The sequence below is a fragment of the Cibotium barometz genome, chromosome 19, assembly GCF_041138505.1.
Source record: "Cibotium barometz isolate CiBa-2024 chromosome 19, ASM4113850v1, whole genome shotgun sequence".
Lineage (NCBI taxonomy): Eukaryota > Viridiplantae > Streptophyta > Polypodiopsida > Cyatheales > Cibotiaceae > Cibotium > Cibotium barometz.
In genome coordinates, this window is record NC_141064.1 from 39,388,738 (window position 1) to 39,460,826 (window position 72,089).

The 72,089-nt window shown below is 39.8% G+C and overlaps 1 protein-coding gene and 1 pseudogene across 1 annotated transcript in view; both read right to left on the minus strand.

Moving 5' to 3' along the window:
- Positions 1 to 31,956: 31,956 nt before the first annotated feature.
- Positions 31,957 to 45,268, minus strand: LOC147628570 (uncharacterized; annotated as a pseudogene).
- Positions 45,269 to 64,513: 19,245 nt separating this feature from the next.
- LOC147628571 (uncharacterized) overlaps positions 64,514 to 72,089 on the minus strand; it is a 7,584-nt gene continuing 8 nt past the window's right edge. The window contains exons 1-9 of the mRNA XM_086814200.1: positions 71,980 to 72,089; positions 71,590 to 71,825; positions 67,621 to 67,830; positions 67,145 to 67,258; positions 66,731 to 66,784; positions 66,345 to 66,548; positions 65,698 to 65,940; positions 64,979 to 65,044; positions 64,514 to 64,801 (exon numbers count right to left, since the gene is read on the minus strand). The exon at positions 71,980 to 72,089 is cut by the window's right edge and continues 8 nt beyond it. Of these exons, the coding sequence (XP_086670326.1) occupies positions 64,607 to 64,801; positions 64,979 to 65,044; positions 65,698 to 65,940; positions 66,345 to 66,548; positions 66,731 to 66,784; positions 67,145 to 67,258; positions 67,621 to 67,830; positions 71,590 to 71,825; positions 71,980 to 72,055 (1,398 nt within the window). The 5' untranslated portion in view covers positions 72,056 to 72,089 and the 3' untranslated portion in view covers positions 64,514 to 64,606. The remainder of the gene's footprint in view (positions 64,802 to 64,978; positions 65,045 to 65,697; positions 65,941 to 66,344; positions 66,549 to 66,730; positions 66,785 to 67,144; positions 67,259 to 67,620; positions 67,831 to 71,589; positions 71,826 to 71,979) is intronic.

Consider the following 72,089-nt stretch of genomic DNA (forward strand, 5'->3'; position numbering starts at 1 on the left):
AACTCTTCATCTTATGTGAGCATTTACTCATTTTTGGATACTCAATTTATCTCATTTTTTTGATATTACTCATAGTTTTTTACTAATAAACCTTGTACATATTCAACTCTTCATCTTATGTGAGTATTTACTCATTTTTGGGTATCTTCTTTTACAAATAGGATTTATCTCCTCCCTACACATGGATTGATGCTATTGGCCCATAGGAACCTTAATTGGACCATAATCCAAAAATTTCTGAAAATCTAGACCCTTAGGCTAAGGTCCTTCATATCCATTTTCGATTAATTCTAATTACACATTGGAAAGTTCTTTTTGAATTTCTGTTTCAGGGAAACTTATTTTAATAAGATGAGTTATTTTTCTATCCAAAAATATTTCTAATCTGAATATTCTCTCTCTAGAATATTTTCTCTCTCTATGCTAAAACAGGCAGAGACAAGATCTCTTATATTTCAGAAAAGGAAATTGATTACAGGGGAATATGCTGGACATTTTGAGAGGCTGGGGAGGAATCTTACATTCACTCCCACTTGAAAAACGCGAGATGTCCTCATCTTGCAAACTTGGGATAATTTCGCAAGATGCACGAATATGAGACTTAGAGAAAAATTAATTAAGATTAACCACAAAAAAAAAGTCTTAAAGAGAGTAAGATTCGAGATAAGAACAAGATTTAAACTTTATTCATTCTTGAAACATATACAGTAAAGATAGAAGAACTCTTTACACTTCCATAAGCCCGTCCATCATATGATCACAAAAGTAGCACTCACAAGCTGCGCACGTATAAGGTAACTCATCTATGGAAATAATTCTGTTGGTTATTGCCGCACCTATCTCAGTGGTATAAGGTGATCTAACAAAAGGATCTCTGAGAGGCAAGCCAAAAACGGGGTAAAGGCATATCTTGTGATGAGGAAGAAAACACGCCAGTAAGAAGACTCGCTCAGAAAACCCAAGATGCCTTGATCTCATGATGCAGTAGTATCGGGGACCCAAACCCAAGGCTTCAATAACCATGGCCAAGCGGACATTGTTACGAAAGTGTTGCTGACCCCAGGGTGTTACCCTAGTTATATCTTGATAGGTCCGCCATGGTCTGAGCTACAGAAGTTCCCAAGTGAGGAAAAAGTGAGCGCTCATACTGTTCTATAAAATCTTTCTTCACAGACTCGCTTGCGTCTTGAAGGTGAGAAATCATCATGGATAAAACTAATTCCTGTTGCCAAGCCATGAAGGAGATTAAGAAGAAGGGAGATCGATGGAAGTAAGATTACTGTGAGCGACAGGTAAAAGTTACGACATATAAAGGAAGGAGCTAGCGTAACTTAGAAGCCAACGGTATCTTGTCACCGAAGTTTTACCGTCTTTCCATTGATTTGGGTTTGGCACATATCTCTATGAAATACATTAAGAACTTTGAGATGAGGAGGTAAAAGAAGCTTGTAGGCTAAGTCACCTACTTTCATTGAATTCAGATATAAGGCTCCCAATATCTGGGGGATAACTTCTTATACTCCCCAAGAGATAAAGAACTTCTTTTGGGCCGTACTCGAATGAAAACCAAAACCTTGGTATCCAAAACACCGATTTTCACTTCTGAACTCATTGTTCTGAATCCTTAAAATAGGCGTGACTCCTGAGAAGTATTCTAGGGAAAGGGTCTTCCTTTTTTAAACAGAATCTTTTTTTTATTTTAGAGATGGAATAATTATAAGATCAAAAAGGGATATTCTTACTCCTGTATACCTCGAAGGCTGGGGGAGAATCTTACATTCTACCCCACTTAAAAATGCGAGATGTCCTCATCTCGCAAGGTAGAGGACAACTCTTTTTTTTAAGATCCAATTTATTCTAGGGTTCCTTATATTCTGGTCAACTCAATAGAATATTGGGATAAATATCCCTTATATAGAACTCATCATTAAATATAATTCATTCGGATCATAACATTCATATTTTTAACGCGATAATGGTCCATTAGACCGCAAATTTCTTTCTGAACATTCCTCCACAGAAATTTCAGTCAAGTAAGTTCTCAATTTGTCATCCCTTAACTTGGTCTACCGGTCAAGTGTTAACAGTAGCAATCTGACAGCACAATCCACTAATCTCATAGTGATTTGTTGAATTCATTATCATCATTTCAGTTATGAATATCATCACAGGGACTCGTCCCATTCACCCTCATTGTGGTTTCGTTCAGGTTATTATATTTCAACTAAATTTTAGAAATCATCATTTTTCAATCAGCATCCAAATCAATTCATCAATTCTCAAACATAATTAAAAATCATGTCAACCACATTCGAAATCATCATCTGGATAGCATTAACGCTTATAATTTCAAGTCTTAGATTTACTCGTATATAATGCCGGTAAAGAGCTGCAGTTATACCCTCGGTATATACGGGTAGTCATGGTACTTGGAACTATAAGGAATGTTTAGGCCTCAAGCAAGTCCGGGATTCCATACAATTGCGGTACTTCCAATTGAAGACCCAATTGCTAATTTACGAATTTTCAGTTTGAATATCAAATTGTATGAATTATATCACACAATTACAACCTTTTTGTGCTTCTTGATAAAATTTTGACATCTTTGACTTCTCAGTTGATCTTTATTAGTCAATTTGCTCTGATACCAACTGTGAGATCCCTGTTCCCACCGAACAACAGATTCGGGGTACTAGCAGCGGAAGTAGTACTTCTCGCGCGGGACACGGGTCCCACATTCGGGGCCTCGTCCACGGATATCCGAACAAGAGACTAATCCATCGATTTTTTCAAAAACCAGACTCGAAAAAACTTCTCTTACCCGAAAAGCACGGGCGATTCCACCAGGATAACTTTTTTCTCTAACGTAGTCAAGACCATTACTAATCAAGCTGATCTGATTGTACCTATAAAGATACTCGGTCAGATCAAGGAAGAAACTTGCACTTGGATCATTGGGATCAACGCTTTTTTCCCCATCAAAGAGGCACAGCCGTTGATTCCTATCCATAGAACAATTACTATCCGGGATTTATTTTATCTATCGTAATAACAGAAATTGAGTCTCGATTTACGGATCCATCACAGTCCAGCCTAGCCCCATCCGATCCCATGGGTTAGCCAACCGCCCAACGACTATAGTGATGGGATCCAATTTGGAATTTGGTTAGGTTTTGTCTCGGGTACCAAGGAAAAGAGTTCCAAGGCCCCCTAGCCTCATGCAAACATAAAATTAGGCACACCACTTACACACCCAATATGAAATTGCCTTTTTCTTAGCATCAGCTAACTTTAAAACAATCCTTTAATGAAACCATAGTACCACTGATCACAGTCTTCCAATTTATCCGGTTGATTCTCAAATTTCCCATCATTCCTTCATCAGAGTATCTATGGCATCATTGGCAACTAGAACGCTCACCACCTGTCCACTCAGGGGCCTTTTCAATAGTTCCTAGCCCATAATACTCGGCAATATAATCACTTATAAAAATCAAGATGGAGAAGATCAGCAAGATCAACCAACAGATCCATAAAAAGAGCCATGGACTCATCCATTGAAGACCAGCAAGGTCAATCAACCAGATCCATGCCCGATTTCAGAAAAACAACTCTTACTCCTTGTTCGAATATCTTCCTCGATGCACGCGTGGGTATCCTAGGTGACCCAGAGTCCGAGCACCGTATGGTCAGCACCCTCTAGGATCCTTCGCAGGTGACCTAGCACTTCACTCATAGGCCGCTTCCTTGGTCCCTCATCTACCGTACTAGAAGCTTACCATTTTAATCAAACCGAGGCTGGTCAAGACCTTGGCCGACTTTGCTACGCGAGACGTCCTCCATTGACTCTCCGTCAGCAATTGCAACTTTATTAGTTAGGTCTCCACGACCTTAATCACACAAGATGGTCAAAATGCTTCCCCAGCATTCTTGACATAAAACAGCCATTTATAAACAGCATTTACAAACAGTTTACAAATACAGTTTCTATATTAACTCTCATTTTTCCACATTATCCCTCATTAATTCACATTACTTATTCCACATTCCATTTATATGTATACTCATCCAATCACCTCATTTTCCATCTCTTCACTTCAGATTCCTTCACATCACATATCATATATTCACATCCATACATCCACATCCACATCTACATTCACATCCATACATCATAATCTACATGCTTATCTCCATTTTCACATCCTCATTTATACATCCACATAACATATCCACATTCATACATACACATCCATATCCATATCCACATCCACATGCATACATCCATTATCACGTCCTCATTCATACATCCACATCCACATACATACACACATCCACATCCACATCCACATACATACATCCACATCCACATTCCCATTCACATCCACATTCCCATTCACATCCATACATCCATATCTACATGCACATTCACATCCATACATCCACATCTATATCCTCATTCACATCCATACATCCACATTCATGCATCTACATCTACATGCATACATCCATACATACACATCCACATTTACATCCATGAATCCACATCCACATCCTCATTCACATCCATACATCCACATTCATGCATCCACGTCTACATGCATACATCCATACATACCCATCCACATTCACATCCATATTCTCACCCTATCACAACCCATATACATCTTATCCCATCACATACATTTCTTACCTCATCCCATACACATCCTATCACTTCTTAACTCATCTCATCACATACACTTCTTAACTCATCTTATCACATCCTAACTCATCTCATATGCATCTTATCATATCTTATCACTTCCCATATCTTTTATGCATACTTCTATGCATGAAATTCAATTATGCTAAAAGTAACACTTTTATAATAAATAATCATCTCTTATGCATACCTCTATGCATGAAATTCAATTATGCTAAAAGTAACACCTTTATAATAAAATATTCATCTCTTATGCATACCTCTATGCATGAAATTCAATTATGCTAAAAGTAACACTTTTATAATAAAATATTCATCTCTTATGCATACCTCTATGCATGAATTTCAATTAAGCTAAAAGTAACACTTTTATAATAAAATATTCATCTCTTATGCATACCTCTATGCATGAAATTCAATTATGCTAAAAGTAACACTTTTATAATAAAATAATCATCTCTTATGCATACCTCTATGCATGAAATTCAATTATGCTAAAAGTAACACTTTTATAATAAAATATTCATCTCTTATACATACCTCTATGCATGAAATTCAATTATGTATAATATAAAAATCAATTTCTCTAGGATTACAATGAATATCTTTCAATTAATCTAGGATGATAATTCCTAGAATATGGTAGGAAGTCTTCTTTTTATGCTTTGAATGAAATTATTTTATGAGTAATTTTTATAAAAATTTTGCCATAGCTCCGCTGCTGCTATGACTGATAAATCTTAATTTTTCTAAGGGATAAAGCTTATCTTTAAGGAAATAATTAGAATGATCCCTAATTGGATCATTAATCCCTAATGGATTGAACCATCAATATTCATGAAATACATAAACTAAAAGCATAGAAAAAAGCCATTAATTTAGTCTTAAGCATAGATTAATCTTGGATTAAGGAAAAGCTTTATGAAAAGCTTCATTTGGATTGAGAATGGGTCATGAGTATGACCATTTCTTGAGTGAGAGAGAGAAATTACATAAAAACCATTTGAATTAAGCTTAAATAGAAATTTATGTAATTCTTAACTATCATTAATTAACTTCAATAGCATTCATCAATTTATGTAACTCTTCACTACCATTCAATTAACTTCAATAGCATTCAAAAACCATTCCAATTAAGCTTCTCAAGCTTGAGAGGGGTTGAGAAGAGAGAAGCATTGAGAAATTATAGAAAAGATCAAAATTCACCATTTACCTTACAAATTGCTTGATTCTTTGTTCACGGTAGAGGCCCCCAACCAATCAATTGGTTAAGTATGTTATGGAGCCACCAATGGGGATTGAAGAAAGAGGGAAGTTCCAATTTTTTCAATTTGGAGAGAATTTTAGAGAATAGTAGAAACTAGCATTATTTCAGTATAACTCTAATATAGTAAAATTCTTCTCCTTTTTTTAAAGGACTCATGTTCTATTTATAGGAGAGGGAAGCTCTAACCAAAGCTAACTGAATTCTAAAATTTTTTAAATTCAATTTGGTTAAATTTGGACTAGATTTGGACCTAGTTTGGTTACTTTTTGATTCGGTTTGGTTCTATTTTGATTTGGTTTGATTCAAGAGAGAGGAGAGATAAAAATATCACATTATTTTAGAGTTTAAAACTCATTCAAGCATGTGAAATATACACCTCCTTTAAAGAATTCCCCTTCCTTATATATGTGTCAAAATGGAATGATTATACCCAAAATATCTCATATTTTTAATATTGCTCATAGTTTTTTACTAATAAACCTTGTACATATTCAACTCTTCATCTTATGTGAGCATTTACTCATTTTTGGATACTCAATTTATCTCATTTTTTTGATATTACTCATAGTTTTTTACTAATAAACCTTGTACATATTCAACTCTTCATCTTACGTGAGCATTTACTCATTTTTGGATACTCAATTTATCTCATTTTTTTGATATTACTCATAGTTTTTTACTAATAAACCTTGTACATATTCAACTCTTCATCTTATGTGAGTATTTACTCATTTTTGGGTATCTTCTTTTACAAATAGGATTTATCTCCTCCCTACACATGGATTGATGCTATTGGCCCATAGGAACCTTAATTGGACCATAATCCAAAAATTTCTGAAAATCTAGACCCTTAGGCTAAGGTCCTTCATATCCATTTTCAATTAATTCTAATTGCACATTGAAAAGTTCTTTTTGAATTTCTGTTTCAGGAGAACTTATTTTAATAAGATGAGTTATTTTTCTATCTAAAAATATTCCTAATCTGAATATTCTCTCTCTAGAATATTTTCTCTCTCTATGCCAAAATAGGCAGAGACAAGATCTCTTATATTTCAGAAAAGGGAATTGATTACAGGGGAATATGCTGGACATTTTGAGAGGCTGGAGAGGAATCTTACAATTATGATCTAACATTGTGGATTATGTTGAGTATAGATCATGAGTTCGAGACGACCAAGGTGGATATTGGACGAGATTATCTAGTTGTGCATGTGTGCTAAATATTTAATTTTGTATGGTTTGACCCATTGTATATATATTGGGCAAGGTTTATTTTTGATGAGATGCTTTAAAAGTAGTGAACTAAGGTTCAATTTTGTAAAAAGCCAAATTTGGAAAAGCTATGCTATTTATGGCTCCAAGGGCTAAATTTATTAATATAATTTAAATACCGCGTGAGAGTGGAGCCACACACATCGGGGGAGAGATTGCAGCCAGTCTTGTGTTCTTTGATTCTTATGTTCTTTGATTTATGCTCTTGATTTATGCTATGATGTTATGGTTAATTTCTTTTATTTCTAAATTTGTGGAATAATCTAATCTCCATGTACCATGGTCCTGTAATTGTAGATGCTCCTAAACTTGACGAAGATAATATAGCATGCCCCTCAAGAAAACAACGAGAAGTGAAGATGTAGTAGAATCGAAAGGGCGAGCAAGGAAATTGCAAAGAAGATTTCCTTTTAAGGATTCTAGCTTAAAGATGCATGCACTAGGTTTTCTTACACACCTTCCACTATTAATCTAGACATATAGAGCCAAACCTCTTAAGATATATGAATGAATTAGAGCATTGTCTTGGTTATAAATACAAGGATATAGGTATATATGGTGCCTGGGAACATTGCTTTCAAAGAGCTTCACAAGGATGAGGAGATAAAAAGACAATGCATGGAGCATTTGGAGAAGGAATGAGACATCAACAATAGTCTCACTAGCAACAAGCAGGTAAAGGCACAAGTGCAATCAAAGGAACAAGTTCTTCAAAAGTCCCTGAGATATGTCAAGACAAGCCCAAGAAGCCAAAATAAAGTATACCACTCTCCCACAGGCCATGTCAACCTGTGAATAGGCAATCGCAACTCTGCTCACTAAAAAATATGCCTAGATTGTAAAAATTGGAACATCAGTTAAGTCAGTAGCAAAAGTCACAAATTGAAGAGCCGAATGAAAAATTAAAGCAGATCTCTGTGGTGGAGCACACCCCATTACATGCGACTCCTCTGAGGGCGCCCCTCCACATACTTTCAATCCACATACTCCTCTGAGGGCGCCCCTCCACATACTTTCAATCCATTTTTTTCATCACTAACCCTCACATTTTTACAATATGAAATAGATGTTAGTAAGGACCTAACAAGGGGAAATATAGCACTTATAATTTCCCATTGTTTGATCTAGCACATTTCAATAGCATCAAGAGTCAAAGGAAAGCTCTTCTCCAATGCATATAAGCGTGGTGTAAAATGCCAATCCAACGATCATCACATATCATGTAGATTCATGAAGTTGATCGTGTTGCTTCTCAACGAGAAGAAGGAGGCCATTGAGAACTATGACAGAAAAATATTATGCTTTGACATGGATAGGGGTCTAGAAGAGCATAAAATATCGGTTCATTTTGGTTCCATTGCTGGGACATGGATAGCCATGAAACAACCCAAAAAGAAAGAGGTAGTCTCAAATGTGCAAGAAGAAAAGGGCTGGTCTTGAGGCTTGCAAGGAGAAGGATTGGTTGTTACTGTAATGAGGAGTCAATGTGAGGATGAGGAAGAAGAATACTTGTTTGATGCTGCTCAAAGCTCTCAAGCTGCTAACAATGACCTTGACTCGACATCATCCATTCGAAAGCGCGCTCGCCGAACCGCCCGAGGACGGGACCAGGGGGAAAGCTGGCTTGCTTGATTTTCGGGCCCCTCCCTCAAAGTACCCTCCTATAGAGCTAAGATTGGGGGTGCCTTTTTGTTCATAAATATCGACAAACCTTACCAACAACCTTACAATGCCATCAATGATTGAGATCATCTTTCTTTGAACGGACAAGATCTCCTCCACATCAATGACCTCGATCGATCAAAGTTCTAAACAAAATCGATCAGCACAGCATCGGATGAAAAAAAAGGCAAGGTGCCATAGTTACCTCATCTGATAGGGTAAATTGCATGTCGAAGAAATTGCAAATGAAGCAGGGAAGAAGATGCTACAGTCTCACCTGTAGCAGTAGCCGTGCAGAGAAGAAGATAACTGTATCCATACAGCTGAAGATGGAGTGGAAGAAGAAGATAAAGAAGGTCACCCATGTGCTTGTTGTCCGTGGAGAAGATAAAGAAGAAGGTCGTTTGAGACTGTCGCTGGCACTTGTGCCTACAGCATGGCTACTCCAAACAAGGGGGCCATTGCAGTTCATGGAAAGCTCCGAGAGAACAAGGAGGTCGCCTGCACAATGAGAAAAAGAGAGGGTTTAAAATTAAACTTAATTTAATTAAGATTTAGAAGAATGTGGTGTAAATGGTCTTATATAAGTAACAGTTCACATGTAAAGTATTTTGAAGCTACAATTCAGGTTTTTCTTTCCAATTGGGGGCTTGGGAATTCTTTTCTTTCCAATCCATGCTCCTCTTCCAAGAATGTCATGCCCACTCATCTCCCACAAGGATCCCTAGTCTGGGGTTTTCTTTTCTGCAAAATAAAACTTTCTTGTATTTCAAAATTTTAAAATCACACATCAACATGTTTTGGGTGGAGTTCTTCATGACATATTTTATGAGAGAGTGATCTTCAATGCTTTATCTTATGTGGGGATTGAACCATGGTTCAAATCCATGGTTTGATGTGCTTCATGGGTGGTGGTTCACGTTGATTTTCTTTGCAAGTTTTGAGTGGTAAACTTTTTAGAGGTGTTGGTATTGAAGAAAGAGTTGAAGTATGTGAAATAGAAGTGAGAAATGTTGGGAATTTTAGATAGGTGTACCGATAGAATTCGTCCAATGTGGAGTTGTTAACCTATGACGGATATCGAGACGTATTATGTTTTACGTCATTAATTTAAATATGAGTCATGGGCCGGGCTTGTCGGCACCATATATTAAGGATAAAGGGATTGGGTGATCGCCGATGAGAGGCGCACCTTGAATATCAGCAGGGTAAGGGTTAGGATCGGCCGGCCATGTATGGACGCCCATGTGTGAACGGCCAAGTCACCTATAAGAGCCAAATGTAACCCTAAAACTCTTATTCTCATATGTTGAATACAAGAGTGCTCTTGCCTTATCTCCTTGGTTTCCTTCTCCTGCGTGTGTGCGAGAGAGAGAGAGAGAGAGAGAGAGAGAGAGCGATCGAGCACTGTGTAGCGGCACGGCGGCGGCGAGGCGGTAGAGCGGCGACGGTGGCTCCTCCTTCACTGCTGCGATGCGGGAATCCTTCACGGCGGTTAGAGCGGTGAGTGACACACCCTTGCATTCTGTTTGAGCTTGCTTTCCTGGTTGTATACTTGCAGCCATTCGTGGCTCGCATACGGTGTTCGACAAGTTCCCAGCTACGACCTGTGCGACAAAAGCGCACATTTTTGGCGCCGCTGCTGGGGAGATGCCCTGCACCAAGCTCCAGTTTGTAGCTCGGGCTGCTGCATGAAGTGAAATTTACACTGCAGGAAAGGCGGATGTGTGTTTGTTGTTGAGGTGTTTCCGTATTTTGAAATCAGTTTCTGCAATTTGTCTTCTGCAATTCTGTTTCTTTTGTTATTTTTCCGCTCCGCGTGCGTTCTGTTCTCTGGTTTTCTGCGTGTGAGGGGGGATTTCTGAATCCCCAAGTCTACGCTGTGTACGAACAGCGTCGCGGCAAAGTCTGAACCCTAGAAAGAAACCCTAGAAAACTTATCCCAAAAAAAGGAGAAAAAATTAATTTAAAAAATATAAAAATAAAAATAAAAAATTAAATTTTTTAAAAAGAAAAAAACCAAATGTGTGAAGAAGAAAGATTTTTTATTTAGAGAAAATTTTTTTGAAAAGAAAATACCCCAATTGACCCCGACCTTGGTCTCGGTCTTTTGATATATATATATGTAGGAGAGTGAGTCTCCATAGCTTTCTTTCAAGTGAGAGCTTATGGGAAGTTGAGCCTTATATGTAGCCCACTCCCCAAGGAGTGAAGTGAGCATGTGGGATAAAGCCTTCACCCTTTCCTCCACAAGCAAATAGGCCTTCACGCTTTCCCCGACAAGGAAACAGACTGTTTTAAGGACCACAGGAGCTCTGGATAGGCGAACACGTTGCTGTAAAGCACGCTAGGACCCTTTAAACGATACGCTTGTTTCGAGCTATCACACGCCCTAGTTCAGGTTCGACCATAAGTAAGGGGGTTAGAAACAGGTTAAAAATAATACAAAAACAAGTAAAAACGGGGTGTGAAACACCTAAGAAACTACTTGTGTGGACTTCAAGGGTAGTCACCAACGCCCGTAGGGTACCCACGTCACATGTATCTACGCTCTGGTCGGGTACTAGAGCCTGAGCCACTAGAAAGCGTTTCAGTTTACGCAAGCTCACACCATCCCTCCACATTGGCATCTTGGCCTTCGGCTGGAACCCAAGGAAGTGCAACCCAAGATCCACGAATAGCGGCTAGTGACTCGTCCTCTGACTCAGAAGCCATGGAAGGGCACCCTACCAAGAACCCTGAGGAGACAAGCCAAAACATGCTAGTTTGGGCCCCATAACCCGGATCTAGCATGTTTAGTCGTCTAATAGAGACCTTTAGTAGAGCTACACGCTCTGAACATGCGACAAGAGAAGTAAATGAAGAAGGAGGGGTAGTGGATTTGCCATTCACATCTCATGTAGACCCTACCCTCCCAAAGAGTGTCCATGTGGATATTCTACCCACTTCGTTTAATGAGGGCCCTACTGAGCTACCACCTTTCGATGCTCTTCCTAAAGTAGAGGTCCCTAGAAGCCAATCCATAAGAAGTGACATTGCGTCCACTTCAAGAGAACCGTTTGGCACACCAAGTCTAGATGGGATATTTCTCAATGAAAATTGAGAATATGATCTACACACAAAGACTCTAACCGACCTATACACGAGTTACATATACCATGTAGGTTGGTTAGAAGTCATACGATCTACATCTAGCGCCACTAATCTAGAGGAGCAACAACACATGATATGTGAGGTTATTCATAGAATTATCCAATTTGAGAGGCAAAATAGGGGAGTGAACCTAGTTTCCACTGGCCCTATGAGATTTTTGGATACGGGCAAGGCCAAACAACCAACCCTATCACAATTGGAGACTCCCTCGGTGAGTCCCATAGACCATTCGTATGTTGTTTCGCCTGGAGTCTCAATGCAGGTTGAGCCCACGAGCAGTAACTTTAGCTTTCCAACCTTGGCTTAACTTTCCATTAAGGAATCCACAATACCGTTACCCCAATGATGAGCATAATGGAAAGTGCACTTGTTACCGCTGTAGTTAGTACAACACTGCTACCTAGTGGAACAGTACATACAACAGTGCGTGCCAGTGCCTATCAACCATATGTACCTATCGCTACTCATGCTCATGTAGTTCCTACGCCTCCTATCCAAGAAGAGCTAGGCCTAGTCACATATCATATCCTACGTCATTTGCCAACATACCCAGACCAACGCCAACTCCTATCAGCCAGGCTATCCCAGAAGTGCCTTCACCAGCTATGCCTGCTCACCTAGGTGATCTTGCAGTGTTTGCTCAGACGATCGGACGATCTATTGCAGAAAACATGCGGGGCATGCCTGCGAGAGAACCTAGAAGCAAGGCGGTACAAGTGGCCAAGCTCACTCAAAACTTCAGTGGTAACGAAGATGTGAGGAAGCACATTGAAGTTTTTGAACACGTGTGTGATTCCTTGGAAGAGCACAATGAGCTGCATAAGTGTAAACCCTTAGGCTTAACCTTGAGTGGGAAGGCCGGAGATTGGTATCGAACCTTAAGGGTTGAAGAGCGCACTCACTACCCCACTCTCAAGAGATTGTTCTTGAAAGAATACATACGTGAGGGTGTGCTTTGGGGAGTAGTATCTCAACTCCAAAAAGCTGAACGCGAGGAAGGGGAGTCAGTGAGAGACTTTATAAGTCGATTGAAGCATCTAAATTCTCGCTGCACTCCCAGCGATGAGCGCTTCAATAATAACCAACTGCTCGATAGATTCATCCGAGGATTGCGCCACGAGGACATATACAATGGCCTAGTCATCAGAGGTCTTACAACGTGGGAAGCAGTCACGGGGGCGAATGCAATCCAGTTAGAAGACAACTTGATGATTGCAGGTAAAAAGGTGTCTTCGGAGATAAAATCCGTTAGTTCGCAAGTATCTGGGCACGAGCCAATGACAGTAAAACCTATTGCCAAGGAGCCCAAGATATCCGAAATGTTTGTGATCGACCTTACTAAGGCTCTCCAAGAATACTTTAGGGGTAATCGAGCTCCTCAAAATAGCCATATGTACCCAAGAAGAGAGCAACAATGGTGTTCGGTTTGCTTAGGACCACATAGCACGAGTGAATGTTCCACATTCAGAGTCAAATTCAATGGGAATTGCAATGCATGTGGTAAGTATGGCCATCAATCTAAAGATTGCCTAGTACTTAAGCGAATGTTGGCAAATTAAGCACCACTAGCCTGGTCAAACACACCTCAAGTACCTGCGCTAATGCCTGCACAATCTGTCGAGCAACCGTCACAGCACATAGTTCAAAGGAATCCAAATGTAGTCCAGTCTGTGCCGTTACCACCGCCAGCTAGGACCACAACCTCCACATCCAGGATTACCCCAATAAACCAGATGGGTTGTGAGTCACATAGCGCGTGTGGGGATTATGAAGAGGAGATAGACCCCACTGCTCTATACGGGATTGATACGTTTGAAATGACTCCCCAGTACTACATGGAGGATCATTTCGGGCAAGTCAAGCCTGTATATCAAGTGGCTGCTCTCGCCACAAGAGGGCAAAACCTTAATACCTTGGCGAGGAGACCACCTCTTCAATGCTATGAGTGTGGTGGACTGCATCGTGTAGCGGAGTGCCCTAATAGGCTACAGAAGATCGCTACTCAGATGCAACCAAATCAAGGGAGCACATCGAGAATGCTGGCACTTACATGTAATCGTTGTGGCATAGATCATTTGATTGCTCAATGTCCACATAATCCTAATGCACCCAAGATTATGCCATTGAATTTGGTTGAGGTCACCAACTAGGCACGAGGAACCATACCTGTCGTACCCGCGAATGTAGTTACCCGCGAATGTAGTTACACGGTCAATGCTTCAAAATCAAAACTACATTCTCGAAGAGAGGGATATTGCATCAATTGCTTGAGCAAAGAAAAAGAAAACGCGACAGAAGAGATCGCTTAATGCCACGAGCTCCAAGCCTAGTTCAAAGACTAACATAGGGACAGGAGACAACCCTGTGTATATGAATGATCTTGAAGATGATTCTGATTCAATAGAAACCATGGGGTCCAAAGCTACTACCTCAAGGGAGGACCCCACTCGGGAGCTCAATGATTCTGATTCAATAGAAACCATGGGGACCAAAGCCACTACCTTAAGGGAGGACCCCACTCGGGAGCTCAATGAGGGAGAATCAAGCGAGTACATAAATAAGGGAAAACAGAAGGAAACTTCCTCGGCCCCACAACCAAGTCAGTTAATGCCCTCTCGACCACCCAAACTGACTGAGATTCCCCAAGACAAGCCACGTGGGCCAAAGACTCTCAAGAAAAAGATTGGAACTTACCCAAACCCAGTTGAGGAGATTGAACAAGTGGAACACTTAAGGGGTTTGGTGGAAGAAACACAAAGAGAACTGGAGCCAAACCCGAGAAAATTCAAAATTCCAGACACTGTTTCCTACGCAAGTTCAGCCTCACAGGAACCATAAACCGTTAGCTATACCTAGTATCATTCGGGAAGAAAGTGAGGATAGGACATCAGGAAGTGGGCAAACACCCTTTTTGCTAGAAAGAATGTTTAGTGAGGGAATGCCTGAGTCCATTGAAGAGGAAGTGATTCCATCTTCACCAGTCCCTAGTCAAGGGGCGATATCTCGAAAAGTACCGTTGAATGTGTCCAAGCTAATGGATTTCATGTCCTCTGAGATCAGAACCACGATCATATCCAAATTATATGGAGATCCTGAGCTATTCTTAGCTCTTCGGGCATTTCTCAATGGAGAACTAAAGGCGGGATTACCACAATTTGTAAATATGGATAGACCCGACACGCTTTAAGATGAAGGGGGACATTGGGATCTACAACCCAACCTAGATGAAGACTCGGTCGTTGAAATACCTGTTAACAAGTTGGGATAGTACTTTGAAGGTGACGAATCTAATGCAACCCTCCCCATTACTACCAAGGGATTAACTCTAAAGGGAATCCTTGATGGTGGTGCTGGCGTGAGCATTGTGACTAAAAACTGTTGGGAATCTATGGGAAGACCTCACCTCGAAGTCGCAAACATAGTGGTTAAGATGGCAAACGGAACTATTGCTAAACCTATTGGAATGTTAAGGGACCTTAAGATCAAGGTTTTGGGATACAAGGTAAGACATACCTTCATGAGTTTAACCTTATTGGATATATTCTTGAGAATGCATGCAGTCTTTAGTTAACCTTGGAATACGATTGTCTTAGGTCTAGGATCAAAGCATCTTAATGTTTGACACCTGGCTATGTGTGTGTTGACCTCTAGGACATAGCTTTTACCCCTTTGTCGAAAGGATGCAAGACAAATTATAGTTCAGGAGCGAAGATCAAAAGATATAAATTTAAAAAAAAAAGCCTACAATAAATGGCAATACAAGTCTATGATGTGCTTTAATGTTGGCCTATCGCCTTATTGATACTTGGTAGGTGAGGAGTATTCTACTCCAGACCGATGCCTTGGTTGGTAGGGGGTAGCCTTGCCTAATGTGAACTAATACATTCCTGGATAATGCCTTGTGTTAAACATGGTACCAGGATCGATGTTAGTTTTGCCTTAGGAAGGTCACCATTGTGTGTAAAAATTGTCACGTGCATAAAAAGGCTCCTGTAACTCTGATGTTTCTTGTGTCCCTAGACTCGCGGTATTAACTTGTTCTTGAGTAGACACAGTGTGGTCATCTGTTTATTTATTAAGCTTGGTTATTTTCCTTAACTTAGGCCAGTTATAAACCTTGATTAACCTTTGACACCTTGCTAACTCTTGATTTACTTTCAATAATTTTAAACTCCTGTTAATTTGCTACACTAACTCATTCATGTGACCCCTTAAACTAAGTCTCATAGCAACATCCATATTGTGGTCTAACATGCTTGAATTTATACACTTTATATCTTTTGAATTCCAGTATACTTTCACTCTACTTCCCTGTTTTGCAGACGGTCTACCACAACAACCCTATCGAGCTTACCATACCATAGCTTCCGAGGACGGAATCTACATCAGGAAGGGGGGCATGTTAACCTATGACGGACATTGCGACGTACTATGTTTTACGTCATTAATTTAAATATTCTGAGTCATGGGCCGGGCTTGTCGGCACCATATGTTAAGGATAAAGGGATTGGGTGATCGCCGATGAGAGGCGCACCTTGAATATCAGCAGAGGGTAAGGGTTAGGATCGGCCGGCCATGTATGGACGCCCATGTGTGAACGGCCAAGTCACCTATAAGAGCCAAATGTAACCCTAAAACTCTCATTCTCATGTGTTGAATACAAGAGTGCTCTTGCCTTATCTCCTTGGTTTCCTTTTCCTGCGTGTGTGCGAGAGAGAGAGAGAAAGAGAGAGAGAGTGAGAGATCGAGCACTGTGTAGCGGCACGGCGGCGCGACGAGGCGGTAGAGCGGCGACGGTGGCTCCTCCTTCACTGCTGCGATGCGAGAATCCTTCACGGCGGTTAGAGCGGTGAGTGACACACCCTTACATTCTATTTGAGCTTGCTTTCCTGGTTGTATGCTTGCAGCCATTCATGGCTCGCATACGGTGTTCGGCAAGTCCCCACTACGACCTGTGCGGCAAAAGCGCACATTGAGTGAAGTGACGTGATAGAATATTTGTAGTTTCTACATTGACATGTTCAAGGTACTTATTCTAAGGCAAAAGTGTTCTTTCTAATGCTCACAAGGACGTTTACAACTAAGTGGAGGAGGAATGTTAGCCTCCAAATTTGAGCAAATTTTGGCACATTATATTGGTCTATATTGAATTTTTTAAAGCATTTTGGCTATAAAGATTTGTAATCTTTTGAGCTTTGATTATAAAATCCATATGTAAAAGGCTTGGCAAATTTTAGCGGGTCCCCACAATTTAATGTCATGACCTTAGTGTGTGTATGTGTGAGTTCTCTTTTTGGAACGTTGGAGGAAACTTTTTGAAATTATTTATTTGCAAAAATGAAAGGTTTTTAGACATTAGGCAAAGGATGTACTCATTCTTTTAATATCAAGAAAAGAAAAGGAGGTGGTTAAGGAAGTTGTGCATGACTCCTTTCTTATGAAATGGGAGTTGTGTCTTCTGTCTCTCTCTCTCTCTCTCTCTCTCTCTCTCTCTCTCTCTGTGTGGGATAACTCATTTTTTTAATATCAAGAAAAGAAAAGGAGGTGGTTGAGGAAATTGTCCATGACTCCTTTCTCATAAAATGGGAGCTGTGTCTTCTTTCTTTCTCTCTCTTGGTTGGCACAACTCTTGCTTGGTGTCTCTTGCTCTTATATCAATGGAAGAAGAAGGAGAAACTGAGGATGGTGAAGAAGAAGGAGAGACTGAGGATGGTGAGGATGATGATATTTTTTGTGTGCCCAACAAGTTCTTGTGAGTGAGTGGGCTATTTTCTTAGTTATGAGAGAGCAATTTGCAAGTTTCATGGGGTTAAGCCCTAAGTATATATTTTGCTGCCTTAATACCCTGGTTGTGTGTTTATTGTGAGAGATGGGTGAGTGTGCAGTTACATACACATCAAGAAGGTGTAAGTGAATGTACAGGTACATGCACATCAAGAGAGGTGTAAGTGAGTGTGCAGGTAAATGGGGTTCTCTACGTGTAAATGTATGTGCTCGTCATGCATGTGTGCAAGGGTGTGTACACATACAATGTGCAAGTGTATGTACAAAGGTGCTAATGATTGTGCACGTGTGTGGGGTGTGCGGTGTGTAAATGTGTGTGCAAATACATGAGGGGTGCACAATGTGTAAATGTGTGTGCATATGTATGTGGGGTTCACGATGTGTGAATGAGCATGTACGTGCATGAGCAAGTTTGTGTGGTGGCATGTAAGTGTGGATGTGTGCACGTACCTGGGATATATGTGTGAGTAATTGTGCACGTGTGTGTGATGCATGATATGCAATGTGTGTGCATGCATGTGGGGTGCACGTTGTGTGCCAATGTACATGTACACACATGCTTGTTGTGCACATTTGTGTGAAAGTGAGTGTATATGCATGTGGGGTGCATGATATTCAAATGTGTGCATGTGTGTGTATAAGTGGGTATGGTTGTGCATGTTTTTAGCTTTTTGGATGTTTCTAGTTTTGTTCAAAAGGGGTGCTACATTACACATGTACAACAAGAATGTAGGGTTTGACTTATTGTGCATGCTCAACAGCAAGGGTAAAGAATCTTACCCATCCATGATGGAAGCTTAGATGCCACTACCATCAGCTTTGCTAAATTTTAGCCTTTTAATTGGCAAGTTGATGTTGTGGCATGATGCCATGGGAGGACCATGGGGATCCCTTTGGGCTTGGGGAGTATCTATAAGAGCACAATGGAAAGCTTGGAACCTTGGGTGGCTCATCTGAAATTGGAACTATCGGCAACCCCACTACGTAAGTGGACTTGATGGTACTACGTAAGTGGACTTGATGGTACGTCTATGGTTTCTTGTGCCTACTTCATTGGCGATTTGGTATGCACTTCGGGGGTGACATCACTACTCTTCATTCTAGATTAGACTTTGGGGGTGGCATCAGTGGAGGTGGTGGCACGTCTATGGTTTCTTGTGCCTACTTCATCGGTAATTTGGTATGCACTTCGGGGGTGACATCGTTGCTGTCCATTCTAGCTTAGACTTTGGGGGTGGAATCAGTGGAGGTGGGGCCTTGGGTCTTCACATCCATTGGATTTTTCATTCACGGGTGTGTTAATGGGAGCTTGACATGGTTTTCTTGTTTGTAGGCACCATATGTGGGGGTTTCCTTCATAGAATTCTTACAATTCTAGCAATTTTGTCCGAATGAAGTGTCAACTATTGCGGTGGTAATGTGTACTAAGGCCCACTTGGGCTTCTTTTTGGCTTAAGAGATTTGTGCAAATGGCAAGGCTTTTAGGAACCAAACAGATGGGTTTCCTTCATTAAATCCTTGAGTTTTTAACAGCTTCATAGAGATCCCCAATGGGGCTAGAGGCTTGGATAAATCTCTATTGCATGGGACTCCTAGTTGGAAGATCTCTACTCATGGGTAGACTTCTGGCTACTTTGCTTGGGCATTGTACTTTCCTTAGGCATTGTACTTTCCTTAGCTAGCTAGGGTACTCTTGGGTACCCACTCCTTCTAATAAGTGACCTCCCTAGAGTCTATTTATAGTTGATGTTTAGGAGGTGGTCTTCATCTATGTGTCAGCAAGTTTTTGGTTCTCCCATAGGGTTGGAGGGGGTGGGGCCACACATCGAGGTGAGGGGGTGTATGTGTCAGCAAGTTTTTGGTTCTCCCATAGGGTTGGAGGGGGTGGGGCCACACATCGAGGTGAGGGAAGTATGGTGTGTTAGGAGTTACTTAAAATAATGGTGTATGGTAGATGAAGAGGCTTGGGATATTGATACGTTTGAGATAACCTTGCTTACCAGAGGTACAATAACCATTCCCTAGGGGAGATTCAACATTGTGGTTCTTCTTTGCCGACAGAGAAGGTGGTTGCGATCCATCCCCCCTTCCAAAGATGATGCTTTCTCTCATTGTACTTGCAGGGGTCATATAAAACTTGCATGATCTTTCAAAATAGCCATTGGCCATTGTACCTACAAGGGTCATATAAAACTTGCATAATGTTTGACAACAACCCCACGGTCATGGATTGGGAATTGTTTACCATGGTAATGGTCATCTTGTTGTGTGGATAGTGCAAGGAGTGAGTAGCCTAATGAGGTCCATGCTTCATATGTTAGCGAGGAAATCGACCGCTTATTTTCCCGACAACCTATTGAAGTTCATTGGTTATGTGCGCAGCATACACCAAACTAACAAGATGTTAAATCAAGAAACAAAGACAGCTTATAGGTTACTCGAACAATTACTGGACTGCGTATTCACTTAACAGCGGAAGAACATGAAAAGATGAAGGGGAGAAGAGAGCTTGAGCTCTTGCAAGCACACACACACCCACACAAACCCTAGAAGAGAACACACAACGTGAGAGGCTGAAAATTATTATTCTTCTCTTCACACAACAAAAGAGGTCTACAAAGGAGATAAAGTGACTAACACACATAATAGAGTATATACAAGCGGTCCATAATGTGAACACGCTAAGTAGAGTGGGTAGGTGTGGACTAGTCGGTGTAGTCTAGCTGTAGAATCTCTCGCGAAGATATGTCGGTGCTACCAAACTTGCCAGTGATATAAATGTTGAACGGTCATCCAGGCGGCTTGTGAGTGTAAGCTTATGTTGAGCTTGACATCTCAACACCCCCCCTCAAGCTCAACTCCAAGTCATGAACTCCAAGCATATCTCGAAATCTGTGGAGCTTCTCAGCTCCCAAGGCCTTTGTGAAGATATCAGCCACCTGATCCTGTGTGCTGACATAGGCCAAATCGATGCCTGGCAAGACTCTCTCTCCCTGATAAAGTGGTAATGTACCTCAATGTGTTTTGTCTGCGCATGGAAAACTGGGTTCCTTTTGCCAACTGTATACTGCTAAGATTGTCACAATATATGAAAACCTTTCTGTCAACATGATGCAACCCCAAATCAGCAGTAGCTTGCGTAACTAAGCTACCTCACACCCTACCACCTGCGGCTCCTCTGTACTCGACAAGACAACTGTGGTCTGCTTCTTGCTGCTCCATGTCACAGTAACACTCCCCAACGAAAACATAAATCCACTGGTAGATCTCCTTTCTGAGATGCTACCTGCCCAATCTGCATATGTGTACCCATATAGCTCCAATGGTACACCTGCTACATAAAACAATGCATAATCAACAGTGGTCCTCAAATACCGAAGTATGCGTCGCACACTATCAAGATGTGGTTTGTGTGGAACCTGCGTGTGGAACCTGCATAAACTGGCTCTCTAAGCTAACAGTGTAACTCAAATTTGGCCTACAGTGGGATCCTCCAACATAATCTGTATCCACACACTAGGCTTGCCATTTTGATCTAATGGCACCGAGATTGACTTATAATTAGCCATCCCATACTTGGATGACATGTCCAATACATACTGTCTCTCTGTGAGTGACAGCCAAATACCATCAGGTGTGCGAATGACCTCAATTCCCAAAAAGTAGCGTATATCTCCCAAATCCTTCATCTCAAACTTCCTTTTGAGAATACTTTTCACATGCTCAATCTCATCCAAGTTGTCACCCCCAACAATAAGATCATCTACATAGATGGTGATGATCACAATACCCTTATCACTCTTGCACACATACAAAGAGTGATCTGCATCTGCCATATGAAAACCAATAGTGACAAGATACTCAACAATCTTGTCATGCCATGCTCATGAAGCTTGCTTCAACCCATATAAAGCCTTACGAAGCTTACATACGTACTCCAGGTGACTTGTATTCTCAAAACCAGGTGGCTGATCCATATACACTTGTTCTTGCAAGTCACCATCCAAGAATGCATTTTTTACATCCATCTGATGTAAAAACCAGTCTTTAGTTGCAGCCACTGCAATCACAGCTCTCACAGTTGCCATCTTTGCAGTCGGGGAAAATGTCTCCTCATAATCAATCCCATGTGTTTGCACATATCCTTTGGCTACCAATCTAGCCTTGTACCTGCTTATGCTACCATCACTATTATGTTTCACCTTATACACCCACTTACAACCAATAGCTTTCTTGCCTTCAGGCAATGGCACCAAATCCCAAGTCTCATTTCCATACAATGCATCCATCTTCTCATCCATAGCTTTCTCCCAACACACATTTCCAATAGCCTCATCAAAACATGTGGATTCTACAACCTGCACAACTTTTGCCATATAAGCATAATGATGTGCCACATAACCATCATAAGTTAACCTCTGCACATGGTTTTTTGACTCTTTTAGATATTCGTAACTTTGGATTCATGGCTTCCATAGCCTTCTTCACACTAGGTGTCCTCATTGCTGGAATCTCAAGCTCCATCAAGGCTCATCTCCGAGCCACTAGACTCTCCATCAACAACAAGAGTCAGGCATACCAAGGGGCTCAACCACTTTCCCTTTGCCTTCATGTTGTTGAAATTTGAGTATTGTGATGAGCTATGGTGGATCAAATACTAGAATCAACATCATTAACAAAGTGATTAGCAAAATAATTAAGATGTAATTAGTGGGTAATTAGCAAATAGATTAATGTAGGCATGGATACTCAAAAACCAGCAAATTCTCATTAGGGCAAGGCCTCAATTTATAGAGTTTACATCAAGCATCAAATCCCACTGATTTCTCCATGATTCACTCCACCTCTTTTCCTTGATTCTCTCCACCTCTTCACTTTTCCTAGAATATCTCCTAGAATATCTCCACCCTTCCTAAATCTTCTCATGCTACCCTTTATTCTCTCCCAGTAGATTCTTCTCACCTTTTCACATTTACACTTCCTCTTTTACAGCTTCTAACGAAGGGCTTGTTCCCGCACACACCCTATTCACTTGTATTTTCAACACCTCCCCTCAAGTGAATACTCCTAGTACACCTAGACCCTATACCAAGTTTGCCTCCCCTTACTTGATAGTCTGCGACTAGTGTCTACACCTCCCCTCAAGTTATCTTAGCACACCTGGACCCTGTATCAAGTTTCTTTCTTACTTGACAGCCCACGACCAGTGCCTCAAGTCCCTAAACTCCATAGTCCTTGACACTCTCTCTCTCTATGTGTCCAAGACTACTATAAGTGCCCGCGACCTTGACTAAAGTGCTCACACAATCTGAAGTTATAGGGATCCGTATCAGATACCTAATGGTTGATTTGAACCCTCAATTGCACCAAAATATAGTGATTAGCACTGATTAATCACTGATTAGCAAATTAATCCACTATTTTATGTGCAAAAAAACAGAGTATGCGGGGAGTCCAGATCTGGTACCTTAGACTTCAAATGAGCTCAAATGCTTTCAAAGGCTTCAATAGCAATGAGTCTAGTAGAGGATTAAGCCAATAAACACAAGATTTGACCAAATATTGAAAGCTTAATCTCTGTTTTACCAAAGTCACCTGTAGATTTGATGAAGAGCTTGGATCTCACTGTAGACTTGATGAAACTAAATTCTGTCTTCACCAGCTTGTAGAGCATGCTTGAAAACACCTTGGACTAAGAGGAATTAGAGACATTTGAACTGATGAAGTAGTAATGTCAAAAATAGCTCAAAAAAATGGCGCTCCTTAATCTGCAAAAATATGCGCTTCTACTTGGCGGTTTGCTGTGATTTTTGCATACGCTAGAGCCCAATGATGTTGGCTAGCTATGGCTAGAACGATTTGGCCTAATGTGATGTGTGCAAGGAGAGGGAGCTCCTCCACTGGCTGGGGGTACAGAGATGAGTTGAAAAAAGAGGAAAAATTATAATTTTCTACTAATCCTAATTAGCAAGATAATGGGCTCACAAATTAGCATGGCTCTGATACCATGTTGAAATTTGAGTATTGTGATGAGCTATGGTGGATCAAACACTAGAATCAACATCATTAACAAAGTGATTAGCAAATAATTAAGATGTAATTGGGTAATTATTAGCAAATAGATTAATGTAGGCATGGATACTCAAAAACCAGCAAATTCTCATTAGGGCAATGCCTCAATTTATAGAGTTTACATCAAGCATCAAATCCCACTGATTTCTCCATGATTCACTCCACCTCTTTTCCCTGATTCTCTCCACCTCTTCACTTTTCCCAGAATATCTCCACACTTCCTAAATCTTCTCATGCTACCCTTTATTCTCTCCCAGTAGATTCTTCTCACCTTTTCATAGGTTCTTTCACATTTACACTTCCTCTTTTACAGCCTCTAACCAAGGGCTTGTTCCCGCACACACCCTATTCACTTGTATTTTCAACACATGTGAAGTACCAACTACGTTTCCCAGGACTGGTATTATGACGTAGCCTGCCATTCCATGGTCTATCAATAAAACTGCTGGATGAGGACTCTCCTAGTGACTGTGATTGCTGTGACTTGCATTCTGTGCAACTAGGTTTCCACTTACATTAGCCCTAACGACATATTTTTCAGTAGCATACCAATTACTCATCTCATTAACTACAACATCCCTGCTTACCCTCAATTCACGTGTATCATGATTATAGCATCTATATCCCTTTTGCTCAAGGGAATACCCAATGAACACACATTTTTATGCCTTTGGATCTAGCTTAGTACGCAACTCATCTGCCACATGCAAAAAATTTCAAGTGAGACGAATCATGTTTCTTGCCACCACGAGCAAACTTCTCCTTTGGCATTACATCATGTATGGTTACAATAGGAGTCCTGTTTATGATATAAACTGCTATAGGCACAGCCTTAGTCCAATAGCTATGTGACATATTCTTCTCTTCCATCAATGCTCGTGCTATCTCTGCAATGTGCCTGTTTTTCCGCTCAGGAACTCCATTTTGCTGCGGAGTGTATCTACATGTAAATTGTTTATGAATGCCATTCTTTCACAAGAATTCAGAGAACTCATTGGAGAACTATTCTCCCCCTCCATCTGACCTTAGGCACTTCACATACTTTCATGTCTGTTTTTCAAACCCATCACTCTGAAATTCTAAAAATGAATGAACACTTCACTCTTCTCCTTCATAAAATACACCCACACTTGTGTGGTCATCAATGAATGTTACGTAGTACCTGCAGCCACCCATAGACACAGTCTTCGCAGGACCACATACATCTGAATGCACAACATCTAGTACATTCCTGCTCACATATTTGTCATGTGGAAATACATGCTTTGTTTGCTTTCCAAATTGACATGCTTCACATACTTTCTACATACCTTCAATCTTAAACTTAGGCAGCCTTGTCACAATTTCTTTAGTCTGGGTATATGCATGAATAGGTGGTACACTACCTACCAGATTTCAGGGTTGGGAGCTGGGAGGTAGCTCAGTTTGGTAGCCATAGGAGTGTTGGGAATTTTAAAAGACTTCAATAAGTTTTTTATTTTATTCAAAGGAGTGGGGGCACTACCTTTGCATGTCTCGCAACCATCATGAGGAGTGCCCGTCTCGGTTGTTGCAGCAGCAGGGGCCCTCATCTGGGGGGGAAGCCTGCCAGCGTGGAAATTTGAGGAGTGCCCGTCGGTTGCAGCAGCAGGGGCCCTCGTCTGGGGGGGAAGCATGCCAGCGTGGAAATGCTAGAAGCTTGAGAGCAACAACAAAGCAGCCGAGAGGGAGGTCAGACAATAGGACACACAGAGGAAATGCTACAGGCAGAACTTCCTCTCCCACTTCTTCTCCTGCTTCCTCAGGCTTTGAATCTTCTCTAGAGCCATCCCCAGCCAGGAAATCTCGCAGGGTGCTAGCTTCCTCCTCTCCTTCCTTAGCTGCAGCAAATGCCAAAGGAGCTATAAGAAAGGGGCATTATCCTCTTTCACCCAAATCACCTACTACACCAAGCAAGAAGTTCAACATGCAGCTGGGCTCAGATGCCACTCCAAGCACAGAGGTGAGCATCTTTACACATGTTGAGCAGCTAATTTTTGTTCAGGTGCCTGGCTTGTGTGAATTTTTCTAGAGGTGTGTTGCACATGCATGCTAGGGTATTACCATGCTATTCCAGGGGGGGTAATGGAGTGAGTGTGCTCACAATGTCATCCATGAAACAATGTCCCTATTGAATACCTTACAAAATAATTTTTTTGCTTCAATTGTGACTCCTCACTTGTCGTGTATTGCAATAAGTGTGTTGCATACCAAAACATCCTTAGAAAAATTCAAGTTGTGGGCAATAGTGCTTTATTGAGTTTTAGTAACACTACATTGCATATTGCATGCTAACAACACACTGAAGAATACATTTTCTACACCTTTGATACTCCCACACTTTCTATACATGCGCACAAGCATTGTTAACATAAGCATACTTGTAGCCTCATGCATATATATGGAAGGTGCATGTCCAAAACAAGCAGGTCATACATGAAAATATGTTAGCAAAATGTGTTGGACTGATTCTAGTTGTGCTATGGAATGTTGTAGGGCAAATCGCGTTGGTACCCTCCATATGTCCAGTTTGAAAGAAAGTCAGTTTTCTGTATGACCAAAGCCCAAGCACATGAAGTCTACGGTCTTTCAGATTCTGGAGTGGATGCGCGAACATTGGGTGAGGCTAATTTTACAGATGCAGATTGGCTATCATGTTTTGATGAGGTGCCAAGAAGGGGCAGTAAAGTAAAATGCAGGACTTTGAAGCTAGAGTTGTGGCCCAGGTTCTACACCCTTTTTACTTCGGTATATCAGGAACCTCCCAGCAACTATGGGATGGAGGTGACCAAGGCATTTGCAAGAGGTTTTCTGCATGAGTGTACAAAAGGGCCAGTCGATTGGGCTTTATTTTTTGAGAGCATGATAGCGGCTATGGATGCAAAGAAGCTACAAGCAAAAAAGCACCGATGGTCTATTTTCCATGCTTCCTCTGCACCGCATACCTCCAGGTTTGAATAGGTGAAGCCTCTTGAGCAATCGGAGACAGTACAAAATATGCATGTGGACTCAGAGGCAATTGCTGTGTTGGACGGAATAATTGAGGTGCTTGAAAGGAAATATGCTCATGCCCTGTCAGAGCTCAACGAAGCTACGAGAAAAGTTGAGAAGTACAAAGCAGATATGCATTGAGATGAAGGGGCACAGCTCTTGGTCAGTAGTTTGAAAAGATAGTTGGAAGATGCACAATCTGAGTTGCAAAAGGTTGAAAATGCGTCAGACCCAGCAGATGCTGGGAAGTTACAGGAGCTGAGGATGAAAGTGGACAGATTGTCGCTGACCATCCAAACTGTGGATGGAGTTGTTATGGGTACTGCTCCTGCTAGTGCGGGCTGTGAAAGTCAAGAGTTTCTAGAAAATGCAAAACAAATAGAGATGCATGTGCGTGCTTAGGTGGATTTTGTGAAAGACATGCAGGCAAGAAGGAACAAAGTGTTCCTATCCTTGCCAACACCTAAATTACCACATGCAAATCTGGGCATATCGGATGCGCACAATATTTGTTCTGCTTGTGGATTGGTCATGTATGATGCAAATGGTCTTTGCATGTTTATACTTCCTTGTGGTCATGCTTATCATATTTATTGTTTTGCTCACCTTGCTACAAGCAAAGAGATTTGCATGGCTATGGGATGCACGCAAATGATCTCGCCTGCTACAAGGTCTTTGCTGATGCTTGGCCACATTGATGCCCCCGATTATGCAAGGCAGTCATGAAGCACAGTGCCCTCCATGCTTCCAAACACTGCTACCAAATCGTGCTTTTCCCACGGTACGTAGCATACTGTTATGCTCTCTAATCCTTGTCTTCATTACTGGTTTTTTTTTGTGTGCCTTTTTGTAAGGTGTGTGAGGGTAAGATGCATGTGGATAAATGGTACCACCTAGAGTTGTCATCTGTAGCATGGCAGCTGATTCTGGTAGCAAGGTAGCTATCTTATGCTGCTTGGGAGCTGCTTAGATTCCTGGTAGCTACCTGGTAGCTACCTGGAAAGGCTGTTAGCTACCCTTAAAAGCGTGATAGCTACCCTTTCAAGCCTGATAGCTACTCTTTGAAGACTGGTGTTGAAAGCTTGGTAGCTACCTTCAAAGCCTGTCAGCTACCCTTAATATCCTAAAAGTTATATTTGGAATCGTGGTAGTTACCTGGTAGCTACCTTCCAGCTTTTCAGCTACCCTTAAAAGCCTGAGAGCTTCCCCATGGAAGCCTGGTAGGTACTTGGTAACTATCCTTGAAGCCTCTCATCCTTAAAAGCCTGATAGCTACCCTTTGAAGCCTGGTAGCTACCTTAGGAAGCCCAACAGCTACCATTGGAAGCTTGGTAGCTACCAAGGGATGCCTAAAAGCTACCAAGATATGCTTGAGTCTTCCATGCTAAAAGCTACCAAGGGATACGAAGACGTTAAGGTATGCTGAAAGCTACCAAGGCCTCCAGGCAAGCTGGGAGGTTTGAAGGTAAGTATGATAGCTTCTAGTATGTAACTTTTGTAGCTGGAATCGGTAGAGCTTGTGTTAAGTTGTGAGGGTTTACTTTCAATTTGGTATGGTTTACTGTCTACTACTAAGGTGGAAAAATATTTTCTAATGATTGAAGGAGGAGAGAGAACTTGTGGACTTGGGTGTAGAAAGTCCTGTAGATAGTGACATGGACAAGGAGAATCATCAAGAAGAGAGTCCACTGCTACAAAAGAAGAGAGTCCACTGCTACAAGCCTTTAAAATGTTGAAAAGGGGGAAGAAAGAGGAAAACGAAAGGTTGTGTTCACTTTTATAATTGAATGTAGACTAATATGTTTTCACTTGCTAATGATTATTTTCCATGCAGGAGGATCTTCTAGCCAGCATCCTCCAACTTCAAGCAATAAGGACCTAGATAAGGCTTCCAATATAACAGATGATCAACCGGACAAGGAGGAACCTGCCAATATCTCTGAAGGATCGGGACGAAAAGGTGCTACTGGCAAAGTCAGAAAAAGATTGCAACCCTAAATTCTGTTAGTTCTCCCCATGAATGCATGTCAACCCCCTTTTTTGGGTTTGTCCCATCAATAGCCATTCTGGCTCTGTAACCAAATTGTTGACATTTTCTATTTAATGAATGAAAAGAGTTCGACTATTTTGTTTCTTATATATCTCTCATTGTTATGTATTTCATTAAGTTCTTTTCCAATGTATGAAATTTATCATTGCAGACACTGTCAGTGTGGATGGACTAGCTGAAATATCTGGCAATGTCCTCACAAGAAGCCAGAATGGTGATACACTGCAAGATAGTGATAAAGTGCATGATGGTGTAAATAAAGTGCAGGATGGTGATAAAAAGCAGGATGGTGGTGATAAAGTGCAGGATGATGGTGAAAAAGTGCAGGATGGTGGTGATAAAGTGCAGGATGGTGATAAAAAGCAGGATGGTGGTGATGCAGTGCAGGATGATGGTGAAAAAGTGTAGGATGGTGGTGATAAAGTGCAGGATGGTGAAAAAGTGTAGGATGTTGATACAGTGCAGGATGGTAATAAAGTCACAGAGGAGGATAATGATGTCTGGGAAAAGGCCGATTTTTGGTGTTTTATCCAGACATCATGCCTTGCAGCCATAGTACAGAATGCAAGGAAAACACGGGATTGTGGTGTTCCTGTGAATAATGCTGCTGACATGCTAAGACAGATTAAAGCACAAGCTGTTAGTTTTTATGATGAAATTCAGGGGAAAAGTGAGGTAAAAGGTGAATGTGGGACTAAAAAGGACAGCTCTCAGAGCTCAGGAAATGACCCAGCAAAGAACTATGTGTTCAAGGAGCATTATGAGGCACAAGACACAGCTTCAGTGGAGGGTGATGTAAGTGCCCATATTGCTGTTGATCAGAAAGCATCAAAGTTGTTTGAAAAGCATGAGAGTAATCAGAGAACTGAACTGAGAGATGATATCGAATCGATTGCAGTAGGTAGTGTGAGACATCCTAATGCAAAGATGTATCGCGCCTCTGGGAGGATCCAACCACCCCTTCATTTCAATTACGGCCAGCTTTAATTTTGGATCTCTTTGGAGTGCTACTCACAACGGTTGACTGTAGATATGCACAAACCCCCCCGATTGGAATATGCTTGAAGTGACAAATATGGGTGGCAGGAAACTGTTAGGGCAAAAGCATGATGCTGAGAGGTTTGTGCATTGGTGCTTGGAACGCTTTGATGTCTTTATATGGACTTGTGCTAACAAGGTCAATGCAAACAAAATTTTGAGGTGCTTTATGCCTTTTCACGTCCACTGGTTCAAAGGCGTGCTTACGCAAGAGTTCTGCACAAAGGAGACTAAGTTCCAGAGAATTATCAAGAAACCAGTGTTTTATAAGAAGTTGATCGTGTTTTGGGAGGCTTATCCTCAGTATTCACCAACAAACACTATCATGGTGGATGATAGCGAGTACAAAACTTTATGGAATCCTCAAGGAACGTCATGTATAGTAAAGAAAATGGAAGATCAAGACCCTGGGGAAATGCAGGATTATCTTACGATAGTCCTCAGAGGCTGGCTTGATACATGGCTTGGTGTCGAGGATTGCGTCACCTATACTATAGATACGCCGCTACCAATCATGAAAGATGATGACAGCATAGCTTGTGCGAAGGAGGTGGATGGACGAACATATGAACGAACTGTAGTATAGCCAAACTTGTGATCAGCCCATTATGTTCCCAACAAACTAAATGTAAATTTTTATTATGGAGTCCACTTTGGAACCTTGTATATGTTGTAGAAGTGTTTTTACCGACATAATGCGATGGCCGTTTTTGCACTCTTTGCAAAGCTGTAGACTGGATATATAAGTTATTGTCTTGATTACAGGTATCATTTAGTCTAAATTTGAAACACTGGTATAATGTAAAGTTTTTCAATTTCTGCTATAATGTTTTTGCACTACTAAATTTGAAACACTAGTATAATCTGTAGACTGCTACCTTGGTGCTACCTAGGTGTTTGCAGGCTACTACCAAGTGCTACCAAGTGCTACCAAGTTCCTGCTGCTAGGTACTGGTATACTGGTGGGTGATAGATTTATTTCCAGATGCTGCTAGGTTAGTATGCAGATGCTTGGTTTATTCCCAGGTGCTGCCAGGCTAGTATGCAGGTGCTACCATACTACTACCTGCTTGATACCATATCACTATCTTCTGCTATCTTGGTGCTACCTAGATGCTTGTAGCCTACTACCAAGTGCTACCAAGGTCCTCTTGCTAGGTACTGGTATAGTGGTATACTTTAGAAGCTCATTAATTGTGCATCTTGAGCAATATGGTCATGCCACATCATAAGACCCATAGTGTAAAAGAATACCTTGACATGTATGGAATGTGCCTAGTAAGATTTACCATGTACCACAATTTGAGCATCGCTAAGAAAGATCAGGCAAGTTTAATTATCATTCATAGACACCCACAAGCCTGGTGTGGCTCTTGGTGACCCTTGCCTGCAAGAGATCAGCATGAGTAGACGAGGATCCAAAAAAAACAAGTATGTCCAAAAGAAACAGCTTGAATTATTTTCAGCAAGCTATACATCAAAGGGAGTGGTATTGTAAATAGCCTCATATGCTTCTGGGGAAATCAAAAATCTCATCCCATGTCCTTGAACCTTTTGCATTGGGAACTTGATGGATCTTACAATGTGGGATGGCAAAATAGCTTCAGGCTTGTGCCGTAATAGCTTATACTCTTAGGGATTTCCTTACGCTTGTTTGTACCATATTCCCTTGACAACAAATGAACCAGCAAGGCAAACATTCCCCCAGCCATCTGTTAGCTTAGTATCAGATTTTTGCTTCTGAGCTGTGCATTTCAAGACATAAAAATCTGCAAGCTCCTCATTGTCATGAGGAGCTATGTAGCAAAATTGTCACCAATGCAAAGTGCATCACTCAAAGCATCATGGTGTCCTTCGTATGCAAAATCTTCAACTTCATTAGCATCTCTGACATCTTCTGAAGGTTCAAGGGTAACATACTCCCACTTCTTGACATGTGACTTCCTAGAGCACCTCCCCCAAAGGCCTTGCATACAAGAATTGCAAAAGCATGATAGCTGCCTGCATCTGAGAGCTTTTCCATTTGTTAAAGAGTAACCTGAGACACAATGTATGCCACGAGCGCCATCCACAGATTTGCAGTCCCACTTCTTGCTTCTATCCACGTCGCCTTCCTTAACTTCCCAAAACACCCTAGTAACTGGTCTTACTTTGGATGCATATGTGGCAGCAGCCCCATCACACATGGTTTGTCTTAAAAAGGCAACCACATCCTCTGCACATTGCAATTTTCTACAGTCTGGCTTAAGCTGCTCTTGAGTCAAATGTCTTTTGATAACAGCACCTGCACCATCATGTTCACCCTTCCCATGACCAGATCCTGAGAAATGATATGTCATCTTTAACCCTGTGAGAGTCCCATACCGGGCAACAAAGTAGAAAGGCCTCTTTGCCTTAAACTGTGAGGCTGCCCCGTCTGACCACACCCAATGCTCCTTGAGGGATAAGCCTAGCTCTTTCAACCATCCATGATGGAGCATGAAGCAATGTTGAACAAAAAGAGTATCATGAGTTTTATCATCAGAAATGTAAAAATGATAATACTTTTGAAGACTTCCTGCAATCTGCACATATGTGATATGGACAAATATTATAATGGCAAGAAAACCAATGCATTGATTGAATCTCATTTTGTTCTTTGAATGTATAATTTTCAGCAAAGTCTACAATTGAAACAACCACATCGTCAGGAAATACACGTAGACACTCTTTAAATTGCTCAGCTTGCCATCTGTAGATAAAGTTGTGCTTTATGAATTTTTGTAAGTGATCCCTAAAGAGGTCAAATAGTTCCCCAGGTTGCATCTCCTTGTGGGAGAGAACTTCTCTTTTCTTTTTCTTGCCAGAATCTGTTTCACCAACTTGAATGTCTTCAAAAATCTTCACCTTTATTGTGCGTACGCTACTTGATTCCTCCATAGGACATGTCGAAAGCTTCTTTGAGGGTCCACAAGATGGGCACTCTCCCATCAAACACTTCAAAGTAAAGAAGTCTGAATTGCTAGGCTTCAAACACAATACTGATTCCCATAAATTTGTAAGGCTTGAGTAAGTTTGTGTGTGAGCTGTGCATTTTTCTCCAACACCACAAATGTTACATTGACATATACACTCTTTTCCATGCACACTTGGACCAGCTTGGCGTAAATGGTTGATAGCATCTTGTAAGAATGACATCTGGACATGTGTGATGCAACAGCAACTGTACCGATCTCGAAGTTTGGTACAAAATAAGGCTTCAGCTTTTCAAATGCTCTTTGGTGAATCTGTACCTCTGGATGACTCTATTTGAAAGCAAGAAAGAATTCTACCTGCAATAAATCAGGACAAGAAATCAGCCTATGAACAACATATATAGCTTATAGAAGTCAAAGAATTAGAACTAACTTGGTAATTTAGAAATTTTTCATGCCAGAAATATACAATAGCTTTTAGGTTAAAGGTCTGGAACAATAGCTGCCGTGTTAAGAGTGGTAGCTATTTGGTTAGAGTGGACGCCACCAGGTAGATAAGGTAGCAACCATGTTAAGAGTGGAAGCTACTAGGTGAACAATGGTGGCTTTTAGGGACAGAAAGGTAACTACCAGCTTTGGAACAGTAGTAGCTGCCATGTTAACAGTGGTGGTAGCTACCTATTAAGAGTGAAAGCCACCAGGTAGGTAAGGTAGCAATCATGTTAAGAGTGGAAGCTACCAGGTTGACAATAGTGGCTTTTAAAGACAGAAAGGTAACTACCAGCTTTGGAATAGTAGCTGCCATGTTAGCAGTGGTAGTTACCTGTATAGAGTGAGAGCCACCAGCTAGGTAAGGTAGCAACCATGTTAAGAGTGGAACAGTAGCTGCCATGTTAACAGTGGTAGCTACCTGTATAGAGAGTGAGAGCCACCGGCTAGATAAGGTAGCAACCATGTTAAGAGTGGAAGCTACTAGGTTGACAATGGTGGCTTTTAAAGGCAGAAAGGTAACTACCAGGTTTGGAACAACAATGGTAGCTACCAGGTTGACAATGGTGGCTTTTAAAGGCAGAAAGGTAACTACCAGGTTTGGAACAACAATGGTAGCTACCTGTATAGAGTGAAAGCCAGTAGGTAGGTAAGGTAGCAACCATCTTAAGAGTGGAAGCTACCAGGTTGACAATGGTAGCTTTTAGGGATAGAAAGGTAACTACCAGCTTTGGAACAGTAGCTGCAATGTAAACAGTGGTGGCTACCTTAACTCTTAGCATAGTACCTATCATCAAGATACCACCTGAATCACTCCCAGCCTCATGCCTATGAGCTCCAAGCTTGGTAACTGAGCTCCAAGCCTGGGAGCCACCACTCTTAGCATAGTACCTACCATGAAGATACCACTCTTATCAGCTCCCAGGCTTGGAGTTCATTGGTATGACAGAAATCCTAACCTGATGCTTCTAGCTGCTGGCCTAATAACATATTAGCTTGAGCAAAACCTTTGCTACCAATCTGTGAGCCTACCACCACCTTCGTGGCTTCCTTTGCTAGCCACCTTTACGAGGATGAAACTGTAATTGAAAGTGGTAGCTATTTATCTACAAGGGTTACCATGGTAGACTAGTATTACACACTATGAAGCTGGTGCCTAACTTCAGCCCTGCACTACCGACCAATGTACAACCAAGAGGTAATTAGGGACATTTAAAAAGTATGGCATAACAAGGAAGATAAACCTGAGGTTGTTCAAGTAGATGCACCGGATGCTTCTCATACAGCTTTCGTCCAACACGCTTTCAACATACATCCTTTTTGTTCGGCGACACACGTGTATTGTTTGTCCAATATGCAATGACTAAATCTTTCACTTCCTCTGTGATTATACTTCTATGTTGTTGTTGTCGCTCACACAAATGCAATGGCAACTGTGAGTCATGTTGCTTCATTTGAGATCTAGCTGCATAAAAATTCCTTCGATGAACTCCAAGTAGCCTTGATGCAGCTGCTATATTTGGTTTTCTACTTGTGGAATTCATGACCATCATGATACTTGCCCGTTTAACAAACAATTCCCTAGAGCTTTTTGGTCTTTTGACAGCCTTGAGGGTATTGTGTAATCCATGGAGCAAGATCTTATGATCCTGTGTGGATTCCTCAGCTTTGTGACAATTAAGAGATGCACAATTCAATTGCACATCTCTTAAAGCTCGATGGTTGAGTATACTTGTGACGATCTCACCCTTTGCTTTATTGTCAAGACCCTGTGTGTAATCCGTGAAACACTTAATCACTTTTGAAGTAATCACCTTCTATTTTGTGATGCTGAGCCTTTGTTGTTTCACTGGTGACTTGCTTGACTTTAACTTCTCACGATAAGCACGCTTTCGGCCTATTTCATACTCCCTGATTAATTTTGATTTGCATGGTGCACACTTGAAGGACCCAGCACATGTACATAAGCTGCTTTGAACATCTTCTGCTTGTGCAATTGCTTGTGTAATTGGAACTATTTCCATGTTGAAAAAACTCCTTTTGATTAGTTCAACAAGTCGAATGTGCTCACTTTGTGGATAGCATGAGGCTCTTAAGAGAGTCAGACCTGTCCATCAAAACTTCGAAGACACTGTAAGATGAGATGAAGGTAGCTGTCCACAAGCCCCGTACGCAGCTCTACTGCAATGCTTCTAATTTCTGAGAAGGGCTGCTTGAAACATTGTCTATTTTTTCGATCTGGCGGGCTGCGACTAGTGGCTTGGGCCGCCCTGGCTTGGCTGGTTCCTTGGCTGAGCCTTGGCTTATTGGGCCCTCAGTTAAGAAATCGAGGAAACCTGCAATGCAAAAACACACATAGACGTGAAGTCGCCATGGAGGCTTGTTTAAAGCAAAGAGAGAGAGAGAGAGAGAGAGAGAGAGAGAGAGAGAGAGAGAGAGAGAGAGAGAGAGAGAGAGAGAGAGAGGGGAAGGCTTACCACCAGCAATCACAAGACACACACACATATGAAGTCGCCATCGAAGGTTGTTCACGGCAAAGAGAGAGAGAGAGAGAGAGAGAGAGAGAGAGAGAGAGAGAGAGAGATTCTGCTATAGAGGGTAAGCCTTACCATCGATCACAAGACACACACAGACATGAAGTCGCCATGGAAGCTTGTTCACAGCAGAGAGAGAGAGAGAGAGAGAGAGAGAGAGAGAGAGAGAGAGAGAGAGAGAGGACGTGGGGAGTACTGAAAAACGGTTCTTTTTCTTTTTCTTTTTTTAAACATCCCACTTTTTGCTTTGTAATCGAAAAACGGTTCTTCTTCTTTTTCTTTTTTTAAACAACCCACTTTTGCTTTGTATTAGATGGTTACTATCAGTGTACTAGCTGTGTCCCGGACATAGGTATTAAGTCCACCTATTTATGCATACACCCGTCTGCATACACTTCATTCTTTGCACATTTACATGTCCAATTCTCTTATGCCAAATGTCTATATCTACAACAACTCCTGAACCATTTGCAAACATTGCAACACTCACTTCAGGCATATTTACATTCAATGTAAACATTCTGCCCACTCTGTTACCTTTTGCAACCAACTTGCACTTATCTTTAAAGTCTTCTACATAACAGCCACCCATCAGGGTTAAACTGGACTTGCAAACACTGCTCAATCATCTAGCCAAGTGAAACCAGATTCTTTGTAATGTTCAAAACACGAAGTACATCTCTAAGGTACTATACCTTACCATCTTGCATAGACAATGGCACATCTCCAACATGGGCAATCGGATGAGCAGTGTTATCCCCTATTTCAACAAAACCTGGTCTTTCAAGACTCTTCATTTCCTTGAACCACTCACCATGACTTGTCATGTGGTTTGAAGCACTTGAATCAGCATACCATACATCATCCTTACATGCTGCTACATCATTTTTAGACTTAGCATTAACTACATGTTACATAAAAAACAACCTCTCATTATCCTCATTATTTCTGCTAGAGGACACATAGTTATTTTGCTGCACTTTTCCATTTTGCATGTCACTCTGTCTCTTATAGCAATCTTCCTGCACATGTCCATGCTTACCACAATAAAAATAGCCTCGTGTATCATTATGCTGCCTTTGCCAATTACCATGACCTTGTTGACTCCCCCTGCCTCTAAACTGGCCTCTTCCACCTGTGCGTTATTGTTGCGAATCATGGGACTATTGTTGCTACGCTGAGACCATAATTCTGATTACATGTTCGGCCACCACCTTGGCCACGTCCATGAACTCTACCTCGTCCTCTACTTGCACTTGTGTAGAAGGCTTGTTGCTCTGAATTGTTTTTTGTTTTGTGAAGACTGTTGATCTTCACCCAAATTCTTCTCTTCAATGATCAACATTGACACCAAATCTGTGAAGTTGGGAATGTTCTCCCAAGTCTAAATAGACTTCTTGAACGCCTTGTATTGTGGCCCAAGACTATGTAGACACACTTCCACCTTATCATCATCATCAACAAAAACACCAATTGATGCAAGGGATTCTACAATGCCCTTGATCTTCGAGGCATAATCATTCATAGATATATTTTTCTTCTCCATAGTATGAAACTAATTCTTCAATTGAATCTTTCGTTCCTTGGTGTTAGTTTCATATAGCTTCACCAAGGTGTCCCATGCCTCCTTAGGTGACTTGGCATCCTGTATATGCCCAATCATAGTGTCCTGTATGCTGATAGAAAGCCAATACATGACTTTCCTAGTTCCTTGATTTCGATCCTTGAATTCTTTTACATATGTAACAATTGGATTAATCTCCGGTATCTCTAGTGCCTCCTCATGTTCACTTTCCCAGTAACCTTTTCCCATTAGGAAATTTATCAATCTAAAGCTCCAAGCATGGAAGCTATTCTTGTCAAGCTTCTCTGCAACAATCTGGTTTATTCCTTCATTCGACATCTTGTCTGTAACACAAATTTACCAAAAACAACATTCTTGTTTGACCTACACAAATTGCTGTATTCTCCAACGGTACTATGTTGCACCCAAACTATCACAGCATGAGTGACCTCAATTTGCATACATACACCCAATGGCAACTTTAAGACCTCTTTGCAGTACTCACGGTGTCTGCACAAACAATCGCCCTTCCCGGAGTTCCAAAAACAGAGTTCTGTAGAGAATCAAAGCTTACCTGAGTGCCCGTGAACGCTTATGAACTGAAAAATGGAGGTCTAGACGTGCCCGAAACTTGTTTTCGACTTGGAAAAATATGTCCAACGGGCGATATAGTTGCCCTGTAGCTCTGCTCTTGAGAAGAAAGCTCCTCAATCGGAGTTCGTTTGCCGGTGCCTCCTGAAGAGTTGTCGACAAGGGTGTAGTAGCCAAAATAAAGGGGGAAGAGTAGATGAAGCTCTTACCCTCGTACCGCTTCCTATGCTTCTCTTGCTTGCTGCTCAGTCCTTAGCATGAACCAGGCTCTGATACCATGAAAAGATGCAGGGGAGAAGTGTTATGTGCACATTATATGTGTATATACTAGGACGCTAACCCACATTAGGCTTGTGAGCATGGGAGCATGTGAACAAGCTGTAATAGCAGAGCATGGGTTAGGACTAACCTTAAGGGTTGAGGTTAGGGTCATGCATCCAAGGGTCACACATAGGAAATGGAGAGTCGAGTCACTTGAGGGCCCTCCTATATAATAGGGGCATGGGGCACACTCAAGGGATGTTATATTGAGGCTAGGTTATGTTATGTTCTCTTGTGTAGAGGATTGTATCTACTCTCAAGGGATGTTATGTTGAGGCTAGGTTATGTTATGTTCTCTTATGTAGAGGATTGTATTTACTCTCATGCCATTTCACACTACAGCTACATGCTGCTGGATTGGAGTCATACCTCTTGGTGGTATGGGACATAAGGGTAAAGGTATGAGGTTCTTCATTGTAATTCATGTGTGCATTCCTTGGGCTTGAGGATGGTTGGGTGGATGAGATTATGCCTGATTTATGCATGTTTATGCATAACAATTATCTAGAGAGATCTTAGAGTTTTAATAGTGGTATCAGAGAAATCTCTAGTTAATTGTTGTTGTTTTTTCTTTCTTATTCTAATTTTTAGAAATTTTAATATTTATTAAATAAAAATATTATTTTATTGATTTATTTTGATGATTATCATGTGGATCATCGATATGGCAGTTGGAATGCATGTTTCTTCTATTCAATGGATGAATCGACGTTGCGGGGAATTTCGTGAGTTCAATGCTATTTTTTTCAAAAATTTTTGGTTTAAAATAAGCATTTATGAAATTTTTACCAAAATACCATACATTTTATTATAGATATTTGTGGTAGAGTGAATTCCCTGAATTTCTATAGTTTTTGGGAGGTTTTTCTAAAATTTCAAAAAAATTTTATGGAAAAAATATATTTTTAATACATTTTGGCAAGTTTTCTACGAAGATGCTATCAATTTTTTTACCAAATTTATGCTAAAATACAGTATGGGACAGATGCATTGAATGCTCTCCCATGTGCATGGGATTCTCTTCTCCTCTTAAATTTGAATTTTTCTTCTATTTTTCTCTCTCACGTGTGTGAACACCTCTTAAAAGACACAATTTGATTAAAATATTAATCATAATTAAATTTTAATTATAATTAAGATATTTTTAATTAATGCTTAATCCTCCTCTCTATTAACAGAGAAGGAGGGGGTGGAGAGAGAGAGATTTATGGATTGGAGAAGAAGGGGAGAAGAGAGGAGAGAGCAGCTCTCCTCCTCTCTATTCCATTTTGCAAAGCGCCGAGGGGGGGGGGTTCATTGTTGGAAGCGACCGGCAGAACCTCCATAAAAATCATTTTATAATCTTTCAAAAGTTTATTAAGGTTTTGTTTTTTTTAAAAAAATTAGTTAAAGCTTTTTAAAGCTTGGAAAAAAGTAAAAAAAGAAAAAGAAAATATGAGATTTAAAAAAAAATCTCTGAAATTTTCTAATTTTTTTATCTCGAAGCCTTTTGGCTTTCCACATTCCCGGAAAACCTATTGACTTTTCGAATTTTGGAAAATCTTTTGACCTTTCGGATTCTGAAAACTTTTGACCTTTCACATTCCGATTTTTTTTGTCTTTTCATTTTCCCGAAACTGTTGGCTTTTCGTATTCTAGGAAGACTATTGGGATTCCAAAATTTTTGGACCGTTCGTATTCTAATGCATTCAGGATAAATTAAATTTTTTTTAAAATTCTTGAAAATTAGACACAAGGTTATTTGAAATTTTTGGAAAATGTGGGATTGGTGATTGGCATGTGGTCCATTTGGGCACCCGTGACCATTTAATTTCTTTAAAAATCTATTTGTTTTGCCTAAAAAATTAGAAAATCCATTAAAATTGTAAATTTTCATTGGATTTGAGAATTGTTGGGCAGAATTGGAAATTTTTGTGAACGATGGGATTCTCAAGAGAAATTAGGAATATTCTAGAAATTATTTTTAGAAATCTTAGAAATTGGTATTTTTTAAAATATCAACGGTATTTTGGCAAATCTAATTGTTAAAGATTTTCTAGAAAAATATAGGTTTGGAATGCCATAAGATAGGTTTGGTGGAATTTAAAATTATTGTATTTTGAGGCCCTAGAAAATTAGAAAAAAATATAAAAAATCATGATAATTCTTTTTTCTCGAGAATTTAATATTTTTGAGGGTTATTTAGTGTTGAAGTATGTTTTCACGTGCTGACATTAGATAGATGCGGGTTATTCGTATATTATTAATACGATTATACCTCATATTAGTAGTTATTTCTGTTTGGATTAATTCTAAACGACATTTTCATGATTTTTTACCATCGTTTAGCCATTCTTTTTGGACATGTTCCTCACTTTCTTCAATGATGGCTAGAATCTACGTTCAAAGTGTCTCTCACCTTTGACACTTTTCCATGATAATTATTTTGCACTTGTTTAAGTGTGGTCTATTCTTAATTTCTTAAGCTTAAGACAAATTCTATCATGGGTTAGTTGATCTAATTGTTTTGGTGGATTTTATTGCATGGTTTCCAAGTTTTATATGGACTCATCAGGTTTGCCTAGATCACTTGTGTCTAGGGGTTTTTAATGAGTGCTACACACGTGTTTCACTTTCTTACTTTGGAGTTTTGCTTGAACAACACCATGTTCATATACTCCGGATTGATGAGTTGGCCATCAATTTTAATGCTTCTTTTGGCATGATTAATGACCATTAGATGGCATGCATTGATTTTTATGATCAGCTATGGTTTTCATGGATTCAAGGAGCTTCTATGCTTCTATCCATGGTTTTATAAGGATCTTTTGATCTTTTGGATAATATCATGTGCTTTGAAGGTAGCATTTGCCTTTGTTTTTGCACATAATTTTGGAGTATGTTCCTTATACTCTTGTACATATTCCAACTTAGATACCTTGTTGCTTATGTATCTAGGTGAGTTGTTATTTTTCTACCCCAGCTTTATTGTTTTTATTGGGTAGTTATCATTAGAAAGGCGCCATTAATTCAAATTGTTTTCTAATGATGTACTCGGAAAGAGTTATTTCTTGATGTGATCTTAGGTATATAGAGACACGTTTTGGTATGTAAAAGTCTAGGATAAGGCCATTGCATTTCTTTTATGCATATTTTCTAGACGGCATACTAGGGAGTTCTAAATTGGTAAGTTATGTATGGGTGGTATCGTGGTGGTATGGAACGCTAGTGATCCCTCACATACATTATCTTATGGGATAATTTAGACTCAAGATTGTTGCCTTGCTAATAGTACTTGGCATGTTGACCTTAACATTCAAAGCAATCTCATTTTTTTTTACTTCACTTGAAGTGGTAGTGTAGGCATTCTCTACATAAACTTCTTTTATCTATAGCATGCATGTTTTGATGAGTGTAGGATATTCACTTGTTGAAATCTCTTTCTTTTTGAATTCAATGTGTTTGGATTAAGGAAATTTGGATTCTTCCTTTGTTGGGCATTTCTTTCTCTAGTTTCGTACTTTGGGTAATTTATACAGTCCACCTGATGGTTTACGGATGAACATATGTGACTCATTGAGACATTGATGACTCTCTATGTTGATATGGGTAACTCGTGATGCCGATAATTTCCTGTGTAGATGTGGGTATGTCGGGCCACCGATGGATCCCTGGTTCCTGCTATTAATGCCATCTGTTAATGCCATGTCTTCCTACTTTATTCCGAATGGTTTACAAAACGAGGAAACTACTTTGAGTATGAGTTCCTCTGATCATCCGTAGTTTGATGGGCAAACAAAGCATGTGAATTGGATTGTAGAGGACATGCTTCGTGCATATGTCTCTGGAAAATCATCAAATTAGAAAAAGTATCTTCCAATGATGGAATTTGCCTATAACAGTTCTAAACATATGGCTACTGGTTTTAGTCCATTCATGCTTATGTATGGGTATCAACCCATAGCACCTATTGATGTCGATCTTAAGGATATTGAGCTTGATGCATTGAGGGATTTCTTGCGTGATATGCAAGAAAGGCTGACCAAAGCTCAGGATTCTATCAGGAGTGCTCAGGATAGAGCACGATTTTATACTGATAGGGAACGCTCACCTTGGTCTTTTGAGCCAAGAGCGTTGGTTTATTTAAAAGTTCCTAAATATTCTCAGACTTTGTCAACAGGAAAATGTTCGAAATTATCTCCTAGATATTGTGCTTCATTTCGAGTTATACATCGGATTGGCATGGTTGCGTATGAACTAAAACTGCCTCCACATGTTAGAGTTCATCCAGTCTTTCATGTCAATAGATTGAAAGAGAAACTCGGAAGTGAGGATAACATAGTTACTCCTCAAGAACTCGTTGAAGTCGAGGATTTATCCTATGTTCCATATGAACCTGAAAAGGTACTTGAACTCAAGGAAAGGAAACTTTGTAGTTGACTAATCCCTGAGGTTAAAATTAGGTGGAAAGATAGGGAAATAGAGGATTCGACTTGGGAGTCAGTTGAGAATGTTCAGCGTAGATTTCTTTCTTTTCATTGCAAGAGTGCAATGTTTTGAGGGAGGGGAAGTATGTTATGTGCACATTATATGTGCATATACTAGGAGGCTAACCCACATTAGGCTTGTGAGCATGGGAGCATGGTAACAAGTATGGGTTAGGACTAACCTTAAGGGTTGAGGTTAGGGTTAGGTATCCAAGGGTCACACATGGGAAATGGAGAGTCAAGAGTCACTTGAGGGAAATCCTATATAATAGGGGCATGGGACACACTCAAGGGTGTTATCTTGAGGCTAGGTTATGTTATGTTCTCTTATGTAGAGGATTGTATCTACTCTCATGCCATTTCACACTACAGCTACATGATGCTGGATTGGAGTCATACCTCTTGAACACCATATTGGGGAATATGGGAATTTCTCATAAGTTTGGGACATGTGGTCAAAACTTTGGATTTGCCATATCTTGAACACCATTTGTCCAAATTGTGCGCTATAAAGTTCAATAGATGCCATTTTTCAAGCACTTTCGAATGATAGGTCACATGATAGGGTTTTGAAAAACTTATAGACATGTTTACCGAGTCCCACCTTTTTAGTATTACAAAAATGGGACTTGGGAGATTCCCAAACTCACGAATATGGTGTTCTTGGTGGTATGAGACATCAAGGTAAAGGTATGAGGTTCTTAATTGTAATCCAATTGTGCATCCCTTGGGCTCGGGGGTGGTTGGGTGGATGAGATTATGCTTGATTTATGCATAACAATTATCTAGAGAGATCTCAGGGTTTTAACAAGAAGAGAGCTTGAGCTCTTGCAATCACACACACACTCACACAAATCTAGAAGAGAACACACAAGGTGAGAGAGGCTGAAAATTCTTCTTCTTCTTCACACAACAAAAGAGGTCTACAAAGGAGATAAAGTGACTAACACACACATAATAGAGTATATACAAGTGGTTCATAATGTGAACACGCTAAGTGGAGCAGGTAGATGTAGACTAGTTGGCGTAGTCTAGCTATAGAATCTCTGGCGAAGATATGTCGGTGCTAGCTACAAAACCTGCCAGTGATGTAAATGTCGAAGGTCATGTAGGTGCCTCGTGAGTGTCAACTCATGTTGAGCTTGACATCTCAACATAACACAATACTACAAAGCTAATTTCAATGGAGTTAACAACCGGACATAGACATCAAGACTCAGAAACATCATAGGAAGACTCATGTACAAAGAAGCTAAAACCCAAAAAGGTAACAATCTTGCTAATATATATATATATGCTAAGAAGAGCAATGATACAAAAATGGTAGCTAGCCTCTACAAGGCTCAAGACTCATCCTTTTATACTACTTGCTTGCTACATCTATTAGTACTAAGATTTCTTATGGATGGTAAGATGTGCCAGTGAGGTATGTAGGAGGTGCCACTGAGTAATAATGACCTTTTAGCTACCATCCGGCTATCACTGGCAGTGCAGACTTGCAGTTGTGTGGCAAGGTGGCTACCTGGCTATACTACTATGGTCATTAGTCCGTGCTTGCCCTTAGCCTCCTACGGCTAACACATGGCATGCCCAGTGGGTCGGATTCCCAAGGTGGCTATCTGGCTATACTACTATGGTCATTAGTCCGTGCTTGCCCTTAGCCTCCTATGGCTAACACATGGCATGCCCAGTGGGTCGGATTCCCAATCCGATGACTCGAACACCCAAAATTGTTGACAATTTTTGGAATATTAATTGCCTCTTATGGTATGGGGGAGTTTTGGTCATGGTCTTCATAGCTACACCTTAGAATTTGAGATTCGGAATGTGGAATTTGAAGGATGCCTTCCATCAGATGAATTCCGGGGATTGATTCTTGGAAGTGGTCATGGGGAAGAAACATCCCGGGGTAGTACCCGGTTCTTCCCATGTTGCTTGATTGGTGGTTGTTGCTTTTCTGGGTCGTTGGAGGACATCGTGATGGTGAATAGCCAGTCTTGCAGTTGGTCATAGTGCTTCTAGAGAGCCATGGAATATTCTTCGTTGGTCATAGTGCTTCTAGAGAGCCATGGAATATTCTTCCAATGCTTCTTACAATGTAGCCTTCTTATGTTGGTCGGTGAGGGGCTGCTCTCTTCTGGGGCTGAGGTGAGGATGACTCTGCCTCTTCTAGTGATATACCCACTACACCTGGTAGGAGTACCGAGATGGGCGACAAAGGTGTTGCCCATGATCCTTGAATATGTTCCTTCTTGTGTTGTTGTCCTTTGGAGATTGTAGTGCTGTTGCTACCTTCAGAACCATATTATCTTCTTTGAACTGTTCGACCGGTGTCATCGTGGTAATGCATCTTCCTCGTGCAGACTGGAAGTCTCCTCATAAATCAATGCCATAGGTTTGTGCATATCCCTTGGTTACCAATCTTACATTATACTTGCTCACAGACCCATTTGAATTTTTCTTTACTTTATAGAATCACTTGCATCCAATTGCCTTCTTCTCCATAGGCAAAGCCACTAACTCCCTCGTATCATTTGCATCTAATGCAGCCATCTCGTCATCTATGGCATCTTGCCAATGTTTATGTCCAAGTACCTCCTCAAAATATATAGGTTTTATTTTTTGTATTACTTTGACCATGTGGGCTCTCTTCATCCAAGTGTCTCCTTAAAACATGTGGGTTCTACTTCATATATATCTTTGACCATATATTGTTTAGGTGTCATGTGATGAACTATTGCAGGGGTTTCTATTTGTAATGTAAACTATAGTTGTTATAGTGCTTCAGCCCAAAAATAATGAGGCATCCCTTACTCAATGCATGGGAAACTTCTACAATATACATGTTTTTCCTTTCTACAATGTCATTTTGATGCAGGGTGTACATGAGAGAAACATGTAATATACATGTTTTGCCTTTCTACAACCTCATTTTGTTGTGGGGTGTATCTAGATGTGAACTAACTCTTTATCCCGTGCTCTCTCAGATAATTATTAGAGAAATATTCTCCCCCATTATCTGATCTTAGGTATTTTATGTGCATGTATTTGTCGCCCTAAAACTTTGAAAGTGTGAACACTTTGCTTCTCTCTTTCATGAAGTATACCCATACCTTCCTAGTGTGATCTCATCAAAGATACATAGTAGTGGCATCCTTTGATTGATGTTGTCTTTATTAATCCCTAAACATCAAAATGCACCACATCTAATGGTCTTTGGCTTTTATTCCTATCATGTGGAAATGCATGCTTAGAATGTTTTCCCAATTGGCATGTTTCACATAGTTTCTTTATTCCATCCACTTTAAAATTTGCAGATATGTAACGATACTTTGGGACCAATATATTTTTTAGCCACTAAATATTGCACACTTATACCATATGTCAATGTTTGCAATCACACTTGTACCATGTGTGAAAATTGTAACCTTTGCTTTAGACATGTTTACATCTGATGTAAACATTTTACTATTTTTGTTGCCTTTTTTATAACCATGCAATACTAGTTATTGAAATCTTCTACATAAGACCCATGAGGGTTAAAGATCACTTATAGACCCCGTTAAAGCTCACCTGTAGACCCCGCTCATCAACCACTTGTCCATTAAAATGTTTGGAATATAAATTACATTAGCCAAGTACTTCATTTTGCCATCCTTCATAGACAATGGCACCTTAACAACATGCACAATAATAGGGTGTGTAGTATGATCACTTTCTTTCAGCTACCTTGGTTTTTCCATTTTCTACGTATCTCTAAACCACTCTCCATTAATGGTCATATGGTTGGAAGTACCCGAATCAATATACCTTACATCTCCATGGTTCATTGCATTTTTAGTCGTAAAACTAAGTCTATGCTACATCACAAAAATTTACTTACTTTTATCTTCAGCTTGCTTGCTTGAAGATGCATAGTTCCCTTGCTACATCTTCCCACTTTTATTGTTATTTTGTATTTTATAGCACTCCTTTGCTATGTGTGACATGGTTTACCATAATATAGCACTCTATGCTATTTTTAATCTTTTTTTCCTTTCCTTTGATGAGAGGTTTACATCAAGATATGTAACTTGTACTCATTGATTTTTACAAGGTGATTTATATTAAAATATTGAGAGGCTTACATTAAAATATCAAGAAGAGATGTACCTTGTAATCTTGATTATAAGGTGATTTACATTAAAATATTGAGAGGTTTACATTAATATTAGGAAGTGGTAGATGTACCTTGTACTCCTGACAAGTGATTTGATCATAACTAAAAAAATCACCTTTATACTTTTCATTTCCCCCCTTTCCACATTTCATCTTTTTCCTTCTCCCCCTCCCCCCTTTTCCCTAATCTCCTAATTCAACTCTATCATAGCTTTTTCTTTACATTTCCACCTACAAGGAGAGAAGGGTGAAGAATGAATGCTTGTACTAGCATTTTTTGATGGGTTTTTTGAACTTACCAATTGCTGGTACAATTGTTTGGTAACATCACTGGTATGGGATTGTTGGTATTATATGGCAATTTTACCAGCAAACTTACTAGCAAACTTACCAACTCTCGTACCGGCGATCCGAATTTGAAAAAAAACTTGGGGCACAATCTGCCCCAAGTTTAGAGAGAGAGAGAGAGAGAGAGAGAGAGAGAGAGAGAGAGAGAGAGAGAGAGAGAGAGAGAGAGAGAGTCCCAAAAATAACAAGTCACAAGTAAATTTGCACTATATTCAAAATTGACTATACATTAAGGCATCCTAAGATGCCAAGTTAGAGTGGATTGCCATGTAAGGAAGGTTGAATACAAGGTCAAGAATGATATATAAAGTAAATACAGAGACCCAAAAGCAAAAGGGCTAAAACACTACATAAGACACAAAACACTGCACAAGAGGCAAAACACAAAGTGGTTGATTGCTCGTTAACAAAATAGTTACTCGTTCTCATCCTTGTCGTGGTCATCCTCATCATCATCTTCATTGTTGTCACTCTACATGTTAAGAAAACAATCAAATATCAATAGCTATCAGGTGGCAATAAAAGATATACCAAGGTCGTGAATTAGAATGTGATCAAACAAAACAATATATCTATACCTCATCATGTAACATGCGCTCATTTAAGCTCCACACCATTCTCACGGAGCCATTGCCACAAATTGGATTGATTATGATTAAAACAATATGCATACTTATCTTTTGTTGTGGTGAAGGACCAACAACCGCAAGTAATAATTTTTAACTTAATATAGTAAAAGCATATTAGACTTAAAACATAAAATAATTCAACTAGCAATTTTACTCACAAAGTGTGCTATGAATACGTTGACTTTTCTCCTCGCGTCGTGAAGTGGGAAGCACCCACTTTCACATCCTTATTTGACTGACTTCCGAGTGTTGTTCACTTGGAAATGGTTTCTCATGAACCATCTTAAGGGCATGCCTCCATGCATGGGTAGAACATCCATTGGGCTTGCTCTTATGTTCTAGTGCGCACCTACTCACATGGTTTCTTCTATTAGATAGGGAGAGCCTATCTAATAGAAGAACTAGATGCTAGGGTAAGGTTGTGGAAACTCATTTCTTAATACATCTACTAAGAGAACTAGATGCTAGGGTAAGGTTGTGGAAACTCATTTCTTAATACATCTAGCATGTATTTCTTAGACATCTCATCCACCTTTCTACAACTCTTAAAATATCTCTAAATCAACTAAGTTGTGCATCCTTGCCATTACTTGCTTCCCCTTAGTATCAAAAATCATCCCCCCTTCACTATCCACATAGCAAGATAATTGCTTGGGCTCATAATGGGGAATGGGCCTCCTTCTTGTTTCTATCTTTTGAGAGGGCTCACTTAACTCTGATGGATGATACCTATCAGAGGCAGGTGTTGCATTTGTGTCTGAGCCAATTGATTGTGAAGATATAGTAGAAGACCCACCAAAACACAAATAGTCACACCCACTACCACTAATTCGACAAGAAGCTTGTATCTCTCTTACATTTTGAGAGGTAGACCCCCAGATCATCAAAGTGGATAGGATGCCATGGAAGCTAGACCTTGAAAGGGTCCAACTAAGGGTGGAGTAGCTCAAGAGGATGGAGCCACAAATGGGTTGGGAATAGTAGATGGGTTGGGTGTGGTTTTACTACTCTCAAAACCACACCCTACAGAGCTAGTAGGATTACTGTAAGTGTGCTATGGGAGGGGTGGATCCTAAGCTAGGAGGCATGGAAGGGCCTAGGGTGGTTAAGGTTGATGAACCGACTAGGGTGCATACACTAGGAGTCTAAGGAAGGAACTATGCCATTAAAAAAATAACATAGATTAAAATTAACTCACATACAAAAGATATCACAATTTTTTAATGGCAATTAAGAGAGGAAGTACTGAGTGAGTGAATTGGCTCCACGCATCATGCCCATAACATTTGGTTATGGTTTGCCATAGTGTAGTCCCACTTGTGGATCATCCACTATGGAGTCCACTACTTGAGATTGACAAGGATCTCGAGGACCATCTCCTCCAGACATCTAGTAGTGGGAGATAGATGAGTTAGGCAAAAATATAATGGGGATTAAGGCATTGCGTTAGGGCTTTACTTATGGGAAAGCATAGGCAAGCCATGGCTATATGCTAGCCAAGGCTCTATGCAAGCATAGGCACATCTATGGATATGCAAGGATTATGCAAGGTAAGCATAGGCAATCATAGGGAAAAGCAAGCATAGGCAAGGCAGCCCCTATACAAGCTTAGGCAAGCCATGGCTATATGCAAGACTATATGCTAGCCAAGGCTATATGTAAGCATAGGCATATCTATGGTATGCACGGATTATACAAGGAAATCCCTATGTAGGCTTAGGCAAGCCATGGCTATATGCTAGCCAAGGCTATATGCAAGTATAGGCATATCTATGCATATGCATGGATTATGCAAGGTGGATTATACAAGCCTTATACACCTATCTAAGCATAGGCAAGCTTATGCAAGCCTTATACACCTATGAAAGCATAGGCAAGCCATATGTAAGCATGGGCAAGACATGGGAAAGACATAAGCATAGACAAGTTTATGCTAGCCTTATACACCTATGCAAGCATAGGCAAGCCATATGTAAGCATGGGCAAGACATGGGCAAGCATAGGAAAGCCTATGCAAGCATGGGGCAAGCCTATACAAGTATGGAAACTCTATGAATAGAGAGTATACCTTATTCATAGAGAGTATACTCTCTATAAATAGAGAGTATACCTTACGCATAGAAATAGAGAGCATGTATATACATGCTATATCCATAAGAGATCATGTATATATAGGCTTTATGCATAAGCTTAATGCACAAAGCCTTATGCACAAGCTTACTGCATAAAGCCTAATGCACAAGCTTTATGCATAAAGCTTACTGCATAAAGCCTAATGCACAAGCTTTATGCATGAAGCTTTATATATAAAACCTAATGCATAAAGTCTTATGCATTAGGCATTATGCATAAAGATTTAAAGCTTTAAGTTTAAAGCTTTATGCATAAAACCTTATGTATAAAGCTTTATACAATTGGCTTTATGCACAAGCTTTCTGCACATAAAACCTTATGCATAAAGCTTTATGCATAAAACCTAATGCATAAAGCCTTATGCATAAAAACATAATGGATAAAGCTTTATGTATAAAACCTTATCCCCATAAAGCTTTATGCATATGGTTTTATGCATGAAACCTTATCCATAAAGCTTTATGCATATATCTTTATGCACAACATTAATGTATAAAGCCTTATACCCAAGCTTTATGCATGAAGCCTTATGCATAAAGTTGTATTCATAAAAACATAATGCAAAAAGTTTTATGCATAAAACCTTATGCATAAAGCTTTATGCATATGGCAAGAAAAATGCATAAAGTCTTATGTAGAAGCTTAATGCATAAAGCATTATGCATAATTACAAACTTTATGCATAAGCTTAATGTATAAAGACTTATGCATTGTATTACGCACTTAAACACCAATACAGTAATGCGGGAATGATTACCCTCTTAGTATACAACATTAATTGAAAGATAATTTATACTAATAAATGAATACATAACTGATTATACACACTGCGACATGATCTCACTAACACAGACTACTAGATTATCACATGAAGTGTTGATTGATTGATTACTTGATTGCCCTAGAAATACACAAACATATAGCCTTTAAAACATTTACATGGTTGCGGGATTAAAATAGGTGCAACCTCCAGTTTACACCCCTTGAGATCCCATAATGACTTCATTTAAGGTACGTAGCGCGCATATACACTTGCAGTCAAGAATTGTGGTGTGCAGCCCACATAACACTTGGCACGCACGGTGGATTGCGCAAGCCCACAAAAAAAAGAGATTGCTGCCTGCAACCCACAACCCGCAACCCGCAACATCAACACTACTACTACGGGTTGATCTGCACCATGTCGATGCCCTCGGGAATCTGCACTAAAAGTGTTGGCATGACTTGCTGATCCTTCATGTGTTTGCTGAACCTCCTGAAACAGCTCTTCATATCTCTGAGTAGGTACTGGTCGAGTCTTTGGCCATTGCGTTCTTGGCAAATATTGCTCCACCAGACCTTGAACGCTAGCATGCACCTACTCCTCAGTTGGCTCCATTCAAAATAGTGCGCGTTTTTCAAAGCTGTAGATAATTGTGCAAAAGGCACATGTCGATCATAATGCCATGAAAAAAATTCATTAGCCTCATTCCACCAAGGAGGTTGAGGATGTAGATGCAGAGCAAAACTGTGGGAGCATATTTCAAACCAGAAGAAGAGATTACGAATAACCTCCTTTTGCCTGTTGAAGGCCGTTGCAAGGCGCTTCCTCTTTTGTACTGCCTCATCACGCTCTTGAACCAACATGGCCATAACTGCATCATAAACTATCCAAAGCATTGTCTCCAGCAAGTACTTGCTTACCCTTGTCACCTTGTGAAATAGCACGATTAGAAACCTGTGTAGAAACGAGCTCTACAGGGATGCTAGACTCTGCAATGGGCTGGCTTGCCACTAAACTGTGCCACAATGCAATTCATTCCTGCCATTGCTGAGACCCCTTCAAGCAAAGAGTGACCGCCAAGGACTCCAGATCTTCCATGTTGATCAAAATATCACCCGGATTAAGCATAAGATAATTGGCCAAAGTGTTATTTGTGCATCGGTGTGAGCAATCTCCTCCATGACCGCTTGAGAAAAATTCTCATGAGCGTCTCGCACATTCTCTTCAATGAGTTCTACAGCAGCTTGAACCCTTTGCTCTAATGCAGTGATTTGACCTTCCAATAGAGGTACAACGGTAGATTCACCTCTCAAAATAGAGTTCTGCCTTTCCAGAGCATACACTTGCTCTTCCAAAGCTTGCAGTCACTCCGCCTGAGCGCTGGATTGCGGCATAGTATGCAAAGATTGTGCCGCATGGGTAAGCAATCTGGCATAGCTGTCCAAATGAGCAGGTTGAAAAGTATGCTGCGTCTGCTCCCAAGGAAAAGGAAGTGCAGTCACTACCACCACATCAGTGTGATCGCAGTCATGGAAAGTGTTGCGGTCCCAGAGAAAACCACCGCAACAACCACACTAACTGGACTGGGCTCTTCTCAGAACTTGTAATTGCAGATGAAACAGGTACACTTGGTACTGCACACACCACCATCTTCTACTGCACTTGCCTACACCATCGACAGAGACGCTGTGCGGTGTCATTTCCATACTAAGCCGCACCGCGGTGGATACAATAGATGCAATTGTCTCTGATTACAAATCCAACCGTAGAAACTGGCAAAACAAGCATATCTCCAGACACTTCGAAAACTGGTGGAGTATCCACATGGCCCTCAGACCTCTAAGCCTCGCTTGATTCAACAGTAAGTGTGGGCACAAGTGAAACAATATCGAGTAAGGCCGCAGATGTACATTTCTTTCCCCTTCACTGCTGTGAACTACCGCCTGTGTGAGTGGTGCCACTAGAAACTACCACTGTTAGTTCAGCACTGATAGAGAAAGGCCCTGAGAAATGGCAAAAAGGGCGCATAGAAACCAAGACATTAGGCTCCACAGGAAACAATATCTGTAATATTTGCCCTACTTTAGAATTTACTATTGCTCCCCTTGCAACCTGCGCACAAACTCGTTGTGCTTCAAAGAGAGTCCTGTCCTTCAGTACTCGGGCCTAGGAAACAACGCCATATTCTGCTAACTTCAAGAAATTCATAACCTACATAGAGATAGTGTAGGTCTTGGCCTACAACCAAATGGCATCTGAGAACCACCTATAGCAATCCCTAACTCCTGCAATGGTGCAGCTAGACAATTTATGCTCTCCACTAACTCTCAGCCCGAACTCTGGTTCCATCTCTTGTGTGGTCACCATCTGGATAGCCTCGATGGCACCATCCAGAGGTAATGAAAGACGTTCCTGGATAAGCTGCACAGTCGCTCTATGACTTCACCATTAATTTCCACCATGTCACCGCCCTGAAGCTGCTGCAACAACCGATATGCCATAGGATGCACTGGCACTCGCGAGACCAATGGAGGTTTGCAAAAACCCTCATGTGCATGTCCTTTAGCCAAGCATCAGTAATAATGGGTAGCTCGAGGTTCTAAATGGGAGTCAGCAGTAGAAACTACGCCAGGGCCATCATGCTTGTAGACACAAAAAAGCGCGCGAAGGAGCTGAGAACTCGCAGAATGCACCAAGAAGCAAGAAGATATGTGAACGCAAAAGTGAAAATCCAAAAATAGAATTTGCCCCTTTGCATGCAACAACTCCCACAGCGGACCACATCCGCATGCACACCTTTTCTCAAGCTTCAAGCAAAAGTTAAGATTGTATCTTTCTCCTCATTATTTGTTAAAGAGATCATCATGAAAGAGATAGCCGCCTCCTTGAAAACTGGAAAAGGGCATTTGTTATATGCACATTATGTGTGCATATACTAGGAGGCTAACCCACATTAGGCTTGTGAGCATGGGAGCATGGGAACAAGCTCTAGTGGAGCATAGGTTAGGACTAACCTTAAGGGTTAAGGTTAGGGTCAGGCATCCAAGGGTCACACATGGAAAATGGAGAGTCAAGAGTCACTTGAGGGCCCTCCTATATAATAGGGTCATGGGGCACACTCAAGGGGGCTTGGAGGCTTAGGCTATGGTCTCTTGTGTAGAGGATCATAACTACTCACCTACCATTTCACACTATAGCTACATGCTGATGGATTAGAGTTATACCTCTTGTGGTATGGGACATCAAGGTAAACGTATGATGTACTTCATTATATTTCATGTGTGCATCCCTAGGGCTCGGGGGTGGTTGGGTGGATGAGTTTATGTTTGATTTATTCATGTTTATGCATAACAATTATCTAGAGATATCTTAGGGTTTTAATAGTGGTATCAGAGCAATCTCTAGTTAATTGTTGTTATTTTTTATTTCTTACTATAAAATTTGGCATTTTTTGAAGTAAAATTTAATATTTATTAAATAAAAAATATTATTTTGTTGATTTGTGTTGATGATTTGCACGTGGATCGTCGATATGGCGATTGGAATGCGTGTTACTACTATTCAATGGACAAATTGACGTTGCGGGGGAATTCCGTGAGTTTAATGCTATTTTTTCTTATTTTTTGTGGCTAAAATAAGCATTAATGGAAATTTTTACAAAATACCACATATTTTACTATGGATTATTTTGGTAGAATGGATTCCCTAAATTCCTAGAAATTTTTTCCTAATTTTTAGAAAGTTTTTGAGCATTTTTATGGTTAAAAATGTATTTTTAATGCATTTTGTAGGTTTTCCCGCGGGTATGTTTTCGATTTTCTGCCAATTTTTTGCTGGAAAGCAGTGTGGGGCAGTCAATTGATGCATTGGGTTCTCTCCAGTGCGTGTAAAGTTCTTCTCTTCCCCAAAATCTGAATTTTATCTTCTATTTCTCTCTCGTGCATGTGAATGCTTTTTAATAGGCATGCTTTGATTAAATATTTATCATAATTAAAGTTTAATTCAGATTAATAAAAGTTTAATTAAATCTTAATAATCCTCCTCTCTAGAAGGAGAGGGTGGAGAGAGAATGGAGTGGAGAAGATGGAGAGGAGAGAAGAGTGAGGAGAGATGATTTCTCTCCCTCTCTCTCATTTCTGCGTGCAGGCGGGGAGGGGAGGAGAGGAGAGAAGAGTGAGGAGAGATGATTTCTCTCCCTCTCTCTCATTTCTGCGTGCAGGCGGGGAGGGGAAGGAGGTGCGCAGCAGTCGTCAGGCAAAAAATGCCTCCCCTTATAAATTTTTTAAAAGCTTTATACTAAATCTTAATTAAAATTTATTTAATTAAGATTTAAAATTTATTTAATTAAGATTTATTTAATTAACTAAATCTTATTTAAAATTTTTTAAATTAAAAAAAGTATTTTTTTTAATTTACAAAAAAGCTTTTGAAATGTTTTCAAAAAAGCTTGAAAAAAAAGCCTGAAAATTTTGAGAGAATATGGGATTAGAGAAAAAAATTCTCTGGAATTTTTTTGAAATTATTTTCTTGAAATCTCTTGGCTTTTCGCATTCCAGGGAAACCTTTTGGCTTTCCGAATTCCAGAGAGTCTTTTGACCTTTTGGATTTCGAAAACTTTTGACCTTTCACATTCCGATTTTTTTTTGTCTTTTCATTTTCCCAAAACTATTGGCTTTCCGTATTCTGAGAAGACCGTTGGGATTCCAAATTTTTTTGACCGTTCGTATTCTAAATGCGTTTGGGGTAAATTAAAAATTTTTAAAAATTCCTGAAAATTAGTGGAAAATTAGACAAAGGTTATTTAAATTTCTGAAAAATGTGGGATTTGTGTTTGGCATGTGGTGTGTCCATTCGGGCACCTGTGACCGTTCAAATTCCTTTAAAATTATATTTTTTGTCCCAAAAAATTAGAAAATCTATTAAAATTATAAATTTTCATTGGATTTGAGAATTATCGGGCGGAATTGGAAATGTCGTGGAACGATGGGATTCTCAAGAGAAATTAGGAATATTCTAGGAATTATTTTTAAAAATCCTAAAAATTAGTATTTTTTAAAATATCAATGGTATTTTGGTAAAATTATTTGCTAAAAAGTTTCTGGAAAAATATAGGTTTGGAATGCCATAAGATAGGTTTGGTGGAATTCAAAATTATCGTATTTTGATGCCCTATAAAATTAGGGAAAATTAGAAAAAAAGTATAATAATTATTTTTCTCGAGAATTTAATATTTTTGAGGGTTATTTAATGTTGAAGTATGTTTTCTCGTGCTGACATTAGATAGATGCGGGTTATTCGCATATTATTAATACAATTATACCTCGTATTAATAGTTATTTTTGTTTGGATTAATTCTAAATGATGTTTTCATGATTTTTTACCATTGTTTAGCCATTCTTTTTGGACATGTTCCTTAATTTTTTCAATGATGCCTATAATCTGTGTTCAAAGTGTGTCTCACCTTTGACACTTTTCCATGATAATTTATTTTACACTTTTTTAAGTGTGGTTTGTGCTTAATTTCTTAAGCCTAAGACAAATTCTATCATGGCTTAGTTGATGGGTGTGTTTTGGTGAATTTTATTGGATGTTTTCCAAGTTTTATTTGGACTCATCAGGTTCTACCTAGATCACTTGTGTCTAGGGGTTTTTAATGAGTGCTACACACATGTGTTTTCACTTGCTTACTTTGGAGTTTTGCTTGAATGACATCACATTCATATACTCCGGATTGATGAGTTGGCCACCAATTTTAATGCTTCTTTTGGCATGATTAATGACCATTATATGGCATGCATTGATTGTTATGATCACCTATGGTTGTTATGGATTCAAGGAGCTTCTATGCTTTTATCCATGGTTTTATAAGGATCTTTTGATCTTTTGGATAATTTCATGTGCTTTGAGGGTAGCATTTGCTTTCATTTTTTGCACATAATTTTGGAGTATATTGCTTGTACTCTTGTACATATTCCAACTTGGATACCTAGTTGCTTATGTATCTAGGTGAGTTATTTTTCTACCCTAACTTTATTGTGTTTATTGGGTAGTTATCAGAAAGGCGTCAATAATTCAAAATTCTTTTTTAATGATGTACTCAGAAAGAGTTATTCCTTGATGTAGTCTAAGGTATATAGAGACAGGTTTTAGTATGTGAAAGTCTAGGATAAGGCCATCTTATTCCTTTTATACAGGATTTTATTCATATTTCAACATACTAGGGAGTTTCAAATTAGTAAGGTATGTATGGGTGGTATCATGGTGGTATGGGACCCTAGCGATCACTCACATATATTATCTTATGGGATAATTTGGGCTCAAGATTGTTGTTTTGCTTACATCACTTGGCATGTTGACCTCAACATTCAAAGACAATCTCATTTTCTGAATTCATTTAAAGTTGTTGTGTGGGCATTCTCTAGATAAACTTTTTTTATCTATAGCCTGCATGTATTGATGAGTGTAATCTCCTTGGGATTTTCACTTGTTGAAATCTTTTTCTTCAACGAGTTTATCTTCTTGTGTTTGGATTAAGGAATTTTAGATTCTTCCTTTATTGGCATTAGTTCCATCCTTTAGGTGATTTATACAATCCACCTGATAGGTTTACAGATGAACATATGTGACTCATCGAGACGTTGATGACTCTCTATGTTGATATGGATAAATCGGGACGTCGATAATTCCATGTGTAGATGTCGGTACGTCGAGGCGCCGATCAATCGTTGGTTCCTGCTGTTATATTGCCATGTTTTCCTACTTTATTCCGAATAGTTTACAATGAGTAAATTACTTTGAGTATTAATTCCTCTAATGGGGGCAAATAGAGCGTATGAATCAGATTGTAGAGGATATGCTTCGTGCATATGTCTCTAGAAAAGCATCAAATTGGGAAAAATATCTTCCAATGATGGAATTTACCTATAACAGTTTTAAACATACAGCTATTGGTTTTAGTCCGTTCATGCTTATGTATGGGTATCAACCGAGGGAACCTATTGGTGTCGGTCTTAAGGACATCTCGAGCTTGATGCATCGAGGGATTTCTTGCGTGATATGCAAGAAATGTTGACCGCAAGCTCGGGATTCTATCAAGAGTGTTCAGGGGATAGGGCACAGTTCTATGCTATAGAGGATGCTCAATTTGGTCTTTTGAACTAGGAGCGTTGGTTTATTTTAATGTTCCTAAAGATTATCAGACTTTGTCAATAGAAAAATGCTCAAATTTATCTCCTAGATATTGTGGTCCATTTTCGAGTTATACATCGGATTAGCACGGTTGTGTATGAACTGTTGAGATATCGAGATCATCTAGTGAGGCAGTGGGACACTGATGACCCGCCTAGGGAAAGGCCCCACACTTACACCACTGGCATGGTTGGTGAGATCATGGGTGATATGCGGCCAGTGGGATGATAGGCTGTGTGACAGCCATTTAGTTGGGTTCATACTATAGAGAACCCTAGTATGTATTTGGTTGCGTACCTTTTCATATTGTGTGTACTCTTATCCTTGTATATGGTGTGTTGAGTGTTGTGTGAAGAAGAAGAAGATTTTCAGCCTCTAACCTTATGTGTTCTCTTTTAGGGTTTTATGAGTGTGTGTGTGCTTGCAAGAGCTCAAGCTCTCTTCTCCCTTGCATCTTTTCATGGTATTAGAGCTTGGTTCATGCTAAGGGTTGAGTTGCAAGCAAGAGAAGCACAGGAAGCGGCATGAGGGTAAGAGCTTCAACTACTCTTCCCTATTTGTGTTGGCGACTACACCCTTGTCGGGAGCTCTACGGGAGGCACCGGCAAATGATCTCTGATTGAGGAGCTTTCTTCGCGGGAGTAAAGCTATAGGGAAACTATTCTATCCTATTGGACTAAATTTTTTGGGCCGAAAACGTGTTTAGGGCATGTTAGGACCACCATTTTTCAGAAAGCAGGCGATTTCGAGCACTGCGGGGCGGGTAAGTCATCGATTCTTTGCAGAACTCTGTTTTAAGAACTGCAAGAAGACAGATTGGTTGTGCAGACATTGTGTGTGCTGCAAGGAGGTCAAACAGTTGCCTTTGGGTGTATGTATACACATTGAGGTCTTAGGTTGTGACATTTAAGTGTAGTACAGTACCGCTACAGAAAATACAGCAGTTTGTGCAGGACAAACCAGAGTGCTGTTTCTGGTAAATTTGTGTGTTTGGCAAGATGTCAAATGATGGCATAAATCAGATTTTTGCTGAGAAGCTTGATAAGAACAACTTCCATGCTTGGAGGTTCAAGCTGACTAATTTCCTGATGGGAAAGGGTTACTGCTGGGACTATATAGAAGCATGTGCAGGCAGATTATTATAAGACGTAAGTTGACATGCAAAATGGGAAATTACAGCAAAACAACTATGCATCCTCGAGCAGAAACAATGAGGATGATGAAAGGTTGTTTGTTATGCAGTATGTCATTAATGCCATGTCTAAAAATGTTGAAGCAGTACATAAAGATGATGTATGGTATGTTGATTCAGGTGCTTTGAACCACATGACAAGTCATGGGGAGTGGTTCAAGGAGATGAAAAACCTTGAAAGACCAGGTTTTATGGAAACAGGGAATGACACTGCTCATCCAATTGCCCATGTTGGAGATGTGCCATTGTCTATGCAGGATGGCAAAGTGAAGTACCTTGCAGATGTACATGTTTCAAACATAACAAAGAATCTGGTTTCAGTTGGCCAGATGATTGAGCAGGGTTTGCAGGTTTGGTTTAACCTTGATGGTTGTTATGTTGAAGACTTTAATGACAAGTGCAGGTTGGTTGCAAAAAAGGCAACAAAGTGGGCAGAATGTTTACATTGAATGTAAACATACCCTAAGTGAGTGCTGCGATGTTTGCAAATGGTTCAGGAATTGTTGCAAACAGAGACATTTGGCATAAAAGAATTGGACATGTAAATGTGCAGATAATGAAGTCTATGCAGACTAAGGGAATTGTGACAGGGCTGCCAAAGTTTAAAGTTGAAGGTATGCAGAAAATATGTGAAGCATGCCAATTTGGAAAGCAAACAAAGCATGTATTTCCACGTGACAGAAATGTGAGCAGAAATGCACTAGATGTTGTGCATTCAGATGTATGGGATCCTATGAAGACCATGTCTATGGGAGGCTACAGGTATTATGTGACATTTAGATATATGACCACACAAGGAAAGTGTGGGTATACTTCATGAAGGAGAAGAGTGAGCTATTCACTCATTTTCAGAATTTTAGAGTTATTGTTGAAAAGAAAAAATGGAAATATGTAAAGTGCCTAAGGTCAGATGGAGGGGGAGAGTACTTCTCTAATGAGTTCTCTGAATTTTTCAAGAAGAATGGTATTCGGAGAGAGTTTGCATGCAGATACACTCCGCAGCAAAATGGAGTTACTGAGTGAAAAAACAGGCACATTGATTGCGCGAGCATTGATGGGAGAGAAGAATATGCTGTATAGCTATTGGGCTGAGGCTGTTTCTATAGCAGATTATATCATGAACAGGACTCCAACTGCAGCCATACATGATGTAACTCCAGAGGAGAGGTTTAGTGGCAAAAAACCTGATTTGTCTCATCTGAAAGTCTTTGGATGCATTGCATATGTGCATGTGCCAGATGAGCTGAGAACTAAGATGGATCGAAAAGCTAAAAAATGTGTGTTTATTGGGTATTCCCTTGAGCAAAAGGGATATAACCCTGCTACACATGAGTTGAGGGTAAGCAAGGATGTTGATGAGACGAGCAGCTGGTATGCTGCTGCTGAAAAAGAAGCTATAGGGGAGGCTGATGTGAGTGGAAATGTAGTTGCATAGAATGCAAGTCAACAATCATAGTCTTTGAGAGAGTGGACAAGGAGAGTCCTCATCTAGGGTTCAGTTGATAGGCCATGGAGTGGCAGGCTGCGTCATAATACCAGTCCTGCAAATGTGATTAGTACATCACACATAAAGGCAAAGAGAAAGTGATTGAGCCCCTTAGTATGCCTGACATTTCTGCAGGGTATTCTCATATTGATGGAGAGTCTAGTGGCTCAGAGATGAGCCACTAGCCTTGATGAGGATCTTGGGATACCAGCTATGAGAACACCTAGTGTAAAGAAGGCTATGGAAGCCATGAATGCAAAGCTGTGAAGATCTAGGAGAGTGAAGAATTCTGTGCAGAGCTTTACCTATGATGGTTATGTGGCACATCACTATGCATACATGGCAAAAGTTGTACAGGTTGTAGAGCCCACATGCATTGATGAGGCTGTTGGAAAGGTGTGTTGGGAGAAAGCTATGGATGAGGAGATGGATGCACTATATGGAAATGAGACTTGGGATTTAGTGCAATTGCCTGAAGGCAAAAAAGCCATTGGATGCAAGTGGGTGTACAAAGGAAAACATAACAGTGATGGAAGCATAAGCAGGTGTACAAGGCTAGATTGGTAGCCAAAGAATATGCGCAGACATATGGCATTGATTATGAGGAAACTTTCAGCCCAGTTGTTGTCAAGATGGCAACAGTGAGAGTTGTGATTGTAAGATCCCTATCCCCATCGTGTAACAAATTCAGGGGTGCTAGTAGCGGAAGTAGCACTTTTTGCACAGGGTAGGTGGTCCCACACTCGGAGCCTCGCCCCACGGATATCCAGACAAGAGACTAATCCATCGGTTTTTCCAAAACCGAACTCGAAAAAACTTCCTTTGCCCGAAAAGCACGGGCGATTCCACCAGGATAACTTTTCCCTAACGTAGTCAAAAGCCTTAAACTAACTGAGCTCATCTGACCGAACCTGTAAGTCCCATAGTCAGATCAGGGAAAAATACTATACTTGGATCATAGAGACCAACGCTTTTTTCCTCATTGAGAGGCACAGCCGTTGATTCTAGGGGGATGACTTCTTGTGAAGAATCAAATAAAATCCCATCATTCGCCTGATCACTTTACTAATAAAATGACCCCCTTGATCACTGACCAGCTCCACTGGACATCTAAAATGAGTGAATACATCCTTGTATTATAGACACTTTGCCCCACTGAAAGAGTAGAGTTGTCCCGCAACGCCCAAGCTTCCACCCACTTGCTGCAGTAATCTGTTGCCATCAAAACATACCAATTTCCCATCTTTGCCGCTATGCGGGTTTAAAAGGCCCAATGAAATACAAACCCCACTTTTGAAAAGGCTCAAGTGGCAGTATCTGGTGCAAGGGTATGCGATCTATTTGTGGCTGGTCCATCCTCTTGCACACATCGCATTTCCGCACGAATTGCTGTGCATTAAAATAAACTGTTGGCCACCACAAGCCGGCTTGCAACACTTTGTCCCTGTAGTAATCTTCCTTGAAAAATGCCCTCCTGAGACTCCGCAATGTGCTTCTCGTCTCGTAACACAGCCTCTTGATCTTACGGTAGCACACACCGCAATAGCACATCAACAACATTGCAGTAGTACAATTCTCCAACAGTGTAGACTTCAAAGGAACGACTCTGCAATGCGAGCCACCTCCGCTGATCCTTCGTCAAATGAGTTGGCATAGCACCTGTAGACAAAAAATAAAACATTTCCTCGTACCATGTCCAAGGCATGGAAAGAGGCAGGACCACATCATTTAAAACAGCAAAAAGTGATGCATCCAAAAACTTGTCATCCACTCCAGTAGCTTGTTCTCATGAATCTAGTCTTGAAAGATAATATGCTACTACGTGCTGTGATCTTGGTCGCGAGACGATGAATGACTTCAAAGTCAAACTCCTACAGTAACAACATCCACCTTGCCAATCTTCTGGTTAAATTCTACTTTCAAACCAGATAAAGCAACACAGAATGGTCCACATGGAAATAGAACATTCTCACCACTAGAAGATAATGCCGAAACTTCTTCACTGAATAGATCATGCCTAAGCACTCTCGCTCTATTATTGAATAATTCTTCTTTGTGGAGGATAATCTGTGGCTTGCATAATAAACAGATCAGAACTAGCCAGCACTCTGCACTTGCATTAGCACACTGCCAATTGCTGTATCCGAAGCATCCACACAAAGACATGAAAATACTTCTCCCAATCTGGCGGCATCATATTTGGTGCATGGGATAGTTGTATCTTCAGCCTGCGATATGCCAAATCACATTCTTCTGTCTGAGAAAATTCTTTGCGGTCCACATGAGCCACCAGATTTAGCAGACTTGCCAAATGCGCCAAAAACCACAAGTGTCGCCCATGCCATCGGATAGTATGATGTGTGAACTAGGAGTAACAATTCTCCACATAGGGAAATTTTTACCCTTGTATATCAAAGGGTTATTTCCCTCATGTGTGAACACACCCATATGGTGTGTAAGTGACCTTTAAAGGTCATATCTTATACTTTGTACCTAATCTCATTATTATGTGTGCATCTTGCAAGCCCACTCTTACTCTCTTTGTTTTATGCTTCATTGCTAAACCTAAGTCTAACCCTAAACTTTTGTTGAGAGTATCTCCCTCTTGTAAGAATTCTCTAAAACAATATACTCAAAGAAAAATGTTTTTTTTTTTTTTGCAAAAGTCTCTAAAAGCCACAAAGAGGCTTTTTTTCTATAAGAATCATGATATGTCTCATTAAATTGGATGCTTCTTTTTTGAATGAATGGTTGAAAGGTTATTTCTTCATGTAAGGAGTATGTCATTGTTGATTGGTGGAAAGGCTATTTCATGCAAGGGGCATGCTATTACTTTTATCAAATAATATCATATTGACATTTTAATAAGTCAAATTTTAGGATTTTTTGAATATTAAATATTATAGTTAAATATTTTTAAGATCTTTATCTCAAGCTGCCATTTTATAACTCTTCTTAATATGCATATAATATGAACTCGTATATAGTATCATGTGTAATGCAACAAGTAGCTTATTACTAATGGTTTTAATACTATTTTTAAATCCATGACAGTAGAGAATATCAACTTGATCTTAGCCCACCATGTTATAAATCTTCTTGCTATGCCTTGATCTTAACATACCATGTTATAACTCTTCTTTCTATGCCTATAATATGAACTAGTATATGGTAGCATGTGCAATGCAATACCTAAGTTATGGAAATAGATTTTTGATGGTTTCAATGGAATATTTTTATTGGTTGATTACTAGACTATTACTAAATAGCATATGCAATAATGCAATACCAAAGTTACATAAGTTGACCCAAAGAACTTATTACTAATGGTTTCATTAGAGTGTTTTCAAATCTATGAAATTAGATACGTAGAATATTTTATAAATATCATGAACTCTCTCTTAAGCTCCATATAAATTAGAGTGTTTTCAAATCTATGAAATTAGATACGTAGAATATTTTATAAATATCATGAACTCTCTCTTAAGCTCCATATATGGAGGTTATTTATGGCCTATTAAAATATCTATAAACACATGATGTTTTATTTACTTTTTTATCATAATAAATACACTTCCTTTCTAATATATATAGTTTCACGAATAACACTATAACATAACGTATGTTACTAATTTAAAATTCTTAATTCCAATCATTTACATCATGGCATGCATTTGAGGCATTTAAACATGTATTATTGTTTGTTAAAAAATACATTATTGTTGTTTGAGTCAAATCAACGAGACAAGTTTTAGTGAAAAGGTTAACATGCATTTTCCTAGCATGGATCATGCTTTTTATGATCTTCATCTTGTCCATGTGTGCTACTTTTGGACAAAGTTTCATCATCATGACTTGTCGGTGCATGTTTCTTTTCATAGTTCTCTTTGATCATGATGCTTGTTCGATGCAACCTAGCATAATGCTCATTTGCCTTTTCAACTTTCATTTCCTCCATCCATTTTTGAAACCCCTGCCCCCATTAGAGGTTAATGCTATTTCAAGAAAAACTTGATAACTTGACACTATATTTCTTCTTATCATAAAGCAAATTTCAGCCTAGTAGAAAATAGTTTGCGTTTTTATGTCAAAGAATAAAATACTATTTCACTTGTAAGAATGAGATGTAGAAAGTTATGGGATTATTTACCTGGAGTATATGCACCAACTTCTGTTCAAGTTGCAATAATATTCTCTTTACATGCTCATTCTCACTCTGTGAATTCAATGTAAGAAAAAGATGCATCAATTCAAGAGAATAATTTACAACTATACTATATAAAAACTTCAGGAATGAATTTTTTCACATGTAAACAATCCCACAAGAAACCCACTTTCAAGAAAAGGCCCATATCAATTTAATGCATAAGTTAATAAAAGAGTAGTATAATCTCCATGTTTTTAAATTTACATCAATCATCTCATGTACATGTAGATTGAACTCTAAAGCACTTGTGCTACAAGTTGAACAAGTTAAATACAACACCAAAAAAAACTTTGAAAACTATAGGCATACTTAAAAGAAAAAAATTTAATAAAATCATGTGACATCATGCATATTTTTTAGTGTGCCTCAGGCTCAAGTCAATGACATACAACCTATGCCTTATTAATCCATAAGTTTGATTGAAGGGCATATGCTTATGCTAAAGTAGTTTTGACTGGCCTAAATGAAGGTATTGGATACATGATTTTATATGGATGGATAAGACCTATGATCTCACAAAATTTAAGGAATTCATAAATTTTAGAAATGGAAATCAAAAGTGCTTTACATTAAAAAATGGCCCTTAAACATGACATGAAATCAGTAAAAACAATCTCCCTTAAAATTAGTAAAAACAAAACTTTCACTTGTAATGGACTTACATTGTACAGTCTCCCTTCTTGAATCTTTTCAACAAGCTTTTGGGTTCCTTTGATCATCTTTCCAAGTTTGTGCTTGACGCCTACTTCCTTGTGAGGTTTTATAGCAACCTTATTATTATTATTGGCATCAAAATCCATAGCCTTTTGGTTATCATTTTGTGTCGCTAATGTTTTTAATTTTCTTTCAGGATCCTTTGGCTTGGATATCTTCCTCCTTAGCTTTAACACTTTCTCGTGCAAATTCTACTTTTTGAAGGCACATGAGGGGAAAAAAGTTTATTCCTTCTGCATCACCTGATTTCTTTTAATTATCATGCTTAAACACTACCAAAATAATTCAATACACAATTTTATTAGTAAAGTTAATCCAAATCAATTGTGTGTTATCATTGCATTGTAAACCATAAGGCCTCATTTCTCTCCTTAGAGTTTTGTTTGATTATCCACAACGATTAGTTTTTCCAATAATTTTACCTTAGCAACAAATAATTTACTTCAACTCAAATCTTTATGGTTTGACTAGGAAAATCACCATAATAATCCCGAAAACCAAAAGCTAAACACCTCCCTACTTTTTTTATTAGAAACCAATTTTCACATTTGAACATGACTAATTTTTAAAGTGATATAAAGTAATCATTTGTCACCTTTGCTGAAGCAGAGCCTTGTTTAAGATGATCCACCATTTCTTTTAGTTCATCTTTGAAATAACTCATGTAAATTCGTTTTCTTTCCTCCTCTATTAATGCCAAGTAAATATCCTTCATATTCTTTGCTCGAAATTTTGTTGTGATGTATGCTATAGCTTCCTCAAGGTTAGCTATTGTTTTCTTGTTGTTAGGTTTAGCAGGCTGTATGAAATAAACTAGGTTATGAAAATTTATAAATATTTTCCTCGAAGTTAGCTATTCCCTTTTTCTTGTTGGGTTTAGCATCCTATATGAAATAAGTAGCTTTTGAAATTATAAGTACTTTAAAACAAATACTAATAAATTGGATGCTTGAATTACATTCAAGGTTATTATCTAAACACCTTTGTAAAGAGTTGATGGTATCTAACTCCAACTTGAAAATTCTCTCTAAGCAACTGTAGAGATCCTCAAAGATAGATGAGTAGCCATGTCATTGTCAATTAAATAATTAAAGCTCATTTGAGGTGAACTAAATAACTATATAAGATCATGATTAATCGATTGTTGCTGTTGGAGGCCAAATAAACAATAATACTTGTGATAATTTCATGATTAATCAATTGTTGATGCTCATTCAAGGCCAAGTAAATGATAATACTTGTGATGTATTGTGATATGAAAATAATCACAACTATGGAATTTCTTTGGTCACATTATATGAATAAAAATAATTTTAGTTATAATGACGATTTCTAATTAAATAATTAGGTATTACAAATAATTTCTATTTAAAAATAGAATGGAAACGTACCTACTTGGTGAAGCTGCCCTCGAGCTGATTCACGTGTGCGAGTAGCATCATGGTACATAAACATGAGTTCATCAAACTCTTGATGCTTCTTTGTAACATTTCTAGCCATAGTTTCTACCTAAAAGGGGTTCATAAAAAACACTTCAGTCACTGGATCAAAATAATATATGTGTATGACCATGGTGGATTGCATAATATCTTAAAAATGGATATAAAAAGTACTATAGTCAAACACTTTAGCAAATTGCTTTAGCATAATGATATGTGTATATGACCTAGGGGTTTGTGTAATCCTAGTTGAAAAAGGTTTTAAAACTTTAGTATTATGATGCACATCACACATATGTAATTGACCTTAGAGATTTTTATACTTCTACTTAGAAAAGGATCACCAAAACATGAAAATACACTTCACTTAAGTAATCTAGCATACTAATAAATGTGTATGTATTCTAGATGTACAAGATTTAACTTGAATACTTGGGCATCAAAGATGGTGTGCTCATCAAGAATGGGTTTGAGTCTTTGTTGGTATATTAGATCCATGGCGCGTGCTTTTCCAAGCTTGGATTTGGAGTGTTGAACTAGCAAAGCCAAAGCACGATGCTTCCGTAAAGGTGGTGTGTTTTGATTTAACACATCTTGAGCATCCATTTCTGCCATCTTTGCATCTGTCTTGCGCTCTAACAACTAACCAAAAAAGGAAAACAAGAATTGTAATCAATTAGTGCAACAAAACCTCCTTAATTTTTTTTGCCAATTTTAAACATGAGATTCATTTTACTATTTTTGTATTTACATCCACCTATTGAGCACATGATGTTCATGCCATAGCACAAAATCATCCCATCTAGCAAAATGAAATAAAAAAAAGAAGAAATGTTCCAACCTAGGTAATAAATTCGATCCTAACAATTTTGTCTTGTTTTATTAAATACACATCATGTATGCACTAACATTAGGAAGCATTCTATATTGATTTACTTTAAGTACTCCACTGATGCAAGAAAAGAAGTGATAGCAAATGCATTTTTAGAGAATATTTGAAATAGTAATTACTAATAAAGAGTTTGAATTTTAAACAAGAGAAGAGCTGATGTAATGTAAGAGTTCTTGTCTTTTCTTTGGAGAGAGAGAAGAAGAAGAAGAAGAAGCTCTTTTAATGTCGTAGGAACAATCCCAAGAGACCAGATATGATCTATCCGATGGGAGTGAGATTCGAACACAAGATATGTTGAATAACAACTCCATGAGCTAACGAGAGAGAGAGAGAGAGAGAGAGAGAGAGAGAGAGAGAGAAATTTAAGACAATGGGAGTGAAGAGATACTAGAATGGGGTTTTCATTTCTCCACACAATTATTTGAAGAGTTGCATAGGAAAAAAAAATTTACAAACAAAACAGCTGCTTAGCAAGCCAAAAACTAGTTCATGGTTTTTCAAAACTTTGGGAGTGTTAAGGAAGACATCCAAAGAAGGCAACAAGGGAACCCTGAATCCCCTACTAAGGAAGACATCACTGACATGGAAGCCGAAATGTCTCACAAGAGGGAGCCCTCACGGAGTCAGGAGGGATCTCCATCTGTCTCCGAAGCTAAGATATCTATCCTCAAAACCCCTCACCCATCGAAAGAAAATTCCTAGCTTTTCTATAAATTGGGGAAGACAGGTACATCCATCTTGGCAAGGGTGGAGCTTTTGGTTGCATTAGTGCTAGCGGTTATATGGCCATATTTAGTAGTGATACATGGTGGAAGCTGCAGCATGAGCACCAACACTATGAAAGAGCATATGTGATTATAGGGGTAAGCTATGATATTTGTAGTGTTTATGCCCCTAATAGCTCTATGAATTTGTATAAAAAGTATGGTAGACCTGAGACTAGGTGTACAAGTGGCCCAGGGTAGGCTAGCACACCTGAGGAAGTCTCTGTGTACATGGTGGCCACCTTGCTCCTCTCTCATCCCTTGAAGATCACCTGGTGGAAGTGAAAAAAATAAAGGTAGGAGGAGCCAGAATTAGATCTAAATTGAGATTGCTCAAAGAAAGGATATTGCCCTCTAAGTTTTTCTTCAGAGCTGTCAAACAAAGCCATCACAAATGGCAAAATTCTGAAGTCCTCTCAAGATACAGAACATTAATGCTTTCTCAGAAACCTACCCGATATCATTGGATGCCCTCCCGCCAACAAATTGGGAAAAGAAAAATCTCCATGGGGCTTGATAGCCTGTAGGTTGAGCTTTATGGAAGCTCATCAAGAGAGACTTGCGCGATATGATAAACGAAGTGACTTCATACCAGTGTCTTTCAGCCGAATTGAATAAGGGATCCATTAAGCTCAATACCTTATATACAGAATCCATGGCACTATGCATAAAATTCATTCTCCCTAGAGTAGTCAACCCCAACTAGCTTGGGTTTGTTCAAGGCAAAAGAAATCATGAAGCCATGCTTAACGTTCAATGCAGCATTGACCATGCATTGGCTCAGAATGTCCCCTACATGCTTCTTAACATTGACCTAGATAAAGCTTATGATAGGTAAATTGCTCTTGCATGTCACACTGGTAGGGTGAGATGGTACTTTATGTTATTTATCATTAAGACCATATTAGAGAGTTTTGGGAAAATCCCATTACTTTGGGAATTTTCTTCTCAATCTTATTTTTGGTGTATCCTGAGTATACCAACTCAAAATTTGTCGGAGAATGTGGATTTAGAACCTACTCTTCAAGAGCTTTCCAACGATATGTCACGTGAGGGGGTTTTGACAAAACCATGCCCCCCATTTTTTGAGCTTGCAAAATGGGAATTGGGATTTTCCAAACTCTCTAATATGGTCTTCATTGGCAAGTTGGGATTTGGGCCTAATTTTTATAGAACCCTTCAATCCTTGTTGGCTAATGCACATGGTACTATGTTGGCGAATGGTAACTTAGCAGGATTGTTTAAATTGAATAGAGGAGAGTTTTGTGGGATTTTCGGATGAGTTATAGTAGTCGAGCCAAGGCCCAGGCACTACTGCTACTCTGAGCCCTAAATAGCAAAGTATGGGTTCAAATGGGTTAAGCATGGAAGAGTCATCAGGCTGCTTGGCTGCTCCACTGGGGCCAAACTCTAGCTAAACTGGTTCATTGAGAAGATCACGATTATACACTATCATGTGCTCTCTTCCTCCATGGTATTTGTTGCCTTTGTCTATGCAGTGGCATAGGACAGCTTAGATAAACGCTTCATAATGTTCAGTCAAACAGCATAGGACAAAGGAGAGAAAGAATGTTTCTGTGGTCCTCACCCTAGCACAAGTGATGGATTACTATTCCATGGAAATAAAGGACTTTGAGACACCTGTTGCCAAACAGAGGCCTAAACTTGATACCAGAAAGGCATTCGCAGATCGTCAAAACTCTGGGGCTATAGAAAAGCAGATTGGAAGGGGTCAATTGAACTCTCTGATGCAGCATTTCAGCTCACTGTTAGAGAAACAATGTATGTAGATCACATCTTACAGAGCATTCTTGACCGGTGCCCCATATCACCTCCAATGATAAGCCTCTCCAATTGCTTCCATAAGTGGACAAGTAGATTAGGCAAATCCCCTAGTGAAGGTCAAGTCTAGCGATCCATGACAGTCACATCACTCCATGGATCGAAAAGGTTGCCGTTGAATGGAACCGGGTGCCCGTGATCCTCTAAGAGCATGGCATCAAAGGGCTAAAGTTATATGGACATTTATCAAGGTCCCACCCCTCATTTTCCACTCAGGTCAGGTTGAGCAAGTGGAAGCACATATCCCCCTACTACTCCTTATGCAAAACTAAGGAGGAGATAACTTACCACTTATTTTGGAGCTAGTAGCCCCCTTTGCCCAACGACTTTGGAAAGAGGTAACTCTTTGGTTATAAAAAGCTAGCACCCACAACTCATTCCACTAGAAGAATGCCCTATTGGGGGGGGGGGGGGGGGGGGGGATACTAAGAAAATCAACCCTGCTTTGGCCACACGAGGTCGCACTGGATCAGAGTGGCTGTCACCAACACATCTGGGATGCATGCAACAGGCTGGTATTTGGAAAATTCTCACGTGCCAAGGTGGATAAGTTGGATGGCCATGCAATAAAGAATCTGTGTTGATCTATTCACATGCCCCTGTAGTGAATAATTTGCTAAGATTCTGGATATCACAGACTCTATCTGGGACTGTAATCTTTTTTTTTCAATAATACTGATAATCAATTCCTTGCCCAAAAAAAGAGAAAAAAAGAGAAAAAAGAATTGAACTTTTAATGTCTTTAAATGATGGCAAGTAATCCTAAATGGATTTCATTTTGTTGCATTTGCATCTCTGTCTGTCTCTCTCTCTCTCTCTCTCTCTCTCTCTCTCTCTCTCATCTCTGTCTGTCTGTCTGTCTCTCTCTCTCTCTCTTGCACACACATTGGTATTATTACGCACCAGCTTTTGTTTGGCCTTTGCCACCTCAAGTAGCTCGTTGTGGTACGTTTCGAGGCTTGCCACGCGATGCTGCATGCGCGCGAGGTCGCTGCTGCCGAGGGCGCACCGCTCCTTCTCCCGCAGCGCGTTGAGGGCGCATCGCAGCTGCCGGTTCCGCAGCCGTGCCGCCGCAATGGAGGCGCTGTTCCGCTTCACCTTGATTTGCGACGCCCGCAGGTAGAACCTCTTGCTAAGATCTGCATTAATCATTAGCACCCGCGCATTATCGGATGAGCATCAACCCCATGCAGCTATATTTTATTGAGTTAGCGCTAATCCATGGTACTTGTGCGATCAATACAAGTTAAGGCAACACTAATTATCCATGCGATTAATATAAATGCTACGCACTCAGGCGATGGATCTTTCGTTTCACGTCTTCCGAGCGCTCCCAAGCGTCTTGCTCGTCTCGACGAGTTTTGTCCATGGCTTTGCCGTCTGTTCTCTGTGTGTGTTGTTCT